Source organism: Apium graveolens, chromosome 3 (genome assembly GCF_009905375.1).
Source record: "Apium graveolens cultivar Ventura chromosome 3, ASM990537v1, whole genome shotgun sequence".
In the NCBI taxonomy this organism is placed as follows: domain Eukaryota; kingdom Viridiplantae; phylum Streptophyta; class Magnoliopsida; order Apiales; family Apiaceae; genus Apium; species Apium graveolens.
In genome coordinates, this window is record NC_133649.1 from 11,645,068 (window position 1) to 11,717,156 (window position 72,089).

Consider the following 72,089-nt stretch of genomic DNA (forward strand, 5'->3'; position numbering starts at 1 on the left):
AGGAGTTTATTGTACGGTAACTATTCACTGAATAGGTTCTTGGTATTCTAAGCAGTGAATTCGTATTATCCGGATAGTCGCGATATGCTGAGAAGTATCCCTCACGATGTAGAATAAATATGATTAATTAATTAATCATATTTAATAAATTAGAGAATTTATATAAATAATGATAAAATAGTTTTATTATTATTTATTTCTACTTCCGGCTTAATATTGAACCTACAGGGTCACACCATAAAAAGAGAATGATTTAATGGTGGAGGAATTAATTAATAATGACTAATAATTATTTATTTATGAAATAAATAAATAATTGGTAAATTTAATTAAATGAGATTTAATTGATTATAAATTAATTAAGAAAAGTTCTTAATATTATTAATTAAAGGATTTAATTTTTGGAAATTAAATCAAGAGAGAGAATTATTTCTAAAGTGTTTAGAAAAAGGATTAATAATTAAAAGGTGTTTTAATTATTAATGAGAATAATAAATGGGATAATAATAATAATAATTATGGGAAAATTTCAGCTGAAAATTTTGCCTATAAATATACTATTATAAACCCTATTTTTATTCTAACCCCAAAATTTTATAAAACCTAATTCTCTCCACCTCCTTCTCCTCCTTAACGTCGTTTTCTTGGTGGATACCGGTGGAGTGCTTCACGTTTGAGGAGCAGCTGCTAAGGATCTCCGATCGTTGCTTTTGGATCGCATATTAAAGGTTAGTAATCGATCCCTATGTTTTTACCACGATTTATATGCTTTTATTTGGATTTTGTATGTGTAAAAGTGTTTTACCATGCCTCCGCTGCGATTAAAATCCAACAATGGTATCAGAGCTTAGGTTGTATGCATATAGATCTGTGGTAAAAATTTCAGAATTTTATGTGCTTGTATGAATTAATTATGATTTTTACAAGTTATATCATGAATTAATTTTGTCTGATGAGAAATCATTTCTCAGAATAATTTTGAATGTTGATCTGGGTTCTACAAGTGTTGTAGATCGTCTGGATATTTTTTTCATAATTTTATGATGTATAGATTTTTTATTATGAATTTTTGAAGTTCTTGCAATTAAATTCGTAATTAAATAAGTATATATATATGAATTGTAAGTATGTATATATCTATTTGTACATCTGCTGTGATGTTACTGTTGTTGTGTGTTGAATGCGGCACGGAAAACCGTGCGAGAAAGAAGAAGACACAGCACAGTACGGCGGCACAACAATCGAGGAAAGCGGCGGCGAATCACTGAAGGGCAAAGGACCGCGCGTCTGCCACGCGCGCGTGGGGCTCACGCGCTGGTGTGCCACGCGCGGCGCGTGTCAGCCACGCGCTGGTCAAAGGACAGACGGATGCTGACATCATGCTGACATCATCAGATGACGTCAGCAACAGGGTTTCGGGCGCGTGAAGCGCGTGTGGCGCGTGGAGCGCGTGGTCAGGTGTCAGATACGCGCCTGACAGCGCGTGTGCGCGTGTCGGCGCGTGGGATTGCTTCTCGGGGCGCGTGAGGGAGCGTGGGAGCTCAGAATTGGGCGTGCCTGGTGCCGTTGGATTCGTCTTTTCGAGACGCTTCTAATGGTATATTGTATGATATTTTATGAAATTGTTTCGAACTGTTTATAGCTAACAGAAGTGTTTTTAAGCTGTTTTTTAACTGTTTTAATTGCTTTTAAATGCTTCATGTGATACATAGAGATGTATAATGCTTAGACTAATATGCTAGATGATGTAACATGTCTACCTTGATGTTTATTCATGTTTATATATGTGATATATGCTTAGTTTATCATGCGATGATAGATTTAGGTGAACTTAAATGAACATAAGGCGCTTGTTAGACAATCTAGTATAGTGAAATTGTTTCATAACCTTAATAATAATATTATGAATACAATCATGAGATTCTTGTATTTATGAAACACGTAATTTAATATGAATTTTCGATATGAGAGAAAGGATGATTCTGTCAACAACAGATTTCTATCTATAAGAAAGGGTTATTAAGTGACGCCTCTTGACAATGCTCCACCCGATCTGGGAATCATCTGATTATCGATTATTGATTTGAAATATTTAATTTAAAAGGAAGAATCTCTTTATAATATGATTATGATTGTAACGTAATATAATCCCTCTAAAATTAAATAATATCAAGTAGTAATTGGCCAATGACACAACGGGCTTGTGTCGGTCATAGCCTTCCAACATGATAGAAAAGTAGTTCTTATTTTTGAATCATTGTCGGTTCGTGCTACAGCCGAGGGCTTTGATTTCGAAATAAGAAATACTTGTCTATTACATAGAGATGTGTACATTGAATAAGAATCTAAAGGTCGGTACGTGCCACAGCCGTGGGCCTTTGGGGACTGATTCAACTGTACGGAATGTTGGGTTAGACTTGACTTAGAATATTGAGTTTGTCGTGCCACAGCCGAGACTCAATTATTCAAGAGGCTAAAGTTTGATTAGGGAATAACATATGATGTAATTGACAAGAGTTGTCTGCCTATTGAACATTACATGGCGGTTCGTGCTACAGCCGGGGTTGTGTAATGGAATGTAGGATCCCTATTCCCACTAGCATTATGAATGCTTAATTTTTGACGTAGGGGGTTGAATAAATTAGATAAACTAGTGGGAGCCACTTATGAATAAAGACCCGATTCATATAGTGTTTTGAAATGAAATCGAATATTTGCTAAGTGTTGTTATGTGTTTATCATTTACAGATTTACTTTGTACGTCATGTCTTCTGCACTATCACTCGGGAGCATACTAGATGCTCACAAGTTGACTGGTCCTAATTATGCTGACTGGCTTCGAAACTTGAGAATTGTTCTCAGGATTGAGAAGCTGGAATACGTGATTGACTCACCTAAGCCTACTGAACCTGCTAGTGATGCACATAATGATGAACATGTTGTGTATCGTAAGTGGATAGATGATGCAAATGTTGCTCAATGCATCATGCTAGCTTCCATGAACATTGAGCTACAGAAGTAACATGAGCATATGGATGTTCACACTATCCTCATGCATCTACAAGAGTTGTATGATGTGGCGGGAAGGACAGCTCGATATGAGATATCGAATGAGCTGTTCGGTTGTAGAATGTCTGAGGGATCATCTGTGAATGACCATGTACTTAAGATGATCAATTTGATTGAACGTCTTGGACAACTTGGTTTTGCCATGGATGGGGAGCTGAGCCAAGACTTGGTCTTGCAATCGCTTCCGAGTTCGTTCTCGCAGTTTGTTGTGAACTTTCACATGAATAAGTTGGATGTCAGCCTGCCTGAACTCCACAACATGTTGAAGACTGCGGAATCGACTTTTCCCCTAAGAAGAGTTCTGTTCTTCTAATTGGTGAAGGTTCCAATCCTAAGAAAAGGAAGAGGAACTCTTCCAAGAAGAAGAAAGTAGGTGAAGAAAAGCCGGTTCCACCAAAAGCTGAAGACCCAAGAGCAAAGTTGTTTGCTTTCACTGTAACAAGGTGGGGCACTGGAAGAGGAACTGCAAGGTTTACCTTGCAGAATTGAAGAAGAAGAAGGGTAGTGAGACTACTGCTTCTGATTCAGGTATGCTCATGATAGAAGTGAATATGTCATTAAATCAAATTTCTACTTGGGTATTAGATACCGCCTGTGGTTCTCATATCTGCAATTTGTTGCAGGGACTAAGGAGAAGTATGACTCTTAAAGAAGAGGAGGTGATTCTACTGATGGAAATGGAGTAAGAGTTGCTGCTAAAGATGTAGAATCATTTCATTTACATATGCCTACGGGCAAGACTATTGTTTTAAATAATTGTTATTTTGTTTCCTCGATTGTGAGGAATATTATTCCCATGTTAGACTTGGCTGGATTTTCATTTATTATTGAGAATAATGAATGTTCTATTCTTAGAGATAATATTCTTTATGGACGTGGTACTTTAAATAATGGTATGTATGTATATGACATAGAGCATAATTTACTTCAGATTGAACAAACTAATAAAAGAAAAGGGATGATGAAAATCTCACTTTATTGTGGCACTGCAGTCTCCATTTAGTGGACATGGAGAGAGGGCTGCAGATTTGCTAGGATTGGTACACACAAATGTATGTGGACCAATGTCTACGCAAGCCATGGGTGGATTTTCATACTTCATTACTTTCATGGATAATAGATCTAGATTCTGATATGTGTTTGATGAAACACAAGTCTGAAGCCTTTGAAAAGTTCAAAGAGTATAAGTATGAAGTGGAGAAACAAACCAAACATAGTATTAAAATTCTTCGATTAGATCGAGGTGGTGAATACTTGAATTGAGAGTTTCTGGATTATCTCAAAGTAAATGGTATAGTCTCCCAGTGGACTCCTCCAGATTGGTATCTGAAAGGAGAAATCAAACTTTGTTAGACATAGTTCGGTCCAGGATGAGCTATGCAAATCTTCCAGTATTCCTATGGGGTTATGCATTGGAAACCTCAGCATATTTACTGAATAAGGTGCCTTCCAAATCTGTTCCTCAAACTTCGTATGAGATATGGAAAGAAAGGAAACCGAGTCTTAAACACGTTAAGATTTGGGGATGTCCAGCTTATGTCAAATAAGTTGACCCAGATAAGCTGGAATATCGATCCGTAAAATGTAGTTTTGTGGGATATCCTAAAGAGACTTTAGGGTATTACTTTTACACCGATCATCGGGTGTTTGTCTCCAGACATGCTACCTTCTTGGAAAAGGAGTTTATCCTTGAAGGAAACAGTGGGAGCAAAATTGAACTTGATGAAGTTCAAGAAGCACAAACTACTACGGATCAAGTGGAAACACCTGTTCTGACTAACAACCTTTTGTGGAACAGCCCATTCATAGAACAGGGAGAGTGTCTCGCCAACCTGAGAGGTAATATGGCCTTGTCATTAAGAATGACAATGAGTTGTCGATCATTGATGATGACGACCCTGTGACCTATAATGAGGCTATGAGTAGTGTTGACTCAGAGAAATGGTATAGTGCCATGAAATCCGAAATGGAATCTATGTATACCAACCAAGTATGGACTCTGGTTGAAGCGCCTGAAGGTGTTAAGCCTATTGGGTGCAAGTGGGTATATAAGAGAAAGATTGGAGCAGATGGCCAGGTGGAGACCTATAAGGCTAGGCTAGTGGTAAAAGGATTTAATCAAAGACAAGGGATTGACTTTGATGAAACCTATTCGCCTGTAGCCCTGTTAAAATCAATTTGGATTTTGCTTGCGATTGCTGCTTACTACGACTATGAAATCTGGCAAATGGACGTGAAAACGGCCTTCCTCAATGGGGAACTTGAGGAGGAAATGTATATGACACAGCCGGAAGGGTTTCTTTCCAAGGTAAATGAACACCTAGTGTGTAAGCTGCTGCGAACTATATATGGTTTAAAGCAAGCTTCTCGTAGATGGAACATCCGTTTTGATGAGACAGTCAAAGAGTTTGGTTTTATGAAAAACGAAGATGAACAATGTGTCTACAAAAGGGTAAGTGGGAGCGCGGTAACATTTCTTGTATTGTATTGAAATAGAGTTGACACACATATCAACATAGCAGACCCACTCACAAAGCTACTTTATGAAAGTCACTTTGATCGTCATAAAGACTAGATGGGTATTATATACTAGAGTGATTGGCTTTAGTACAAGTGGGAGATTGAAAGGAATATGTCCCAAGTCCAATCATGTATTAGGATTTAGGAATAACTTTTATGTAATCTGTTTTGATTTCATTGAAATTAATAAAAGACTCGTTTTATTTTTATTACGGGCTCTATCTATTTAAGTGTTTAAATAAGATATACCATAGTTTAGAGTAAAGCTTTTATGGATTATGATGAGATCATAATAGTGAGACCTAAAAGATGATAACTCTAAACTTAAATAGGTCATAGGATTACTAACTGGTAATTAATAATCTGCAAAGATCGGTACATACTATGCTTACTTCATTATGAAGGATGTCTGTTCTCATAGACATTCGTGTGGTGACACTATAGCTAGTATGTAGGTGCTTATTATAGAATAAGTTCACTGAATATGACTCGCACAGCTGAACAACTGATGGAGTTCACTCACGTGTCAGCAGTTGTTCACATAGTGATAGTTGTACAAGTATCCTTAGACTTGAGGTCATCATAGTCATCTTGTGTACACTGAACTATGCTTTGGTTTAGTTCTTAGTCTCCAGGGACAATTATTAGGGCTCTACTGGGTATAGGAATTTGTACACGAAGATAGTGTATGATCAATAAAGGATCTACCCCTTTCAGTGAAGGAAGCGAATGTTCAAGACTGATCCACTTATGCTAGTTCAGGAATCTCTGGCCAGAGTGAATGAAATTAGAAAGGAGTTTCTAATTTGCATAGAACTAAGCATAGTAAATGGTAAGCAAGTGATTAAATTAGATAGGTTTGACACGAGATCCATGCCTTGTATTTAATCGGGACATTGTAGGGTAGAAGGAGTTTATTGTACGGTAACTATTCACTGAATAGGTTCTTGGTATTCTAAGCAGTGAATTCGTATTATCCGGATAGTCGCGATATGCTGAGAAGTATCCCTCACGATGTAGAATAAATATGATTAATTAATTAATCATATTTAATAAATTAGAGAATTTATATAAATAATGATAAAATAGTTTTATTATTATTTATTTCTACTTCCGGCTTAATATTGAACCTACAGGGTCACACCATAAAAAGAGAATGATTTAATGGTGGAGGAATTAATTAATAATGACTAATAATTATTTATTTATGAAATAAATAAATAATTGGTAAATTTAATTAAATGAGATTTAATTGATTATAAATTAATTAAGAAAAGTTCTTAATATTATTAATTAAAGGATTTAATTTTTGGAAATTAAATCAAGAGAGAGAATTATTTCTAAAGTGTTTAGAAAAAGGATTAATAATTAAAAGGTGTTTTAATTATTAATGAGAATAATAAATGGGATAATAATAATAATAATTATGGGAAAATTTCAGCTGAAAATTTTGCCTATAAATATACTATTATAAACCCTATTTTTATTCTAACCCCAAAATTTTATAAAACCTAATTCTCTCCACCTCCTTCTCCTCCTTAACGTCGTTTTCTTGGTGGATACCGGTGGAGTGCTTCACGTTTGAGGAGCAGCTGCTAAGGATCTCCGATCGTTGCTTTTGAATCGCATATTAAAGGTTAGTAATCGATCCCTATGTTTTTACCACGATTTATATGCTTTTATTTGGATTTTGTATGTGTAAAAGTATTTTACCATGCCTCCGCTGCGATTAAAATCCAACAAACCCGACACACACTATGCTCTTATTAAATATAGTTGCATAATTTTTTTTATTTTTTTTACTTCTAAAATAAAAATATAATATTCAAAATAAAACCAAACCAAACCAAATATACCCAATAAATACCGCATATCGCAGGGTCCGGGGAGGGTAAGATGTACGCAGTTTTTCCCTCATTCAAAATGAAGATGTTGATTCTCAAAATACCCCCGACTTGTGTGTATGTGAAAAAATATTAAAATGTTAGCAATTACATATACACAAAACTTTGATAGTATAAAGTAAATATAGGTTGAAACAAACCTTAGCCCATGGTTTTATTCACGTAGGACTTACCGGATTCAAATGCGCTTTTCTTTTGAACACGAAATTAGAGAATATAGTACCTTTAATAATTGCACTGACGATTGGAAGCCGCTACATACCATGAATATAAAACCCCGCTAATAACTGCCAGAACCGTCTTCTTATATGCAACTCCAGCCCTCAATAAAATGTTGATCCATCTGCAATTGTTGATCCCTCTGCTGAAAAGGCTGGTGGCCACAAATGTTGGGCGTCGACCATGCTTTCTTATTTTTATGAATACTTTTCACAATAACCCGCCACGCTCTTTCAACGGTAGGATCTAAAGATTCAATCTGCATCCTTAAAGCAGATACATGTATGCCTACCCCACACGTCCATTCGTAGGAACCATCCATAAAATTGAAATCCTCCTGTTGTTCCCATATGTTACAGAAAATTGTTTATGTAGTCTCAAACTGCCGTGCGCCTAAATCTATCCATTGTTATCGATAACCCTTTTCTTGAATCCAAACCAAAACCAACTTTAGACAAAATTAATAGGATGTGTTGAGAAAAAAACCAATAGGAACAGACTGCTCTCTAAAACCGCCGCTGTTCACTCTGTCCCGCATGCCACCATTCGGTATCAACCTATATTTACTTCTAAAATAAAAATATAATATTAAAAAAAATCAAATCAAATATATCCAGTAAATCCCGTATATCGTAGGGTCTGGGGAGGGTAAGATGTACGCAGTTTTCCCCTCATTCAAAGAATTAAGAGGCTATTTTCCAAAAAACCCCGACATTTAATTTTTTTTAAAAAATAAAAATAAAAAAATGAATTACAAAACTATAATTCATAATTACCTTAAAATATGTTTTATGCATGTGAAAAAAATGTAAAAAGTGAGGGGACAGATTCACAGAAATTTATCAAATAGTATACACCTTGGACATCGGCAGCTGAAATGGAGTCTCTCGGAATTTTATGTTACAAAAGCGAACACTTAATAAGAAAGTGAATTAATATTTAACAGATGATGCGATTCGAAAAAGCCTAAATTGACGCTTGAGTGTCTCTTTAGCAACCAGAAGGAAAGCAGGGTAACTTTGTATTCCCTCTGTCCCAGCCAATTTTTTATATTTGATTTGGGTACGGATGTTAAGAAATATGTATAAAGTAGTGAAAAAGAGAAAGAAAAGTGGATGAAGTGGTGAGACCTATTAATTTTTAATGTATAAAAGAGAGATAATAGAGTAAAAGTAGTGGGAAAGCAGTGGGATCCATTGACTATTTTCTGTAAGTTTTGAAATGTAAGGAATTTAATTAGACATTCAAAAAAGAAAATGTAAAGAAATGATTTGACATACCGTCATTCATGAATTTATGGATACATCCATCTCAATATTAGTAAGTACAATTTATATTGTCATTAATCGAAGTACCTAAGGTCAGATAGCTAGAATAATTGTAAATTGTAATAGGAGGAGGATCACGGTCATTTTCGAAAAGTTTCCGAAATGACGACAAACCATAATTTCACAATAGTAATTATAAAGTACAGTGTTATACATATTTTAATGTTCAAACATTATAAAAAAGAGTTTGAAATTTGTAAAATTTAAAAACAAAATAACATACGTAATAATATTTTGAGATAAATGCACTTTGCACCCTCAAACAAAATTGAAAAAATAATTTTGTACCAGAACTTTCGGAAATACAACTTGCACCCCTCAATTTCAACTTACTAATTCAGTATGCACCATTTTGCAGATTATAATTAAAATAATAAGGGGTAAAAAGAGAACTTTATTTTAAAATGTAAATAAATTTTAGTTGGAATTTCAAAAATAAGTTAAAATATTTATAAAAATGATTTCTTGTATATTAAATATTAATATTGATCAGAATATTTTCATTAAATGCACTTTAAAATCATAACGACGTCAAAGACTTTAAAATAAAATAATTACATTAAATTAAATATATATAATATATATATAAAAAAAATTGTTTTGAATTTAATTTTGGTAGAATTATATAATTTTTGACATTAATAATATTACTAAAATTCAAAACTCAACTATATAATATTATTCAAAAAATTTAAGGATATTATTTTATAGCTATAATAATAAATTCAATTTTTAATATAATCTGAAAAATAAAAAAATTAGTTTAGTTAATATTTTATTGAAATTCTCATCCCACCCCTTACTTTTTTAATAATAACCGTCGAAGGGTGCTTTCTGAATTGGCAGGTTGAGGGGTGTAAACTGAGTTTCCAATACTATTGATACACATTTATTTTCAAAACAAAATAAGAGGGTGCAAATTGCAATTTTCTCTAATTTTTTTTATACAAGTCAAATTTAAACGAAGCAAAAAAGATCGTCGGGTTGATATCCCGTAACATTTTGACGGTGACCCAGACTCAGGAGTGAGCTGGCTCACGTTCACGGTTCCAAGTAGAAAGAAAGGCCATGCCTAACTTAACAACCTCATTTAATTTATGTCGTTTAAACAACATCTCTTGTTTATCCCATCTCTATTTTCATGTTCCCCTGTCCTTTCTCTCTCCCCAATTTCTCTCTATTTCTCTCTTCTCTCATCACACATAGATACTCTCTCTCTCTCTCTCTCTCTCTCTCTCGTCTCATCACACATAGATACTCTCTCTCCCCCTTTAACTAGACCAACCAGCTTTCAGCTCTCTCCACACACATGTTAGCACAAGCCTGAGCTTGCTTGATTAAAGGCAATGAGGAAGACGCAGGAGCTACTCTCGTCTCTCATTTTCATCTTCTTCACATTGTACTTAGCAGCTGCCAATAATGTCACTTACGACCATCGCTCTCTCATTATTAACGGCCAGAGGAAGCTTCTCATCTCTGCTGCCATTCATTATCCTCGTAGCGTCCCTGCGGTAATTTTTACTACCCCCACCACATTTTACAATTATTTTTTGTTTATACATAGATTTTGTGTAACAAAATGTACCTGCGTTATTTTGTTTACGAAATGAATATTTCATGATAACCGTTAAGTTACTAGCTCTCCTAAAACCGCTAAGTCCTTACGATAACGAGTTAGCAGTATCATATTTTATATTTTAACAATCCCTCCTCACTCGTTAAATCTCGAAATTTAACGTACCTAATTAAAACCTACTTATCATGATTATATATTATATCTTAAATACTAAAATCGTATATGTAATATTTTCGAATAAATGATGCAATGGTCATGCATTACTGCTACACATTGTATGTTTTTTGTTAGTAATTTCTGAGTGGTTGTGCATATGTATTTGTCAATTGTAAATAGATGTGGCCAGGATTGGTGCAAACAGCAAAGGAAGGAGGTGTGGATGTTATCGAGACCTATGTGTTCTGGAACGGTCACGAAACTGCTCCTGGACAAGTTAGTCACATTTACTTGTTCAGTTAATGTGTTTAGCTACAAATTTATTATTGATTTGATATTTGTTTAGGTGAAAATTAATTTATATTCATGCATTTGTTTCGATGTAGTTCTATTTTGGTGGAAGGTATGATTTGGTCAAATTTGTGAAGATTGTGCAACAGGCCAATATGTACTTAATTCTTCGAATTGGACCATTTGTTGCTGCTGAATGGAACTTTGGGTATGTCAATGGACATTACGGTTGTCTTATGAGTATATATATATATTGTGCTAGAAATTCTGCAATTAGATTTGTTTTGAAGCTGTTGAACAGTTGGAATTTTACAAGGTTGCTGTGTATTGCAGAGGTGTACCTGTTTGGTTGCATTATGTTAATGGCACTGTTTTCCGGACTGATAATGTGCCTTTTAAGGTAAGAATTCTAATTTAATTGATAAAAGTTGGGGACCTCATACGGATTTTCTAACCTAGAAGTATATTATCAACTCGGTACGGTACATGTTCATTAAGGCTGAAATTTGTCCTTATTATTGGCTTGGAATTTCAGCATTACATGCAAACATTTATGGAATATATAGTAAATATGATGAAGAAGGAGAAGTTTTTTGCATCGCAAGGAGGCCCCATCATCTTAAGTCAGGCAAGAGAAGCTCTTACATACCCTCAATTAAGTACAATTATATTATTACATTATATAAATCATTTGATTATATTTCTCATGTACCATTGAAGTTATATCTATTGGAAATAACTATTGTTAAATATAAGAATTCTGAGTTCTATTATAAACTTAAATATATAAAACTCAAATTTTCAAGTTACTTAAAAACTAAACTGTTCTTACAGTTAATATTAATGCACAAAACATTTATAACTTCTCTATGCAGGTGGAGAATGAGTATGGCTTTTATGAAGGAGCATATGGAGATGCTGGAAAAGCGTATGCTTCTTGGGCAGCCAATATGGCTGTGTCTCAAAATACAGGGGTCCCTTGGATAATGTGCCAGCAATGGGACACTCCAGAGACTGTGGTGAGTGACTCATGTCGTCATTTCATTTACCCTGCATCTCTGTGTCCCGACATGTAATAATTGTTCATCTGTATTCTGTCTCTGGAATTGCGAGATAAAGGAAGATAACACGGTACTTATATAGTTATGTGCCCTAAGTGATTTGGGAAAAAGTTGCATGTTGCAAAAACCTTTTTAAATTTGGTCATCAGATACTAGGTGTTGCTTTAAATAAGTGTTCCAGAACTACAATGTTTATTGCTCTCCGTGTTCATCTGAATGAAATAATGGAATAGTGTTCTTATTTAATGGTTAGGATTTTTTTTTCAAGAAATCAAAGGAGATACCAGAGAATAAAAATACAGAATCTAAAGATTTTTACTTTAATAAGATTATCATTCTACTCTACAATTTACTCATTTTTTTATAAAAATATTTAAGTAAATGCTTCTATATAGTAGTCGTCGTCAAACAAAAACCATATCCCAAAATAACTTAAGCTACCAATGCAGTTAAGCCACCTACCGGTCTCGGCAGACTTGTGCTAAATTTTGTGGTCCTTCCTCTAATCCTCTTTGTACGGAAAACCAAGTCTTGATATGTGCCAGCTTAGAAACTTAAGCAGAATTATAAGGAGTTGGAAGGTCACTTAATAGATCTTATACATTAACAATTAGTTTGATTCTGAAAAAAGTTTGAAAAATGTGGGCTGCTTATAATTTAGAGAAAATTGAAGTACACACAAGCATCTATCTTTTGTGTTCAAATCAAGCCAGATGATTGACATTCTTTTACTAGATCTAACATATATTTACTTGAGATATTAGGATGGAAATGTTCACAAATCACAATTACGTAATCTCAGTGATTTTCTCTGGTTTCTTTGATTTCGGGCAGTAATATATTATGCATAAATCTTTAGTTCACTCAGTTCACATGCTGACACTTTTATCCCACAGATAAATACTTGCAATTCATTTTACTGTGACGATTTCAAACCGAGCTACCCAAATATGCCAAAAATATGGACAGAGAACTGGCCAGGATGGTAAATGTTAGACCTTTTGAATATATGTCAATATTTCCATATTTATTATAATGTGCTTAAGATGACTTTGATTAAAGCATTCGATCTCTTATTCTCTGTCGTTGTATATATGCTGTGGTTGGGTATAATAGATGAAAGAAAGCTAAAAGAACTAACTAGAAAGAAGAAGACATATAATTACCACCTGATTCACCCAACACTATAATGTGCTAGTGTTATATTGTATGTCTGTGCCTCTGTAGTTTTTAGAATATAAAAGCTGAATAGAGGTATGTGCCCGTCGACAGAGAACCACACAACACAATAAAATTTACTTATATTGCTGAAATTCTGAAAAAGAAAAGTAATATGCCTCAGTCTTGCTTGTCACAAACTGCAATGTACCTTTCTTTTAGGCCTCAGGACTAATTTGGAATAATGTCTATAACCTCTAACACAATAACTTTGTCCCCCCGTTAACATCTATCAAATACAATAGCATAATGTGACAAATAATTGAGACTAGATATTTATCTTTTCAGGTTCAAAACTTTTGGAAGTAGAGATCCACATAGGCCCCCTGAAGATGTTGCTTACTCTGTAGCACGTTTTTTCCAGAAAGGGGGAAGTTTGCATAATTATTACATGGTAAATGTATTTATGTTAATTTTTATACATTGTTGTTACTACTTTCTAATCACCTTTGATTATTTAATTGGTCTTGTATTCAGTATCATGGTGGGACAAACTTTGGGCGCACTTCTGGTGGGCCATTCATCACTACAAGTTATGATTATGATGCTCCTATCGATGAGTATGGTTAGTTTCAAAACAGTGTAAATAGTGAATATAACTATTCATTCATGTCTCATGTTTTCCTTGAATAATTTTCTGCTGTACCACTACCAGGTTATTACTAAAAAAAATAAGCGGTTCTATGTAATACTTTATTGACATCCAGGTTTGCCGAGGCTTCCAAAATGGGGTCACCTGAAGGAACTTCATAAAGCTATCAAGTTGTGTGAGAATGCAGTGCTGAACAATGTACCAACTACGCTTTCACTTGGCCCTTTGCAAGAGGTAGAAATTCTTTTCTTTTAACACATTCACAGAATATTTTATTTCTTATCTGCTGCATTTAGAAAAGAATTTCTTCTGTTTATAATTTGACCCTTACTATCACATAGGTAAGGCGTATCAGATAATTCCAAATCTTCATTTACGCACAGCCTAGAAAATAATTATCATTCATACTTGTGATAATGTGTTTAATCAGCGAGTTGTTAACCACTAGGGTTAGTCAGCAAACTGTGTCGAGTGCCTCTCATAGATACAGAGTAATCACTGAGTGATCATTCCTGTCTGGGAAAGCTAGAAGGGGAAATTAGATATTTACTAAGTATTCAACACGGAGTTGTATATTTTACTTATCTAGTTCATTCTTGTTACTCCTCTATACCTCTTCAAATTCTTTTGTTTTTATACAGTTTTTAAATATAATAAAAATTCTAGCCGTGGTGGTGAGGATACAAAATCTTTGTTTCCATGCTACAAAACTTAAATTCATGAGACCAAATTTCGGCTGTCCACCTTTATTATGCGTAAAGCTTTCTTGTTCACAATTTTAAATTTATGATGTCACTCACCAACTAATTTATGTAATTATTTTGTATCAGAATAAGCTCTGCCAACCCTTGGGATAATTAAAAACTATTTACTAGTCTATGACACTTGATTGAATATGCAACATGAAGTGGACCTTAGAAGAGGTTTTAGTCTGACTCTGTCAAAAAGAAACATTTGTACAATAGGCATGTCTTGATCTCAGAATAGGACTGTTCTTAAGTTTTTAGAGCTCAGGTGGGACATACATAACCACATGTAAAAAAAAATATGCAAAAAAAAAATTCTCTAGAAGTAAAAATAATATGAAGATTATGATAACACGTTTAGGTTTGAACTGGTAATTTGCATATATTACCCTATATATACATGTGTATAGCTGTTCCACACGCGAAACCTTTTTGATGTTTATCCTGCGGATTAACTGATTTGCTGACATAACGATTGCTTTAGAATATCTTGACATGTTTCTCAATTCGAACAATTGCAAAACCTTTCCTTTTGGCATTTAGGGGATGATACTTCATTCTAACATGTATAGGAAGCAGTTCTGGCATTTCAATTTTTGTGTTATCGCTCGTCACTTCATATGGTATCTTCTACTAAAACCCATCTATTGTAGGTTGATATCTATGGAGATGGTCTAGCGAACTGTGCCGCATTTATTGCTAACATGGATGATAAAAATGACAAGATAGTAATCTTTCACAATCAGTCATTCCACCTGCCAGCATGGTCCGTTAGCATTCTGCCGGATTGCAAAAATGTAGTATTCAACACCGCAAAGGTATTACCCAGTGTTTATTATGCATTCGTCACAATGAGTTAAAGCCCATCAAAGTGGTAGGTTATAACTGTAAATTTGACTACATTTCTGTTAAGATATAATATGAGATCCTGATAAGCCTCCTCCCTTACGGTTTTAGGAGAAGTGGTAAATTAATTTTGTATCAGAGCTCATTGTCCCCCTCCTCCTAACACATTATCTACTTTGAACAGGTTGGTTCACAATCTTCTGTAGTTGAAATGGTAACAGCAGAACTAAAGTCATCTGGCACATCACTCGCAAAAGACGTGAAAGTTTCTAAATGGGAAGTGTATGTGGAAAAACCTGGCGTATGGGGTAATGCTGATTTCACTCATAAAGGCTTCGTAGATCACATCAATACAACTAAAGATACTACAGACTACCTTTGGTATACAATCAGGTTGGTACATTGTTACTTTGCAATAACATATACAACAGACATTTTAAACACATAGTTTTCTACCAAAAACACTATTATATAACTATGCGGGTGCATATTGTTTTTCCTGTCTGGATAACAAATTAATGTAGTCATATATTGCATGCGCAACACTAAAATTTATGATTGAGTTCAAATGTACACTTGATTGCATAGAAGAACTAGCTTAACTTTAGGGTAACACAGCTAACTGATCTCTATATGCATTTAATAAGCAGTTTGTGGAAGTGCTTATAGAGAAATTCCAGAGGTAAACTGCCTTGATACCCAAAGCAGTCAACATTTATAATATGTCCTTCAGTATATTTCGCTATTAATGCAACTTCACCAACTTGTGCATAATTCCCTCCTCTGAATCTATGCATGCATATAAAAGCAAAGACCAACTTTAACCTATCTACTCTTCGGAAAACAGTAAAGCCCTAGACAATAGGAAAATAATAGAAGCAACTAGTTATTTGTGTGTTTCAGCAACATATTTTATACACATTGTTCCCCTAGTGATCATGATATTATTAAAGTGTGTCATGTTTCTTAACTAGTTGATGTTTAAGATTAATAGGTTCAATCTATCAAGGGATGTCTGTTCTAGTCTCCTGGATATTAGTTTTTGGCTTAAGCGTCAGGAAGTTTGATTCTCGTGAACACAAAAAAAGTATGAATTTATTAAAGGTGTCATAGCAGTACAATCTAAATTTATTTTCTTTGTGCCCTTCTCAAATGACAGTTTACATGTTGACGAAAATGAAAAATTCTTAAAGAATGGAAGCACAGCAAGACTTCTAATTGAATCAAAGGGTCATGCGCTCCATGCCTTTGTGAATGAAGTACTTCATGGTTGTGATTTTATTCCTTTCCTGGCTTTGCTGTTTAAATTTGTCAATACTAAAAAAAATGTGATTACTATTTATGCAAATGTTTTCATTAGTTGGTCTTGTCCAAAGTTTCTTAATATGGTCTGCATTCTGATTTTCAGGTAGTGCATCAGGTAATGGTACTGTATCACCATTTAAGGCTCAGATTCCTATTTCTCTCATGCCAGGAAAGAATGAAATTGCACTCTTATGTATGACAGTTGGCCTAAGTGTAGGTTACTTCACTATATTGCTATCTTCTTTTTTTGGTCATGTTTGCTGAAACTTTCAGTAATTTTGCCAAGCAATCTTTTGATTCTGTGACACAAGTAGACAATTCCAAACATGAAATTTAGGGAGGGAAAAGAAGTTGTAGTGAGTTGAGGTTGTGGTGAGTTGCATATGAATTCTAAATGGTGTGCTTTCAAGCTTTATAAAAATATCTATAATGTGTGTAAAACAAACAAATTTATATATATAGTGAAAGCTTGGGACTATGAACACACTAACTCCAGGATATATCAGTATATATATATATATAGTTAGTGCAAATTTTAAAAGTTTTATGGGAAATCATCCCGTAATAACTCACTGGAGAAGTTAGGGTGAACATAAAGAAACGTTGTCGATATGTTACGAAGGAGGCCACCTCTCTATTATAGGAAGTGAACTCCTAGTATGAAAGTATAAAATGCAGGCATACACCACTGCAGTCTGCATATGGATAATTATGCTCGCACCTGGTCTTTGATATAACTAAGTTTTTTTAGAAGTTCAAGTTTTTGTACTATGCCACCTACTCATTGAAACTAGTTTGCTGATTTTAGAACGCAGGAGCCTTCTATGAATGGGTGGGAGCTGGTTTAACCAGCGTGAAGATTGAGGGTCTTAACAAAGGAATGCTTGACCTATCAAATGATGTATGGACCTATAAGGTAAATTATCTCTTTGAAGTTATCTATGTTGAAGTACATATAAAGTTTATCGCAAATGCCTCTGTTTGCAGTACATATTTCTAGCAGTACATGCTGCACAGACCAGACATGCATGATAAGGAGCTTCTGTCATGTACATTAGTTAAACGTTAGTATTTAAATTAGATACTTTTGGCCACAGATTGATGAAGGTTATGTATTTGGAAATTGTTGTATTAGCACTATTTAAGTCTGCTATCTTACTCAGAGTAAATATTTATCATAATTATTTAATAAACTTATATATTGCCTCTAGTAATGAACTTATATAGTTACATTATTATTTGGAGATTGATGGTTTCTATTGAACTCCATCTATTCCTAAACCTTATCCTTAAAGGATTTTGTTATTATTTTTAAAAATAATCTTTATATGGTCTTAGAAGATTGAAAAGTTGGATTAATGGATCATTCTATTGAAATGATAGCAGAGTGCATATCTAGATTTCTAAATCATGATTTGTCTTTGTGTTTGATTATAGGTGATTACAATATTTGTGTATAAAACAGACCAATTAAATATTTATAGGATATGCTTAGGAAAAAAGAGAGGAAGGAGTTAAAAGAAATGTAGGTTATCTGACATCGTGACCTAACAAAATGCAATCCTCAATTAATTCCTACCAACAAGGCACCTGTGTGGATAGGCGCCAAGGGTACAACAAATAATCATCTACAAAATGTTGAGCAATACTTTTATCTTTATAGGATTATTATGTATACAAAATAATTCCATAATAAATGTTTATTGTTCATAGCTTAACAAAATAACAAAACCTCCTTGTTCTTAAAAGCTTTAAATTCTTATGCTTTTAGGTGTAGTTTTAAATTCTAACCGTGTGAGACTAATACCAATTGACTAACATCAGCCGAGCTAGTACCAGCCCTTGTGTTCTTTCTAAAAAATATAATGTTGTATTGAACTTGCACTGCCTTTCCAGTTACTAAGATACCTATGTAGAAGTGCACAGATATATTGCTATAAACAGTGTGTATGCAATAATTGCAATTGAAAGAAAAGATTGTAACGTAGAAGCGAACAAAACATATGTGATATGCTTTCCACCCAGAAATTTTCTTTTGTTCATACTCAAATTAATTTTCATTGTTATATATACCTTAAAGGGTAACACCAGCGAGAGAGTTCAGATCAATTTTTGTTTTATCTATAATGTTGAATTTGAATGTCTGACTTGTTGATCTAACTTAGATTGGGGTACAAGGAGAACATCTGGGTTTATACAAGGCAGATGGATTGAATCATGTGAACTGGAAATCAACTCCAGTAGCACCTAAGGACCAGCCCCTGACTTGGTACAAGGTAGTGTTTGGAGATCACATGCAAGTACAAGATCGTAATGATTTTTTTACTGAAAAATTAGTTACTTGAATTTTTTGCAGGCAGTTTTGGATCCTCCACCTGGAAATGAACCTGTAGGACTTGACATGGTTCATATGGGAAAAGGATTAGCTTGGCTAAATGGGGAAGAAATCGGGAGATATTGGCCTAGAAAAAGCTCTAAAAAGGAAGAATGTGTTCATAAGTGTGATTATAGAGGCAAATTTAGCCCCAACAAGTGTAGCACTGGATGTGGGGAACCAACACAAAGATGGTAAGCAGTCTTTTATCTTCCAAATTTGAGTGTGTGTGTATTGTATTTTTGGGCAATAAGCCAACAACTAACTGATAATTCTGTATGACAACATAGATGTTCTTGAGTCCTGCTTCAAGGATGTACGCATTGGCAAATATAGCATCATACACCTAATGATAAGTTAAAAGTTTATCCCCTTCAGGTTGTCCTTTCTTAAAAACTTCACAAGGATTTGCCCTCTCTTGGACTTGGTTGAAGTCAAGTTCTCAAGTACCTTATGATATCATCCAAAGAAAGCATTAATATTCATTTGCGAATATATTTAGTTAAAGATTATCAATGATTACACTCGGTTGGCTTTCTTAAAAATTTATACTATCCATTATATTTTTTGGTTGATTTGTCCGCATCAATCTAAAAAATTATTGCCTAGTAATAAAGAGAAAGGTGACATTAGTAAAGGATTTTACTGAGGATCAATTTATTTTTTCGTGTGAACCAGGTACCATGTTCCACGGTCTTGGTTCAAACCATCAGGAAACGTTCTTGTAATTTTTGAAGAAAAGGGTGGAGATCCTTCCCAAATAAGATTTGCAACACGAATATTCTCAAGCATTTGTTCCCACTTGTCGGAAAATCACCCTACTTTCGGAATTGAATCTACATCAAAAGATGAAGATGCAAATTATAGAACTAAATCTACTGTACAGTTAAAATGTCCCCCAAGTACTCGCATTTCCAGGCTTAAATTTGCCAGCTTTGGAACTCCTACTGGCACCTGTGGATCCTTCACCATGGGTGATTGTCATGATCCCAATACAACTTCTTCGGTCGAACAGGTATGAAATGATCTGAAGTTTTTACAATAAGTTCTGTGTTTTTAATGTCTCATATAAGTTTTTGTCCTTTAGCCTATAGAAGGTTTTACTTTCATATCTATCTTAATTTCAGCAGTTGATTAACACTTTAGTGTATCTAGGGGCCATTTTTTCAGACTATTTTAAGCAGTTTAATGAGGATCTTAATGTTATTCTCATGTGTTAGGTGTTTAGTTGAGGGGTTTACTTGGCTAGAATGAAAAACTTGTGTCAATTAATTAGGCAACTCATTACCCTCATACCCCAAGAAAACCAAATCATTCTCATTCCTCTTACCCCATTCTCATACCCTTCATTCTTTTTCCCATGTCCATTCACATGTACTAAACAAACATCTCCCCAAACAAATCCTTGTTAAAGCTTTTGATCTTCAATTCTGCGCGAGTTCACTAAAACTGTTTATCTGCAGAAATTCAGTAACAAAAAAATTTAAGACTAATATAGCATCAGGAACCTTTTTATTTTTCCAAGAATTGCCACATAACATTGATTTTTCGAGGAAATAAACTAATATATGATAAAATGATTATAAATTGAACTGCAGGTCTGCTTGAACAAATTTAGGTGCAGCATTGAACTTTCAGAGAAGAACTTTAACAAGGATTTGTGTCCCGGTGTAGCAAAATCACTTGCTGTTGAAGCAGTGTGTAGCTGAAATTAATCGTGGCCGCACGCCAAATATTTCATCTTTAATTCAGCGAAAAAAATCACTAGCAAGTTCAATATATACAGAAGGAAATTAAGTTGCATTTCATCTCAAGGGGCAATGTATTCTGAGAATGAGATCATTGTTTTTTGACATACTGGATATTAAAGTAATATTTATGTACTCCCTCGGCTTCCTCTGGCTTTTTAATACTCCATAGGACGTTCCAGAAAGTTTACTTTCTAAAACAGAGGTTCTTTACGTATGTACAAACGCAAACCTTAAATACGGTTCTAATTAAAAGGAGTAGTTTAATTTATATAAGTCTAATTAGATTTATAATAAAAAAATCCAACCTAAAAGTGTCTAATTTTTTTTTTAATAAAGAACCTAGATACGTTTTGAAAAAGTATTTCAAATTCGATTAAAATCATTGCGTATCTCTGTCCTAGTCTTCAATAATTGGGTGATACAACTTATAAAAATTAAACCAAAATACCCCATTTTCAATTTTAATATGATCCTGCTTACTACATCCCAAAATTTTGGCTGAAAAAGGAATCCTGGCTGCTCATAAACATCACGGAATGCGCATCATCTGTTTTTAAAAAAACAAATACGGTAGACGATTCAACATATTTTTTTTGATCTCAGGATGAGCGAGGATCGAACCCAGGGGACGACAAAGGATAAACTCTTAACCATTGAGCTATCCAACCGTGCTCCAATTCAACGTATTTGGTGGATAGGGAGCGCCAGTGGTATTTTGTTGATTAACTCAGTTATAAATTTCTCTTGGTGACAAATTATTTACCATTTTACAAAAATATTTATAATTCTTATTTGCCTCAGCAGCTCAGCTTAAGCTTACCCTGGTTCACCTACACAGGCTACAACACGTATGAAATACACTGCATTTGCCCCATGCACGCTGGAAAGCTTGAGCACCATAAAACTGAAACATGATTGTGTATTACTATCAACTTACTATATATAGAAAGTATTCTTTTTTCAAAAGTATCCATTATGTATTCTGTTTACGTGCCCACATAATCATCACTAACTGCATGTAATTATTGACCATCTCTTCCATCAATCCGACAAACTCATTGTCTGTGCTTGCTCAGCATGATCTTACCATTATCCTTGATTTTCACCCATCTGGTCTTTGTTCATCTATATTTTGTCTTTTCAAGGTATGATCAGTGTCTAGAACTTCTTGTTCTTTGACTTTAGTCCTAAATGTACTACAACTTGGATAAGATATATAATGGACAATCAAATTGGGACGGAGGGAGTAGCATTTTTACCCGGAGATCAGTCCGAGCATTTTTACTGATTTTTAAAGACAGACGCAACTTAATTAATCCAGGACTCTAGGCCTAAGTGTAGAATAATTTGGATATATATGATCCCAAAATCTGGGACTGAAATATTTAATTTTATTATTTTTACTCGGAGATCAGACTGAGCAAAATAATTCACTGATTTTCCGGACCAATTGGATTAACTCCTTCCGGGTTCCACCACCGGCTATATATAAAAAGAAGAGCAGAACTAAAGCAGAAGCATGAATAGAACAAATTGATATGAAGGAGTTGTTTTCGTTTCTTTCATTATTATTTCTTACTTTTTTGTTGGTGGTAGTAGAAGCTAATAATGTAACTTATGATCGTCGTTCTCTCCAAATAAATGGTGAAAGAAAGCTTATTATCTCTGCTGCCATTCATTATCCCCGGAGCGTCCCTGAGGTTTAGTTCTTTTCACAAAGTTGACTAAATAACTTATTTTCTTAATTAGTTCATTTGATTGTTTAAGTGTGTTTGTGTGTGTTATATAGATGTGGCCAGGACTGGTGCGACTAGCAAAGGAAGGAGGTGCAAATACGATAGAGACCTATGTCTTTTGGGATGGTCACGAAATTGCTCCCGACAAAGTGAGTGTTACTATATATTGATGCATGAAACTGATAACAAAATTAGATTCATATTCATAGTTCACTTTGTTTCTGTAGTATAATTTTGATGGGAGGTGGGATTTGGTAAAATTTGTGAAGATTGTGCAAGATGCTGGCCTTTATTTAATTCTTAGAATTGGACCGTATGTTGCTGCAGAATGGAATTTTGGGTATGTTTACGAGTTTTGACATCTATACCGAGGACTTATGAAGCGAAAATGAAATTTTACATTTAAAATTGTTATGGTATCTTTCAGAGGAGTGCCTGCTTGGTTGCACTATGTTCCTGGCACTATTTTCCGAACGGATAATGAACCCTTCAAGGTGCGTGTAAATATGATATGTTATTTTGATGCAAGTTACAAGTGCAACATTAGTGCATCATGTAGTGGTTCGAAATTGTTTAATAATATATTTTATCTGTGTTTGAATTGATAGTATTACATGGAAAAATTCACAGCACATATAGTGAACATGATGAAGCATGAGAAGTTTTTCGCATCACAAGGAGGCCATATTATCTTAAGCCAGGCAAGTACTTTACTTTCTTGACCTATATTTAGTGCTAATCAAACCAAACATACAATCTGTTTCACCTAGAAACAGGACTGGATATATAGATTGTGATGCACTATATATAAAAGGATGACTCTTGATATAGGTGGAAAATGAGTATGGAACATATGAAGAAGAATATGGAGAGGCAGGTAGATTATATGCTTCCTGGGCTGCTAAAATGGCTCTGAGACAAAACACTGGAGTACCATGGATAATGTGCAAGCAGTGGGATGTTCCAACCGATGTGGTCAGTTTCTTTTCTTCTTTTACCACTGCATCTGTATCATCATGTTGCCAATCTACGATATAAGATCTTATATTTTATACACCCTTGCCAATTATTATGTAGCAAAGGGTAGTAAACTCAGATCTAAGATCATTAAAAGCATTTTTTAGTACACCCTGCATATAGTGCTGGAGGCTGATTATGTCAACAACTGACAATTTTGCCTCACACAGATAAATACATGCAATGGATTTTACTGTGACGATTTTCATCCCAGGCACCCTCACATGCCAAAAATGTGGACAGAGAACTGGGTTGGATGGTAAATTTTTATCTTGTTTTGCAAATTTGGATGGTAAATTTTGAATACCCTGTTTGAGTATATGTCTACTTCATCAGCTTATGTCATTATTGAAATCACTTTTCCAAATGAGCAATCAAAAATTTCCCTGTTGGTAATATAGTTTTCAAGTATACAAGGGACTGGGGAGGAGTAAGGATTCAAAGTCAAGGGAGTATGAGTGAGCCTTAGTCACTAGAATATGCCTGAATTCCCAAGCCTTTTTTATTAATCCTGTTGAGTGATGACATGATCTAGTTGTATCAATACAAGAAAGAACGGTTTCTTGTGATTGATACTGAAAATATATAATTAACAGTTGCTGTTAAAATGCTGGATCACATTCTCATGTTCAGAGGTGAATTCACAGAGTAATTGTCTACAGTTGAGCTAGCTGTATGATATGATATGTAGCATAATCTGGCAAGATAGAGTTCTTTCTTTTCTTCCATGATTGGAATGGGGAAGATACATGTTACTTTATTCAGAAGATATATAAACTCTGCGCATTTAATAATTTCTGCAACAATAGGTATTACCTTGTTGATCAATTTTTGAAAATTACTGTGCCTCAGTCTTGTTTATTACAGTATACGTTTCATCTAGGCTCCGTGTAAATTGCTATCAAATAAATGTGTTACAAAGAAAAACATGCTTGCTTATGTTAATTTTTAATTCGGGTCGACTGGAATTATCAGGTTTAAAACTTATGGAAGTATAGTTCCTCATAGGTCCGTAGAGGATATTGCTTATTCTGTGGCACGTTTTATCCAGAAAGGTGGGAGCTTGGTTAATTATTATATGGTGAGTTCGCTACTATCATTTCACGTTTATTATAGCTAAAAATATTACAAAATTCATCCCTTGACCTTGGTTTCATCACCAGTGTCAATGTAAATATACTGTTATCTTCTATTATCAGTAATTCACCATCTGTCTTTGCTCAAGTATCATGGTGGGACAAATTTTGGGCGTACTTCTGGGGGACCATTCATCACTACAAGTTATGATTATGATGCTCCGATTGATGAGTTTGGTCAGTCTCACACCATTGTTACTTGTTAAATAAATTACACATTCGTGTTTCATGCCCCCCTTGTGTGCTCTATTGAGGTTACGGGGTTTTAACATATTCAAAGTTAAGCATTTCTACTAACACTATTGGCATACAGGTTTGCCAAGGCTTCCAAAATGGGGGCACCTTAAGGAACTTCATAAAGCTCTTAAGTTGTGTGAGAATGCACTGCTGAACAACGAACCTGTCACTCTTGGTCTTGGCCTTTTACAAGAGGTATTCATTTCCTTAAACATATATTAACTCTTCATTTTTATTATGTTGCTTTCACACTCATTCATATGGGAAATACCACCACAGCTTACCTTTTACACTTTCAGTTTCAGTTTTCATGTTAATATACAGTTTAGTACCCGTATTTGAAATTTAATCATATTTCTTAATTTTTTATTTTATACTAACACCATCTCTTGTAGGTTGATGTTTATGGATACGGTTCAGAAACTTGTGCTGCCTTTATTTCTAACATGGACACTGGAGATGACAAGATCGTATATTTTCATGGAAAGTCATTCCATGTGCCAGCTTGGTCAGTTAGCATTCTGCCAGATTGCAAAAATGTTGTATTTAACACCGCAGAGGTATTAATAATTAGTTGGTCTTGCTTTGTCTATTATGTCTTGTACATTTGCCACCAACAAATTAAAATAGAGTACAGTGTACATGCACATATTAGCAGTGTTCATTTTTGAACTTCAAGTCATAGTTGATAGGTGCAATACCAAGAGAAGCATTTCACCTTCTCTTCAACTTCAACAAAGCATAACAATTTGATTTATTTGGAAATAAATGGTGATTAGTGACTACAGGTGTTTTCTGCATACATTGTAATTTGGTTTTTAATCATTTAACATACTGCGCTGTAACTTGGGCTTCTTTATAAATAGGTTGGATCACAATCTTCTCTTGTTGAGATGGTAACATTAGATTTGAAGCCATCTGGGTTATCACCCAAAAACGACTTGAAATGGGAAGTATTTACAGAAAAAACCGGTATCTGGGATGATGCTGATGATGTTCAACAAGGCTTTGTAGATCACATTGATACAACGAAAGATGCTACGGACTACCTCTGGTATACTACGAGGTTGGTACGGTTAGCATTACTGATAGTAAAATTTGATTAATATATTTCATGTGTTAGTTTATAAAACCTCTACATTTTTAAAAACAAACATAAAATTTAAATGATTCTGTCATAATTTTTGCAGTCTTAGCATCAAATATAATGCATGAAAAAGAGAGCTAATATGCTGTCACCGTGAGAGGTAGCTTCTCCCATTATATTTGTTTCATCACATTCACATGTTTAATTGTTGACTCGAGCCCGGAATTCAAAGATTCAGCCTTTCGACATATATTTGTTCCAAGTATTAGTATATTTACACGTTTGAGAGTTGGATCAAATGATAGTTGTGAACACATAATGATGTATGCATATAGTAAAGATTGTCTAGCAGCACAAAGTAATTTATGTTCTTACTGTACTTCCTCAATGCCAGGTTGCATGTTGATAGCACTGAAGAGTTCTTAAAGGATGGAAGGAAACCAATGCTTTTAATTGAATCGCAGGGTCATGCTCTCCATACCTTTGTGAACAATGTACATCATGGTTAGTACTTTTCCTGTCCCTCCGGGATTGAATCTTTTTATTTTCTTCCGTAAATTCTGACTGTTCAAAAATAATAAATTGGGCGGAGATATTCTCAATGTGATTTAAATGCATCTTTCAGGTAGTGCAGCTGGTACTGATACTCTATCTCCATTTACCTTTGAGGTTCCTGTTACCCTCAAGGCAGGGGAAAATGAAATTGCGCTTCTGAGTATGACTGTTGGCCTACAGGTAGGTCAATGTAAAATATTTCTCTCTTACCTTCACTCATGTCTAATGAAATTTTCATTTGATCTATTCTTAATATTTCTCAAAAACATAACTCTTCAAGATACCCACACAAAAACACCTAATTTAGTGTAAGCATTATACAAGCTTGTCTAGTTCTAAGAAATTCTAGTATAGAATAAGCTTTTTCTTACATGTTTTAAGTTATAGTTTAGGATGCTTAGATGAGTGGGGTTGGTTAATATACATGAATATGACAGCAATATGCAATTCACTTGGGCATTACACTAATTCTATTTAGTGCAAGAACATTAGAAGTTTCCTTTTTCCTTGTAGACACAAACTTACCAAATTTTAAATTTTGTGTAGACCGCTTCATCGGCCTTTTATGAATTTGCGGGAGCTGGTTTGACAAGTGTAAAGGTAGACGGTTTTAACAACGGAACATGGGACTTATCAACCAGTAAATGGGTCTATAAGGTAATTGACAATTTTTCATTTCCCTTATTGAAGTTTTTCCACACAGATATAAGCTATGTTGAAGCATATTAATACATTCTTGCAACTTGCAAGAACCTCTGCAGCAGATATTTCTATTAAAAGAATTTATAATACCCGTAGACATGCATGACAGGCGCATAGCTCTGCATAGCAACACTGTTAATACTGGCTTTTTATTATTTACTTTAGGTAAATTTTGTCTTCTTTTTTATTGTAGATATAGTGAATTATGGAGCACCTGACCTTACAATGGTGCATCAGTATGGGCTTTAAATCTATATATGTCTACAGCTGTTTGTTATACCACTCTGTAATTTTTCAATTTTCCATTTTACTAGACGTTAGATGTTTCTTGTTAATTTTTTAAAGAAGCTAAAATATTTGTCCCTGTATTGATGAACTAGTTAATTCTATATAATCTTGTTAACCTTCTACATAAATTGGATTATCTGTATTTTTCTAAACAGAATGTGTATATGACTGACAATATTAGCATTGGTACCTTTGCTATATTATCTGATCCGTGTCTCTCCAGTCCTTTATTTGAAAGACTGACTTATTTACCTCCTCAGATTGGAGTACAAGGAGAGCATCTTGGCTTGCACATGATAGATGGTCCATATAATGTGAACTGGAAACCAACTACAGTTACACCAAAAGATCAGCCTCTCACTTGGTACAAGGTAATTATTAGACTTTAGAGATGGTCATATGCAAATATTAATATCGTAATAGATCTATTAAGAAGTTATTACTTAAAACTCCTGCAGGCAGTAGTGGACCCTCCACCTGGAAGTGATCCGGTAGCACTTGACATGGTTCATATGGGAAAAGGCCAAGCTTGGCTGAATGGAGAACTAATTGGGAGATATTGGACAATGAAAACTTCTGCATTTCTAGAATGTGATCCTAAGTGTGATTACAGAGGTGAATATGAACCTGCCAAATGTAGCACAGGATGTGGGGAACCGACACAGAGATGGTAAAACAACATTAACATCTAAAAGTTTGAGTATTATTTTTTCTCGGTGCATTTTACCGTTACATCATGAAGTTATGAATGACGTGCATATCTCTTTTTTACTCTGTTAAAATCAAAACTTCTTAAATAGATTCTTTTTGCTGATCAGAACGTCCAACACTTTGAGATAAATGGTCTGGAAATTCTACATTTTGGATGATATTTTAAAGGAAATTATTATGAATGACGTGCATATCACTTTTTTACTCTGTTAAAATTAAAACTTCTTAAATAGATTCTTTTTGCTGATCAGAACGTCTAACACTTTGAGATAAATGGTCTGGAAATTATACATTTTGGATGATATTTTAAAGGAAATTATTGACCTTACTCGTCTTTTTTTTTCGAATTTAATCTTCATTTTTAAGTCTGAAATAATATGTTTGGCATCAAGAAAGGTTCATTGTTTATCATACAGCGCACCTGCATTAGTTATATTGACAAAATTTAATTCTCTTTCCATTCACATTGGCCTTGTAAGCACTATATGTCTATACTGTAAGTTTTTTTTCCTGAGAAGAGTTGAAGTTATATACTCATGTACCTTTTGATATTCATACAAACAAAGCAGGAACCTCACTTGAAGATGTTTTTTAGTTTTTAGCATTTAGATGTGGTTAATCTAATTGGTGGTTGTTAGTTTACAATTTAATATGTTGGATTCATATTTAATCAACTTTTAACTTGTCAGACTTTGGTTAATTGGTTCAAATTTTTCCTTATGTTACGTGCCTAGTAATGAAGCAACACTTATTATGTTTGTGAAATATCTCTCTTGAATAATTCTTTTTATCTGGACCAGGTACCACATTCCACGATCTTGGTTCAGGCCATCAGGAAACGTTCTGGTAGTATTCGAAGAAACAGGTGGAGATCCTTCTCAGATTAAATTTGCAACACGAAGATTATCTGGTGTCTGCATTTACTTGTCAGAAGAGTATCCTACTATCGAGATGTATTCTGAAACTAAAGGTGAAGATGTAAATCATAAAAGTAGTTTTATTATGCAGTTGGAGTGTCCCCCAAAAACTCGCATTTCCAGAGTTAAATTTGCCAGCTTTGGAACACCTGTAGGGACTTGTGGATCATTCGCCATAGGAGATTGTCATGATCCCAGTACAGCTTCTTTGGTGGAGCAGGTATGCAATGTTTCATTTCTTTACCGTTAAATATTTTTTGTTGATTCTATAAACAAAGTTCAAGTTTGCACCCATAACTTCCATATTTCATAGTTCTCAACTTAAAATTAGAGAGACCTTTCCATTCCTGGATAAAGTGCAAATCACAAGTCTTTTTATTAATATCAAATTTATGATGAAATTAAATGCTACTGCAGGCCTGCTGGAACAAGACTAATTGCAGCATGGAACTTACTGGGGAGAACTTTGACAAGGATTTGTGTCCTGGCATAAGAAAGTCACTCGCTGTTGAAGCAATGTGCAGCTAAATTCAGATTTGGCAGCAGAAAGCCTGAGTTTTCATTTAATATTTAAAGTCATCGATGAGGCTAAAATTCACGGAAATTGAGCCATCATCGAGGTTAAAATTCACTGGAAACATTCAATTTTTATGTGACAGTGAACACTATTCATTAGCTAGTTTAAGATATTGCAGATGGATAGTTAATAATGTAGTTAAGAGCAATGTGCTTCGAGAACAATAAAGATCACAGTTGTTTCTGAAATATTGGATGTCAATGTAATTGCTATTTCTTTGTTGAGGTGCAAAGCACAAGATGATATGCAAAGTCCTCAATCTTATCTCTTCTCCAGTTGTTTATATTGCTTCAATCTTTTTCTTTATTCCCCTGTATCACCTTACCTATTGTTCAGCTTGCCTGTAGGACTCATGAAGCTCATGAGTATCAATCAGCAGAAATGTGTTATATAGTACTTTTTTAAATATGCATATTTTAAATGCTTTGTTAGTGTAAATATCTTCTGAAACCTATGTGGAAGTTTTCAAATGTTGGGAAGTCAACTTGTGTGCAACTGTACAAAATTACATTTTATATAAATTATATTCTTGTCTGTTGGTAAATATTTTATACACATTATTGGCTAGCAGTCTGTGCAAACTGAGCAGAGAGAAGCAGTCAAAATACACTTATTTAAGCAAAGAATAAAAAGCTTAGTGATAACTGGAGTTTTGCACAATACAAAATCCCTTGACAAAGAAAAGTGCCTATGAAGAAGTAACTAACTGAAAGCAATACCTCTTTTAATCCCTGATTCACAAGTAAAGATCAACATTCAACACTATAATTTTTATTCCTTAATGAAAGAAAGAAAGTTGTGATTACCATGTCCCAACACTAGGAATCAATCTATATGAAAATATTATATACAACTACACTTTTCAAGAAAAAGCTGCATACTTTGCTTTGAGAAAATAAATTTGCCAACTTCTATAACACCCTGCAATATAAGACTAAATATTTCTTGCATCACCTTTTGTCTTCAAGCACAGGATGAGGAGCTTGAATGTGAAGAGTTGTAAACAAGTGATGTTGATAATCTTGGTGTTAATGATTGTGGGTGTTTCATCTGATGATCAACAAAAAAGTTGGTGGAAGTGGTTTTCATCTGGTGCTTCTTCATCAGTGGTCAGCTCTGTTGGCTCATCTGTTGTGTTGCCTCTTCATGGCAATGTTTATCCATCTGGGTAATTTTATTTAGTTCTAGTACATAATATTTATGATACTACTTGTTCAGATATGTTATTTGATGAATTTGGAATAGACAAAAAGTTTTAATTGAATTATGGGAATGTATACCAGTTGACAAAACAAAGATATTTGCATGTACAGATATTATCATGTCCAGTTCAACATTGGACAACCTCCAAAACCCTATTATCTTGATCCTGACACGGGCAGCGACCTTACCTGGCTTCAATGCGATGCGCCCTGCATGCAGTGTACTCCGGTAATCATCATCATACTTTCTGTAAATTATAGGATGCAGATATGTGGCAGTAACAATCACTCGTGTTATGGCTAATACTAAAATTTTTAGAAAGAGTGGCAGGGTAAGAACTGAGAACTAAAACCTGCAGTTTATGAATTATAACTATATCACAAATCGGATGTTTTATAAACATATTAATGTTGTTTTCTTAGTAATTACAGAGTAGTTTGCATATCTCAGAATGACTCATTAAGTTGAAAATTTATAGGCACCTCATCCACTATATCAACCCACAAACGATTTGGTGGTATGCAAGGATCCTATATGTGCATCTCTGCACCCTGATAACTACAAATGTGATGACCCTGATCAATGTGACTATGAGGTTGAGTATGCAGATGGTGGCTCATCCATAGGTGTTCTTGTAAATGATCTTTTTCCGGTCAATCTTACTAGTGGAATGAGAGCTCGTCCTCGTCTCACTATTGGGTAAAGCAAAAGAACTTGCTACTATCTAGATTGTTTTGCAAGCTTTTTAAGGAACATGACATTTAGATATCAAAGTTAATAATATTACAAATTGATGTATGCTAATAGTATTTATCTGAAGGTGTGGATATGATCAACTTCCTGGTATAGCATACCATCCTTTAGATGGAGTGCTTGGTCTTGGCAGAGGATCATCCAGCATTGTAGCACAACTTAGTGGTCAAGGTCTGGTACGAAACGTTGTTGGTCACTGTTTTAGTAGGCGAGGAGGAGGCTATCTGTTCTTCGGAGATGATGTCTATGATTCTTCAAAAGTAGTCTGGACACCAATGTCGCGTGACTACTTGTAATACAGCATCTTTTCTCAGCTTTTAGTTCCAATCTTTATTCAGATTTCCTCCATTCTTTGCATACATTTAATGTACTAATTGTATTTCAGGAAGCACTATACACCTGGCTTTGCAGAACTCATTCTTAATGGAAGAAGTAGCGGTCTGAAAAATCTTCTGATAGTGTTCGACAGTGGGAGTTCGTATACCTACTTCAATACACCGACTTATCAAGCTTTACTCTCTTTTGTAAGTTCAAAACTGCTTCTTCTGTCAAGTTCAATTCTCCGAGAAATTGTGTTACTTTCTAAAATACATTTACAATTCCAACAAGGCATTGATGGTTGAATCTGCAACAGATAAAGAAGGATTTGCAAGGCAAGCCTTTGATAGAAGCCACTGAGGACGAGACTCTCCCGTTCTGCTGGAAAGGCAAAAAACCATTTAAAAGCATCCGTGACGTCAAAAAATACTTCAAGCCTCTAGCTTTGAGTTTTGGCAGTGGCTGGAAAACTAAAAGCCAATTCGAAATCCAGCAAGAATCATATCTCATAATTTCGGTAAAAAATTGATCTATATTATTGCTAAATCTCTACGAACAACTCTGTTATAGTTACATTCTGATTATCTGATGCTATCCGCAGTCTAAAGGAAGCGTCTGCTTGGGAATTCTGAATGGAACTGAGATGGGACTACAGAATTACAACATCATTGGAGGTAAAGATAAGAATGCATGAGTTTTGTCATATGTAGCTTGTAAACCTAAAACCTCGTTAGAGTAAGGTCTCAACCGAATCTTATATTATGTTCTAAAACTCCCCCGGGAATGTCCCAACTGGATCTTATATCATATTCTAAAGGTGAACATCACATGACTATCAACATTATAGAATCTGAAAAACAACTGAGCTGTACAGGGTGTTGAGTCTAAAACTGTGTGGCTGCTTCTGCAGATATATCAATGCAAGAAAAGTTGGTGATATACGATAATGAGAAACAAGTGATTGGATGGCAACCCTCCAACTGTGACCGTCCACCAAAGGGTGATGCTTACAGCATATAATGACAAATGCACTCAAGATGCCTCCCTTCTAGACAAAGAGTGAAAACAACAGAGATAACAGAGCTCTTTATCTTTTGAAACCAAATGATCAAACTCTTTGTACATATTTATCAATAATCTCTGTGCCCTCTGCTCAAGAACTTGGCCATTGTACCATCTTAATTTCTATATTTATTTTTTCGCTTCAATATTGTCCTTGGTTTTAGACTTCCCTCTTCTGATATGATCATCAATGTTCGGTGAGAAATCACTGAACATTTTCGATGAATCATGGACTGAACAAAAAAATCGCTTGTTCTCGTACTATTCTCGTACAAACACGTCTAGTTTTTCGATGAGTTAGCTTATTTTAACTAAGTTAGATTTTTTTTAATCAAAATATATGTCATATGACTTATTAATATGATTTAACTAATGGAGCGGTTTTTAGGGGTTTTCTCCGGTGGAGAGCCCAACTCCTTTGTTTTCTTTTGTTCTTATTAATTTTCTTTTAATAAAATTTATTTTGTTGGGTGTTTGTGTATCTCTGTTATTGAAGTGTATGTTTTGTCTCTCCATTTAGATATTTTGTTATAATTTTGTTTTGTTATGGTTGGGTTTATGTGATGTTGAATTTGTTGATAACGAGTTTATTAATGTTTTTGATGACCTGAAAAGCCTAGATCGAATTTGCGGCGGTGGTGATTATTGCAAGAGTTCACTTTTCACAACTAAAAATTGTTCATCCTTCACAGGTTTACACTTTCGGCAGATCTATAGTTGGTATTCGGCATATAGATAGCTGGGGTGTTTTTGACATGTCTAGTATTTGACATTAAGATAGTTGGGGGTGCAGGTTCAATCTCAATTTATGTAATTGGTATTTCAAACACAAGATTAACAATGATTTTGATGTGATATGGTTAATTGTAATATTATTTTCACAAATGTTGATGCACTTTGGATCGATTAAGATATCTTTGATTTTGTTTTTAACTAAATGAATTTTTAAGTTATGTGTATTAAAAGATGAGGTTAAATTTTTTTTAAGATGTTATTTATTTTCTAAACTAGTTAATAACAGCAGTTGTGAGTTTATCCAAGTTATATTACATTTAAGTTAATGAAAACTGTATTTTTGTTTGTCAAATTCTTTTTAATATGCGCTCACAAGTTCACACCAAAAATATGGAACTTTTACGAATAAGATTTAGTTCAACGAACATCATCTCCTCATTGAATATCCAAAATTGAGGATGATTCGAGTCATAAGGGACAAAATGTGTGTTAAAGTCATTTATTATGATTTGAAATTGTACATTCCTAGTTGTCAACTTGTCATAACTTGTACTACATAGATAGCAACAAAATCATGGGAGAATAATAAGCGATATTTCTTAGTTGTTTCCAATTGTTCAAGTTGCTTGTGAAGTGCATGCATGCTTGTAAATGCAGTTAAATCAATCACAATCCGTGACAGGTCACATTAATTGACCAACCAATATACTCTTTTTGTTGATCATGCTAACAGATAATCTATAATAACATGTTTTAATTGACTAGTTTAATGTTGACTAATGACCAGTAGTTATATTTTTTTTAATAAAAAAAATAAAATAATCCCACTTTATTCCAATCTTACTTACAGAAAAACAGCTCCAAAACAATTAATTAAAACATGATACTCACCTAGTAACATGTTAAGAATCTTGTGCTACAAAACTACTAACTAATGTTGTTGATCATTGTACTAATGCTACACAAAGACACTCTTCAACATGCTCTAGTGCTCTAACATCTCCTCAACTCCATTCCTTCCAATTAGGCCCATTTGAATCTTGAATCTAAAAGGGCTTTTGTGTGAACATGAACATGTCTTGTAGAGTTGAGAATTGTTGATCATTGTACTGAGCTTCCGGAGTGAATGGATTGTCCGGAAAATAATCGTTGTAGTTGAATGGAAAATCGAGTGAATTGGAGAGAGCGTTCTCCAATTCACTCCATTTCGGTTCACTCTGTACCTCCCGTTCCTTCTCGTAGGTGAATTCAGGGGACAAAACGTGCTCAGAGCAACTCGAATCCGTGTGGAACCTGGCCCCGGACTCTGATGTGTCGAATGGCGAGTAGGCCTTCATTGCCTGCATTGGCATTATCGATCGAGTTTGTTGTTGGGACATTGATTCTTGTTGCGACATTGATTGTTTCACTGGTTTCTGATCAAATGTTGCGAAATTAGGCTTGGTTTCCACCATATCATCCATTTCATTATAGCTAATAGAACTTTGATTCTCAGGCTGATACTTCTCAAGAGTCCCTTTTTTGTTGTAAATTCGACATAATACCCAATCATCAAGCTGTAATTACATAAAAACAACAGAAATCAGATTATCTTCAAAAAATCGCGTAAAAACAGGGGAGAATGGATTAAGTAATTTCATTTCTTTCTCTTTTCAATTATCTTTTTCCATCGCAAAATTAGGGTGTCCAGTAGACTACAATGATCGTATCGAGTAAATAACGTACCCTGAGATTATTATTTTTCTTGCCAGCAGATCTATCGACATTAGCTAACCGATACTCGTGCATAATCCAGTTAGTTTTGACACCTCTAGGAGCTTTTCCGGCATAAAAGACCAAGGCCTTTTTGATTCCCACGGTGCTCGGCTTTCCGATAGGCTTATCGGCCCCGGTAGCCTTCCAATAACCTGTTCCAGCAGCCCTGTTTGGCCTTGAACCGTTTGGATATTTCCTGTCCCTCGGAGAAAAGAAGTACCATTCTTTCTCACCATACAGAGCCATTTCTGGAATTCATAAAACACAAAATATTTAGTATAATAAAATAACGGTTTTTCTATTACGTGTCCCTGTTATACTAACAACATTGCTCAATCACTCTCCCCTGACATTTAGTATTTCATTTCATCAAATTAATCAATAGACCAAAATGATGCCAAACATATAACAAATTGCATACTAATCAGATCCAACAAAGAGTAATTACTAAAAAGTTATGAATAACATAAACAGTGACGAAATCAGGATCACTAAAAAAAAAATCCGAAAACTCTTTAATTTTTTTTTTTATAATTCACCGTATATGTTACAAAAATCCGGGTTCCGCCACTGAAAATACACGTAAATACGAAACACGAAAGGATAGAAGAAGTACCAGGAAGCTGCCAGGGATCAAACTTGTAAAGATCAATCTCAGCAATAATAGGAACAGAAATGTGCTGAGAAGCGCATCTCTTACACAAATAATGCATCACTAACTCCTCGTCTGTCGGATGAAACCTAAATCCAGGTGGCAAATCAATCTCACTGCCGCTGTTCTTCATCTTCCTTTTCCTCTTGTAAATAAAAAATTGCAATAAAATATTTTTCTTCTTGCTTGTTGGAGAACTTTCTAGCTTGCTTGAAGAGTGACTACTGGAAATAATGGATACAATAGGAATGTAAGGCCTATATATAAGAAAGAATATGGAAGGTTAATAGACTCGTAATCACGTGGTTAATTTAGAGTGGGCCAATCATATGTGGCTTTACTTGGGCTCAAAGGCTCGTGGCAGGGGTTAAAATACTGTGCTACGTATTTTAAATCCGTTTTCACAGTATTTATTGAATAATGAATATGAGATTTGTCACATTTTAATTTGTTAGCATATTATTTATAAAACCTGATTTATATTTTTTTTATCAAAAAATTTATCAAATACAGATATTATATATTAGTATTTGGGAACCATTTTCGAAAACGTTTTGGGACTCTAGTGTTTCTGACTAAATCAGGATAGTTAATGAATTGTGGTCCGGTTGACCGCAGCCTCGTGAAGGGTCAAATGAGTGGCGAGCACGTGTACATTTTGTCGTCCACTGGACTGTTTGTATATGCATTATGATTCGGTCACTGCTTGCGTCACTTGCCTTGGGGGTTTCGATTCTGTAGATCGCGGAGGCCGACCTCTTGCATGTGGGCTCCAGAGTAGGTTTTGACTTTTTGTACAGGTATATCAATATTTTATTACAGGATCTATTTTTTAAATATCAGGAATCTTTTTAAATATTTAAGTTTATATTCTTACAAATTATTATATTTTCTTAGAAATCTCAAGTAGGGGTGTATAGCTGCTAGCTCCGTTCCCACTCGAATCAAATTTAACGGATAATCGCAATATCCTCAAATTAATTTTTTTTATTATTAACTTTTTATTTTGTTTCGAGTTTGAGTTTATTTGATATAATTTTTTATGCATATTTAATAGATGGCTGAAACGCAAATTCACGGCATCAATCGTAAATTCGAGATTAAAAAAATTACGGTTAATCGCAATCACTCATGCGGTTGAGATTAGAGATTTCATAAAATTGTTATGAAAGTTTTGGTACGACTTTCACATTCGAATATCGTCAACTCTAACCATATACACCTCTAATCTCAAGTGCGAAATCCAACTCAGAACGTCCTAAATCGAATTCAAAATTTGGGACGACTATAAATATATGCAAGATAAACGGGCCAAAAATATTTTCCGAATGATATAACATGATATTTATCTAATGTACTTTGGTTCATGTACGCATATTTATGCAAGTTATATCAAATTTTATTATTGAAAAATTATCAATTATAAATATTACACGGTACGTAAATATTTGATAACGATTTTAAAAACCGATTCGGGGATAACTAATATTTTTCCATTGGGAATCTTTCAATTTAATAAATAATGAAGTGATTTGTTTTTATTTAATTGTTTCACAATTATACATGCTAAATAGTAATTATATTTATACTTTTAGACTGAGCCTTAGTTTTAAAATTATTAGTTTAATATAAAAGCCAGCAAAGAACCTACCGGTAAACTGTATATATAACAGAATAAGAGAAGTATATTCTAGTCAATGGGTGACTAGTTGACTATTGACCAGTATGTTTTCATTTTTCACCTAATTATGTATGTACATTCATCTTGCTTCTTTCCTGTTTATTTCTGTTATTACGATGTTTATTTTATTTCATGACGATATTTAAATGAAATTGGGATTTTTAGATAGATTCATTCAATTGATTAATAGCAATCGCAGATCTACTGCTCCGTATTCAAATTCTTGATTTACGCTTATCCCGGATACTCAATGATTTAAAATTTGGCTCTTTAGTATATACTCGTTGACACATAATTATCGTTTATTTCATAAAAATTGAACCGTTTTTAATGATAAAATTGATATGAATATAATAAATACTATCATATAATTGATGACCAATTATGATTGTAAAAATCGGTTATCCGTACTAATCGGTTTGGGTACCGATTAAGAATTAATCGGAACAAAAATCGAATAAGAATTAATTATTTTAATAATATTTAATATATTTACCTTTTTTATTATGAAATATATAATTCAAAAATAATTTATAAATATTAATCGAATTTTAAAAAAATAGATTGACTAAATTATTTTTTTAAAATTAATCGGGGATTAATAGAATTTTTAAAAAAAAATCAAAAAATTTTAGAATACTATGACCAATCAAAATTTAACACATAATTTTCTTATTTTCCGCCCACGGACACTATAACCAAAAATTCGTTTAGCATATGATGCACAGCCGCAGGAGAAAGTTAGACTCTCAAACTCTCAACTTATAATTTTGTAATACTTTTTATTAAAAATAATTTCGCCCACAAGTTAACATTGAAACAAGTGAGGAGGACCAACGTCATTTCATATTATTTTTTTATCCCAAGGAACAAACTTTATTTTATTTATAATTTTATAATATAACTATCCAGGGCCGCAAAGAGTACATGGGCAAGTAGTCAAGTATGCAAGTTTGTACTTCTTATTTTTATTTTATATGCCTTTTTTATTTTTGAATGAATAATGCCAGGATAAATTTTAGGATTTAAAAATGCTAAAATAGTTTAAAATAGCACTTAGCACTCTCCCATAATTTTTTTTACTAATTAAACTTAAATACCTTACAAATAAAATATGTTCTAACAAATTTCGGAAATTAGCCAAAATTAAATCGGGAATTCCAAACTAACACTTTAGTTATGTAAAGGGTTGGTAAAGGTATTTAATTTGATCCCCAAATTTTCAATTATTTTTATTAGTTTACGCGAATAAAAAGGCAATAGCATTAACCACCCATAAATTCTGTTTGGTAATATTTTTTGCTCCCTTTCCGAAAAATAAGACTTATACGTATTTAATAAAGGGAATTAAAAAACAGTTATTTTATTTCCTCTTTTTTTTTGACAAATATACTTGTAATATTATAAATGAGTATCTATTCTCATAAATTATCGGAGAGAGCGGGTATCGAACCCACTTGTATTCTTTTCCTTTTCACAATTTTATTCCGTTTTCCGACACGAACCAAACGCCCTCTTAATATTAGTATAAATCTTTTTAATTCAAAAAATAGCATGTGGAACCACTATTTTTGTAATAACAAAATTTATATCCATATGTAAAGTCAAAATGATCTTGAATAGAAAAATCATAACTCCATGAGCAACTATTAAGTGATGACTACTATCCCTCGTGGTCGAGAGGTATGCATACAATATTTATAGAATAATAAAATACAGATTGAATAATAAGATGATGGGGGATTGGTGGTGACCAAATAATTTGATAGCGTAAAACACAAATAACCATAAATTAAGGGTCAAAGAGGGAGCTAATGACCAATAAAAAACCAGGAGCCTTTGGGTTTGTAGATCCATCACAATTTACAGGGGATGGAAGGAGCATCGAAAGCGGGGTTTATAATAAAAATCTGATTTGTTATGCATTGACAACATGGAAGGGGCAAATCGAGACAGTGAAGTTGGGGTTTTATTATTATTCAAATGAGTTTGATTAGTGAATCCAAGTGGGAAACTTGACGACAACAATGATCAAATATCCCCTATAGGGACTTGTAATGATGTATGCCATGACTTAATTCCGTTTTTACTTGATTCTTAATCCACGGAATCTATCTGTGTCATGTTCATGTTATACATTCTCTTATTATATTTGTGTTTACAGACAATTGGAAATTTTTAATACAATTTAGCGTTTAACCCGTTTTCGCTCACTCAACTAATCCTACAAAGGGTAAATGTAACATTACGCTTAGGATGGTATTAGGTAAGATTGGTCGTAGGGCTGTCAAACGAATTATTCGGATATGGATTTGTTTATATCGATATTCGAATCCGAATCCGAATCCGAAAATTAATATTCGTATCTGAATCCAGAAATATTTAAAGAATAATATCTGAATCCGACGGATACTATCCGGATACGGATACTACTCAGATCCGAATCCGATTTTCAATCAGATTTTTTATTTTATATTAAAAATTAAAAAATTGAAAAATTGAAAAAAAATTAAAAATATAGTAAAAATTAAAAATTCATTTTTAAAAATTAAAATAAGAGATAAATTGATTTAATCATATTTTAATTTTTCAAAAAAACAATTTTGTTTTTCTTTTCAATATAATCGTTATCTTTAAATTTTTGAACTCAATTGATTATTTTCTATATGTCTATAAAATTTGTATAGACATAATATTTAATATATATATATATATATACACACATAAACACACTATAAATATAATATAATATATTTTTAAGTTATTTAAATATTTAAATACAAAATATATTTATTCGAATTCGAATATTATCGGATACGAATATGCTTATATCCGTATATGTATCCATAATCGTCGAGTATGAATACAGATAATATATGTTTTGTTACGGATACAGATAATATCCGCTTTATTTCGGATATGAATGCAGATTTTTCAGATTAATATCGGATTTTTCAAATTTTTTTGACAACCCTAATTAGTTCGAGTCTCGTAAAATTTAAATTCGATCTGTTATATTTCAATTTGGTTCTAGTTTGGATTCAAATATTAAAAATAAAAAGTTTGATCTGATTCTTCGAGTTTTCTCGGATTTTTGGTATGGGTTTAATACAGATATATTAAAATTAATTGAAAATAAATAAATTTATATTATTATAAAATATAGTACTCTGTAGCCCATAAATGTAGTGATAGTGGTTGAAATCTTGGATTTTCTAAACGTAGGTCAAGAGTTCTGTTGACGGAGGAATTTGGTATCAACAAAGTTTGAGGTTCGTCGCCGGAATCAAGATCTACGATGGTGGTTCTTCGCCTGAAAAGTGAGCGGAGTAAGGTGGTTGTGATAAATTGGGGGCTGAGATTACTTAGGGTTGGTGGTGGCTCCTTATGGCTCTCGCTTTCGACCCTTACAATTTGCCTACGTATCCCTATTTATAGGGAATCAAGCCCACGTAGTTCTTGGGGAACAAGAAATCAAATGGGCTTAGACTTCTTATTCTCAGGCCCAGTCCAGAATCCATCTTCCGCTAGCTTTAGGAATGTCCAGCTATGAGGCCCAACCGCGAAAGCCCAAAGCTCATTTATAATCGCAGGACTTCACGAATAATGCATCTCCCTACGCAATGATAACATCCCACTACAGCTATCTCCCTTGAATTACGAACGTAGGTATAGCCACGGTTCACCCCAAATGCTAGACGCGTCTCTGTCCCCCGAATGAGGATAACCCACCAGATAGCAGGACAGGTGATCCCAAACTCTTGGGTGCAAAGTGCAGGATGACTCCAAAGTTCTCTAACGAGGACACCCGTTGAATACAAGAACAGAGTTCCCAAAGCACACACCAAAGTTAACCCCGCATCCCCAACGAGGATACCCGTTGAATACAAGAGGAGGCCTTCAATAATCGGGCATACCCCTGGAGGCATTCAAGCTTTTCACGAACATCCCCCTACTTGACCGTCTCAAGGAGGGAATTCTTCAAAGAGTACCTGCAACAAATACGTCAGTGAAAATAATCTTTCATTGCTCTTTCCACTCTTGCCTTGCTTTAAACTTACTCTTGATCATGCATTCTTCACAAATAGGACGCGTCCTGAACGATTGGGCGCGTCCTGGCCTTAAGAACTCCACATATTGCTATATCTTCCAAGTGTTTCTATTTGCTTTGTCCTGAATGAGAACAAGCTCAACCATTCCAAAGTGTACATCTCCAGGAGGCAGGACGCATCCTCCCCTTGTAAAATACACATATTCTCCTTGCATGGAAACCTTATTACTTGTACAACTCATCCCGTTATTTTTACTTATCAGGGTGCGTCATGCGCCTTGGGCGCGTCCTCCTCCTTTCAATATCTTCTTCCCCATCCCTTACCATGACAACCCAAGGTATAGCCTACCCAATTATGGACGCATCCTACATATACCGGACACGTCTTCGCTTCATACAATGAAGACCAAAACCTAATTATTCATCTTCTTGCCCCAATTCCATTCCAATTGACCCGTACTTGACCCGAGATGATCCAGTACCAAATTTTGGCTATAACAACTACCCCCCGAATTTCATATAAAGTTGGAAACAAAATTGGAATTATAATATCTAAATCCAAGTAAAAATTTGTGTCATCCTCCAATTGTATGAGTGTGCGTCTTCCGCATCTTCCTCAATGAGGGCGCGTTCTCAATAAAGGCCGCGTCTTCGGAATCTTATCCTCCTTATTGACCATGACAGCGCGCTCTCACTCTTTGGCGCGTTCACAATTATCATCCATATTTCTTTCTTTTTGATAATTTTAAAGTTTATTTTTTCGAGAGAAGCTTACCACTTGTGCACCACATCTCTAAGCTTACATGAGTTAACTCAGTGTAAGAAACAAGAGATATTGTACAAAAGTTTGCACCTCACATACCTTGGAAAAGAATAATTTATTAACAAAGGTTTGAGGGTTTTCTCTAACTTTTTCATCCCAATATTTGTCTCATATGGGCGCGCCTTAAACTGAAAGGGTCATCATAGGAGGGCGTGCTCGAAGGAAAGGCGTGATTAGAATAAAAGACTAGCTCTCGCATCTTCAACTAATAAACAACCTTTGATGCAAGGAGGACGTGTCTTGTTGATGAGAGAGATCCTTTCACCGATGACACAATATCATTCCATATTTGATTTCTTGCTTCTTGCCAAATCATAGCTCCAAACCGCTGATCTCGTCTTTTCCACAAAAAGTGTGATTCTTTTATTCAAATCAAAGTCGATCCTTCTAAGGTCTTCTATAATCACCAAATATTAGAGGGTACGCCCTTTACAGAGGCGGCATCTTCCTCAACAAAATTAACATTCTTAGAAGACGCGTCTTCTTTACGAGGAGCGTCTTCCTCGACAAAGGTAACTTTATTGTAGGGCGCGTCGTTCGTATGAGGCGCGTCTTCCTCAACAAAGGTATTCATCCTTGGAAGGAGCTTTCTCTATAAGAAGCGTGTCTACCTCGACAAGGTATTCATCCTTGGAGGGCGCGTCATCTGTAAGAAGCGCATCTACCTTAGTAAGGGTTTTCATCCTTGGAGGGCGCGTCCTCTGTAAGAGGAGAATCTACCTCGACAAGGGGAATCATCCTTAGAGGGAGCTTCCTTACAGATGAGCATCCACCTCGACAAGGGGAATCATCCTTGGAGGGCGCCTCCTCTGTAAGAGGAACATCTACCTCGACACGGGGAATTATCCTTAGAGGAGGTGTCCTCTGTAAGATGAGCATCTACCTTCACAAGGGTATTTATCCTTGGAGGGCGCGTCCTCTGTCAGAGATGCATCCAACTTGACAATGGTATTCATCCTTGGAGGGCGCATCCTCTGTCAGAGACGCATCCACCTCGACAAGGGAAATCATCCTTGGAGGGCGCGTCCCCTGTCAGAGACGCATCCAACTCGACATGGGTATTCATCCCTGGAGGGCGCGTCCTCTGTCAGAGATGCATCCACCTCGACAAGGATAATCATCCTTGGAGGGCGCGTCCACTTTCAGAGACGCATCCAACGCGACAAGGGTATTCATCCTTAGATGGCGCGTCCTCTGTCAGAGGAGCATCTACCTCGATAAGGGGAATCATCCTTGGACGGCGCGTTCTCTATAAGAGGAGCATCTACCTCGACAAGGGTCTTCTACAGAATCTTCATGTAACAAAACTAAATTAAAGATCAATATTCTTAGAAGTCTTTTATCTTCAACAACGCTCAAGGGATGCAAAAACTATCTCTTGTTGAAACATCTCTCAGTGAGACATCTCACGAAGTGGTATCTGATAAAGGGCATCTCACTCTCAGAGACATTTTCTTGAAGTTGAGCGTTTTCTTAAATATGGATGTTTTCCTGACCTTGAGCATCTCTTTGATTTTTAAGAAAAGCCATATATCTTACTCATGTGGAAATACGTAACACCACAAAACTAATGAGAGGTGACCTACCCCCCGAGCGTGCACCCTGTCAAAAATACTTTGTAGCCTCATCTTCCTCATTTATTTCTAATGCAACTCCCAGATTTTATTTTTGCTAAAGACAACCAGATGACCTTGATAATCGTATCGAAAGAAGAAGCCTTAACATATGAGCCATATATGCTCAGGGCGCGTCCTGGAAACTCACTCAGATTATTGCGCGTTCGCTGAAACTAAACTCTCGACATACTGGGAAGATTATTGTACTTCATTTGCTTCATTATAAATCATGTATGTAATTTCGAATAAGATTCCGTGGGTATTTCAATGAAGGCGCTCCTTAACAGAGATAGCCTTGGAGAGTTTACTTATAACTGTTGAGGATATAACATTACATCCTTAGATGGAGGAGCTCATTCATGTCCTGGGGCCTCACCTTGACAATCAAGGGGCGCGTCCTAGGATTCATGGTACCTCAACTCTAATATATTCTTGTCTCCTGAAGTTTCAATATTATGATTCTCCTTGTAGTCAATAAAGTTCACCTCACCATTAATATTATTTTGAGGGTGCCCCTTAAGGAAAGGGCGCGTCTTGAAAGACGAGGAAGTGGTTCCACCCAAGCCATTCTTGAAGCAATGACTATAACTCATATGATCATCAAGACATATTCATTGAAAACTTCCATAGGCTTTCTCTTGTTGGGGCGCGCCCGAGGAGGGCAATTCTCCACTGAATGTTTCACATGGAGAGGGCGTATGACGACTGAGAATTTTGCGACGTAATTAAGTGAATAAAATGTGATTTATTTGCTGTAAATATGAATTATGTGATTAAGTGTTGATTAATTTCCCTTATTGTATATTATTATCTAGGAGCGTATTTAGAAGCGTTCCAATTTAACGAGTCAGCTTAGGAGTTAAGTTGTGTTGTCGGGCCGTCAGGAAGAACGGAACCCGTCCTTAAAAGGGGGTTAAAGTATTTAAAATATGAATTATGTGTTATTATGTGAAATTAAATGCTTGAGTAGAGTAATGCGTTGTAGTGACGTGTCGGTCGATAACGATATTGTGAAGCGTAAATGAAACGCTAAGCGTCGGGCCGTCAGGCTGAACGTGACCCGGTACGCGTAGAAATGAATAATATCAAATAAGGACAATTTTTATGATCAGACATGAGTTGTGATGTGTCCATATATGTGCTTTCTTGTCTGTATGCATGATTACATGATCTGTTAATATTTTTATGGATTTAAGGGAATTATTTGATTTAAATAAGGTTTATTTAACCTTCGCGCATTTTTATAAAATTATCTGAGTAAGATAAAGGCATGAGATTTATTCTATTATCTTTGAAATAGTCCTAGAGACTTTCTAAAAAATGATGGACGGATTTATTTGATGATCGTTGCATTTTAAATTGATTTTTATGTGATAAAATGCTATATTTAGCACAAACTTGTGAAAATCATATAAAATCAACCGTACGCTCAAAAGTTTATTATGAGTAATGGTTGAAAAGCTAATTTCGAGATCTACGTCTTAAAATTATCATTCGCAATAATTTTTGACTTTTCGAGAGGGATATATTCAATATTCGATTTCTATCTTTTTTGAGTAAAAAGAAAGGATAAATCAAACAAAAAGGGAATTAGTAAATTACTAAACTACCCTTGGACCTAATACAAATATAAACTCACCCCCCCCTTCTTTCTTCTTTCTTTCCGTGAGCACCCCTCTCTCCCTCTCCTTCTTTCTTCCTCTCTCTTTCTCGAACACTCTCTCTCGGCTCTCTCCCCATTTCTCTTCTCTCTTCTCTCTCTTGCATGCAACACCAAATACTCACCCAAATTTAAAGGTATCACCATCCATAGCTTCTATTTTCGATATACTACTCAAACACCACGTGAATGTAAGTGTTTATGTAAGTTTCATGGATTCCATCTCTATGGTTGTGTTCAAGGAAATACGATTTCTTGATATATGATCATAAGAGAAGATTTAAGAGATTTTATGGTTTTAAACTCAAGAGGAGACCCGTTATGGGCACTCTTAAGTTTGATCACTACCGACCATGATCCAAGGAGAGCCGGTGGGATTTTAAGAAAATGATGTGTTAGTTGTACTAATGTGATTTTTGAGTTTTATGCCCTTTAAAAATTATATGTAGCCTTTGCATGTCTTGGTTTCGTGAAGAGTTCAAAAAGGGTTTTGTATTTCCTTTGAAATTTAAGTGTGTTGATTGATAAAAGGATTGCTATGATTGTTTTAAAAGTATTTGAACTTGTGTAATTGATTGGATGCTTAAGAAATTAAATTTGAGGGTTGCATGTAAGAACCCAAATTTTTGACATCGGTAAAAAACCTTTATGAATGATAATATAATAACTTGAATTTTTGAGACCTTGTAAAACGTTTAATGAATAGTAACCTTGACGGACCGGGGAAAACTTTTTAGCCCACACTATGTAGTGCATGAGAAAATGAGTTTCGGAGTTGATATTACGATTATACGTACCGAATGAGTGTATGTAAACGCTATTAGTTTTCGAAGAAAACGAACTTTGAAAAATGACCATATTTATGAATCATCGAGGATTACGGGAATCACGATATAATTACGAGATTAAAACCCTATGGATTTATATTCAAGTATGATAATTAAAAATACAAGGAATAAATACGAAAGGAATTACGTCGCGAAACATTTACGAGTTAGTATTACGAAAATGTTTAAGTAACCGAACGAACGCGTAAATGATTAAATAAACGTAACACACTAACTAAACCATGGTTACTTCATCAAATAGTGAGCTAACCATAGGATGAACAAGCTAGTTAGCAAAATAGTGTGCTAAGGAAGTTAACCAAGAAGTTTTGCTTGTAACCTAGCAAGCTATTAAGATTTGTCTCTAAGATTTGCAACCAAGAATCAACCTAGAATGCTATACTAGGAGAATAAAATCAATTGCAAGATATCAACCCATCTTCCTAGAAGTTACCTAGCAAATCAACTAAGCTAAGCAACCAAGAGGAGTATAAATACCCCCTTTGATGCTTCCATTCAGCCCTAATACAAAAGAAGGGGAAATCCAATTCAAAATCTCAAGTTCTAGCCTTGGTAAAATCATTCCATTAATTCTCAAGCCTCCTAGCAATTAAACTAAGGTAAGAAAATTCTTTCATCTCTTTTTATCAAGGTTTGATGGGTGAAATAAATTCAAGAAACTCACTAGTGAATAGTATGAATAGTAACCTCTCTTTGGTTTCTTGATTTCAATGGTGGTTTTAGGTTCCAAAAATCATACCAAGCACTTCCATGCCTCCACCATCCTTAAGAACACATCTCAAGCTTTGAATAAAGGTAAAAATCTTTGGCCCAACCTTATTTAAGATTCATTTTTAAAATCCATTTAGTATGTGGTAGAAAACTTAGTTTAAGAAGTGGTATTATGGAGATATTGAAGTTTAAGTTAAGTAGATTTAAGGTTGATTGTTGTTGCCTCAAGAACATGATGTTCTTGAGAGGAGTTTGTGTGTTGATGATGAAATGATGATTTTTGGTGGTTGTGTTAAGAGCTAGGGCGTAAACGAAACCCCGATCGTAAACGTAACTTCGTTAAAACCAACAAATCGTAACTTTAAGTTTCTGCAGAAAGTCCCGAAATTGTAAACTGTAGTTTATTGAAAAATAACCTTTTTAGGATATACAATGTTATAAGGATCGTTTAGGCGCTTGAATCTCTTGATTCCGATTTACGGATCAAAAGTTATGACCGTTTTAGTAAAAGTGATTTACGCGACAAAAACTGCTACAAATCACGAACTTTGAAAATATAAAGGATCGACTTAAAGTATTAATAAATTATGAAATTTTTACATGGAGTAACATATTGAGTTTTCTAACTTCCATAAAAATTTCAAGTGAAAATAATGATTTCTCAATTTTATAAAAATATCGGAGCCGAGACCGCGCGATTAGAAACCGTAGAATCCATAAGCGGAGCCGACGACGATAAAGAGAATGAACCTAAGATACTTAGAAAAATGAAGAAACCATGATGTGAATAAGGACTAAAGGAATAATAAGGGTAGTATAAGTTAAGAGGGTGCATTATAAGTAGCGCATGAGTGCGAGTCGCCGTAAATTAGAACGGGACCTAACGGAATGAATTGTGTTTATGGCTATAGATTTCCGAGCAGAACCTAGAGCATCATCCGCCTCGAGATACCCATGCAAGTTTCCGAACCCAACTCCATTTTTACAGTTGTGTTGTGAAAGGATTGTTTTACTATCATTGCATAAATACCATGTTTTTCATGATACGTAGTTGTTGAAATTTCGCATAATATAGCGATGTTGTACAATAAAGTATATATCGTGAAATGTTATTTCGCTTTAAGCGTGACGTATTATATAAGACCGGGAATCGGTCGGGATTTAAGATAAAACCCGGGAATCATTCTGGTGATATTATAGGACGGTTATAAGTCCATAGTATTACGTTTTAAAGGGACTCAACGTCCACTTACGAACATTAAAACACCTCGAACTTTTATTAAAACGATTTTCCCAACGATCATATTCCCTCAACTATATTTTATTGTTCGAATAATAAATATTATATACTTATTCCTTTATTATGGGAGTAGTATACTCCAACATTTATTTATTTCAAACCCGATTAATCATTATAGATTATTAATTATGTAGACACAAACTAGTTGAGGAATATTATTTTAAATATTCTTTTAAAGAGTAAACTCATTCGAGGTTTAATTATCTATCGATTATAACTTAATTATCTATTAAAGGGATTATTATTGATTTAAAAATCATAGATCCTGATTTAAAATATACTTTCTGATTCCAGAATATCATTCGAATAATTTCAGAACGTCGATGAATATTATCCTAACTTATTTAATATGTTGAATATAGTTTCAAGGAGAAACTTTTCCCCCTTATTAATTATCTATTGACAAAGGTCAACTCACATCCTTAGTACTTCCTCCAAAATTCTTGGAAGTACGTATATACATATATATACACTTATATAAGTTGTTTCTATCAATAAGCAAAATGCTTGGGGAACTTCGATGTGGTTCGAGTTCTCGAGATTCCTTTTAAAGGACAAGGGAGGGGTAGACTCTGGTACTATGTGTGCTAGATGGACTACCAAAGGTACCGGAGGCGAAGGTACTCAGTGTACTCAGGAACTTGTGAAGTATGTGTATACCCGGAAATGGGACACGTAGCTCGAATGCGGCAAGGTTGATAATCGGGATACGAAGATGTCGTCCTTCTACTAGTAGAAAAGGTTACTATTTCCGTAGTACGACTGATCATCGTATGCGGTGGCTCTAGTGAATGTCTTATTCTTTCAATTGGAATTGTGATGCAACACCGTAACCCAAGCCTAGGTGTTGGGTTTACTATTAAGGTATTCGCAGGATAATAAAATCCACAAAAGGATTATTTTCGTAAAAAGTGTATATCACAAAGGAAAACTATTTTCGAATAAAACGTAACTATCAAATATGATGTTTTACGTGAGTTTATCATACAGTCATTTTCATACTGTACATTATTATTTTGGTCATTATAGCTCACTCTCGCTTTCTTTTAAATGACACAACACAACGGATAACCAGTATGCCGGTGTGGGACTTAGTCGCTTGCAGTCATGGGAAGAATCCCTGTCAGCCTTGTCTCAGGTGTGCCAGAGTGTCAGATAGGTATAAGATATCAGTCGTAATTATTGTAACTTTATGTAGAGGTTATGAATAATTGTTTGAGATCCTATAAAGTACATTTGAGTGTAATAAAAGAAGATTACATTTTTTACATCGTTTCTAAGGCTATAACTTGTGTGTGTGAGTATGAGATTGGGGTTTGTTGGATTATTGAATCAATAACAGGTTACACATGAGTGAAGGATGGCGTGACGAGCCAGATTCCTGACCCCGGATTTGGGGGCGTTACATTGCATGTTGGGGTTTTGGTTCGGCATTTGTACTAATAAAAAGGGGAATTGGATTTTGTGACTTGATCTTAGTGTAAACTAAGCTTAATTAGTGAGAAATGTGATTGCATGTTGGTTTAAAAGAAGAACTAGTGATGCATGTCATTGTTTGGTGATGCGAGCCATGTGATCTCTTCTGAAGAAGTATAATGCTGATGCGAGCCATGTGATCGAATTGGAACCGGTGGAAATTCAACCAGATTTGTCTTATGTGGAACAACCAGTTCGAATCTTAGACCAAAAAGAGAGGACACTTAGAAATAAAATTGTACCTCTAGTTAGAGTGTTGTGGAGAAATCCAATAGTGGAAGAATCAACTTGGGAATTAGAGAGTGAAATGCAAGAAAAGTATCCCCATCTATTTGCTTAGACAAGATTTAGGGGACAGAATCCTTTTAAGGAGGGTAGATTGTGATGACTGAGAATTCTGCGACGTAATTAAGTCAATAAAGTGTGATTTATTTGCTGTAAATATGAATTATGTGATTAAGTGTTGATTAATTGCCCTTATTGTATATTAGTATCTAGGAGCGTAATTAGAAGCGTTCCAATTTAAAGATTCAACTTAAGAGTTAAGCTGTATTATCGGGCCGTCAGGAAGAACGGAATCCGTCCTAATAAGGGGATTAAAGTATTTAAAGTGTGAATTATGTGTTATTATGTGAAATGAAATGCTTGAATAAAGTAATGCGTTGTAGTGACGTGTCGGTCGATAACGATATTGTGAAGCGTAAATGAAACGCTAAGTGTCGGGCCGTCAGGCTGAACGTGACCCGATACACATAGAAAGGAATAATATTAAAGAAGGACAATTTTTATGATCAGACATGAGTTGTGATATGTCCATATATGTGCTTGTTTGTTTGTATGCATGATTACGTGATCTGTTAATATTTTTATGGATTTAAGGGAATTATTTGATTTAAATAAGGTTCATTTAACCTTCGCGCATTTTTATAAAATTATCTGAGTAAGATAAAGGCACGAGATTTGTTCGGTTATCTTCGAAATAGTCCTAGAGACTTTCTAAAAATGATGGACGGATTTATTTGATGATCGTTGCATTTTAAATTGATTTTTATGTGATAAAATGCTATATTTAGAACAAACTTGTGAAAATTATATAAAATCAACCGTACGCTCAAAAGTTTATTATGAGTAATGGTTGGAAAGCTAATTTCGAGATCTACGTCTTAAAATTGTCATTCGCAATAATTTTTGACTTTCCGAGAGGGATATATTCAATATTGGATTTCTATCTTATTTGAGTAAAAAGAAAGGATAAATCAAACAAAAAGGGAATTAGTAAATTACTAAACTATCCTTGGCCCTAATACAAATATAAACTCACCCCCCGGTTCTTTCTTCTTTCTTTCCGTGAGCACCCCTCTCTCCCTCTCTTTCTTTCTTCCTCTCTCTCTCTCGAACACTCTCTCTCGACTCTCTCCCTGTCTCTCTTCTCTCTCTTGCATGCAACACCAAATACTCACCCAAATTTAAAGGTCTCACCATCCATAGCTTCTATTTTCGATATACTACTCAAACACCACTTACATGTAAGTGTTTATGTAAGTTTCATGGATTCCATCTCTATGGTTGTGTTCAAGGAAATATAATTTCTTGATATATGATCATAAGAGAAGATTTAAGAGATTTTGTGGTTTAAAACTCAAGAGAAGACCCGTTATGGGCACTCTTAAGTTCGATCACCACCGGCTATGATCCAAGGAGAGCCGGTGGGATTTTAAGAAAATGATGTGTTAGTTGTACTAATGTGATTTTTGAGCTTTATGCCCTTTAAAAATTATATGTAGCCTTTGCATGTCTTGGTTTCTTGAAGAGTTCAAAAAGGGTTTTGTACTTTCTTTGAAATTTAAGTGTGTTGATTGATAAAAGGATTGCTATGATTGTTTTAAAAAGTATTTGGACTTGCGTAATTGATTGGATGCTTAAGAAATCAAATTTGAGGGTTGCATGTTGGGGTTTTGGTTCGGCATTTGTACTAAGAAAAAGGGGAATTGGATTTTGTGACTTGATCTTAGTGTAAACTAAGCTTAATTAGTGAGAAATGTGATTGCATGTTGGTTTAAAAGAAGAACTATTGATGCATGTCATTGTTTGGTCCTTGAATTGTGATTTATGATTTTAGCCGAATAGAAAATGGGTCTAAAATAGATTGATTTGATGCTAAGTGAATGCATGCATGTTTAAGTGGAAAATTTGATTAGAGCTTGACTCACTAAGTGAGGTTTTGATGTGTAATTCGAAAATTGTGATAAAAATGAGGGTTTGATTTAATTAAGAGATGAACTTGATTTGCATGTGAGCATATATGTATGATTTGGTTCGAATTTTATCAATAAAGAAAAGGGTGATAGCTTAAATGTTGGATTATGCTAGAACTAAAGTTGCAGGGTGTAATTTTTGAGAAATTTGATTGTATATATATATATATATATATGTATTTATGGTTCAAATTTTTGTAAATTGAAAGAAAGGAAAATAATTCTTTAAAGGTTTTTGAATGAGTATGTGTTTATACGAACTAAGTAAGTATTTGATTGATTTTGTGATTGGTAATTGCAAGAAGGCCGAATAGGCCATATAAACTTAGAATGAAACTTGGTTTTTGATAATCGAAAGAATAATTGGGTGTGTACATGTAAATGTATATGGATTTGATTGTTTGATTGTAGTATGTGGTTCGAATTAAGGAATAAAAGAAAAGGGAACTAAGACGATTGATTTTAAAGGCTATAAGTGATAGTTATAATCGTCAAAAATTTAGTTGTGTATGAATCGTGTACTCATATGAGTTACAATCATTTGATTTAAAGAATAGTCGAGTTTAAAGCGAGTATAAGTTGATTGTTGAGTATATAAAGATATAAAGACTATGAGAAAAGAATGTGTTATGTGCTTTGTGCATGTGTGTATATAATCTATACTCGTATAGTTCGAGTCAAGAGTATAACCGAGCTATCAGATTGAGTGAACGTTCCGGGAATGAGAGTTGAGAACTGATTAAGGGTTTGGTTTTTATTGTAGATTCGGAGCGTGAGGGCATTCAGGCTAGGAAGGGGAAAGGTATACTAGGTGGCAGTAGTTCAACCTTCAGGAAAGCGAATTCAGGCAAGTAACTCTAATTACTTGTGGAAATGGTTATAGAGAGGATATTGTTCATGCCATGTAGAGTATTGAACTGTTAAAATAATGAACCCATGTTATTGATTTGAAATACCCTGTCTTTGATCTTGTAAAACTGTTATTGATAAGCTTATTGATCCAACCCCCTTTGGTAACTCTTTTTCCTGTTCTACTTATTTGATATACCATGAACTGTTATAAACCCTATAAGTACCTTTGCGAACCCCTTGTAATGATGCTACAATCCTAGATCACCATATTCCCTATTGATCCTTGAAACAGTTTTGATTTCTTCTAACTTAAGTACCTTGATATCATTGATTCAAGATCCCTAGAATTGCACCTTCCTAACCTTGATTCATTTCCCTAACTTTAATTTCTTGAAATTGAATCTTTAAATGAATTTCGACTTAAAAGAGTCCGAATGATTTCATATTCTTGGTAATGATAAAATGAATTTAGAAAACCTACTTTTTCCAACTCAAGGTTTTCATTTGTTGTATTGTATTTCAGAACTTTGTGGTAGTAGTAGTTGTTAGAAGTTAGGGGTAGATAGGGGGATATTTTCCGGTTTTTCCTCTATTTAACACTACTATATTATTGTACCTTATTTCTGAACTTTGGTAACCAGATTTTTATTTATGAACCTTGTGTTGATAAATCCATTATCTCGTTTTCTATTATGCACCCTAAAGATCTGCATAAACTGTTCTAAATACCATGTTTTCGTATAACCATGTTTAAAATTCGTAATACCCTATCATGTGCCATGAGAAAACAACACTGATATGAGAATTATGTATTAATAGGATTGCATGTGCAAAATTGGGTAAAGCTTAAAACCCGCAAAAGAGATTTTATAGTAAAATGTTGTTATATATGCCATGCTATCGTATTGCTAAATAATTGCTCAATCAGGTTTGTAAGAAATGGCCAACTCACCAGATCATCAGGCATACCCCTAGAGGCCTTCAAGCTTTTCACGGACATCCCCCTCCTTGACCGTCTCAAGGAGGGAATTCTTCAAAGAGTACCTGCAACAAATACGTTAGTGAAAATAATCCTCCATTGCTCCTTCCACGCTTGCCTTGCTTTAAACTTACTCTTGATCATGCATTCTTCACAAATAGGACGCATCCTGAACGATTGGGCGCGTCCTGACCTTACGAACTCCACGTATTGCTATATCTTCCAAGTGTCTCTATTTGCTTTGTCCTGAATGAGAACAAGCTCAACCATCCCAAAGTGTGCATCTCCAGGAGGCAGGACGCGTCCTCCCCTTGTAAAATACATATATTCTCCTTGCATGGAAACCTTATTACCTGTACAGCTCATCCCGTTATTTTTACTTATCAGGGCGCGTCCTGCGCCTTGGGCGCGTCCTCCTCCTTTCAATATCTTCTTCCCCATCCCTTAACATGACAACCCAATGTATAGCCTACACAATCATTGACACATCCTACATATACCGGACGCATCTTCGCTTCATACAATGAACACCAAAACCTAATTATTCATCTTCTTGCCCCAATTCCATTCCAATTGACCCGTACTTGACCCGAGATGATCCAGTACTAAATTTTGGCTATAACAAGTTCGACTCATTCATAATTTATTGTTAACTAAAAAAATAAAAAAATAGTACTTACATATTTTTATAGCTTACTATTAACAAGAAATATACTAAATGGCGGTCACTTGAAATTAGATATAAGATAAACCTCTAAATTCTTGGCTCCAACAAGTTGTGATAGTACAAAAATTAACGAGATTAAGTTCAACTGTTTAACTAATTAATTGTATGTAAATTTTAATAATTTTTAAACCGGATTATTTTCAATAGTTAATTAGGTCAATTCAATCCTGGATTTGAACCATTAATGACGAGACTCTAATTTTTGTTGTTTCTATTTTTTTTTATGTCGTTTGAATTTTAAATACACATTTTTAAGTTCTTTGATCATGTACTTAAAATAATTTTAAAATTTTTATTTTGAGCTAAAATTTTAATTATAGATTTTTATTGATAAAAATGAAATTTTAAAAATTATTATTCTAACTATATAATCAAAGGACTTAAAAATATGAAAAAAAGTCAAATCATATATAAAAATTACAATACCTAGCTTTAACATTGCTTAGTGCATTTGCATCACCTTTCATTACTCAATCTCTAACTACGACGACGGAGCACATCACGATGATGAGTATTCACTGTTAGAATATCAGTTACATTTCATCTGAAATCTTAAAATATTCGATGAACTGGTTACTTTTATTCTAACATCATTCATATTCTCAAATTTATTAGAAATCAATACGCATTCACGTGAACAAGACTTCTAGTTAAACACTAATTACGTTTGTGCCCCGAGTTACAATATTAATATGTGAGCACCTTTTTGAACTATGGTATGATGCAGTAATTAGTTAAGGTCCGAGTAAAATGAATTCATTTTATTTTGAAAACAGACCAGGTAAGTTTGCCCATGAGCCTAGCCGAAATAAATTTTTGTATTATATGATCAATAATTTTATGGGTCATATTCCCCGGCTATCGTGTGTTGTTTAAATTTTATTTAACATACTAATTTATGGGCATCGGATCTATATTTTAAGGACCTGGAAAGGAAGAAAAGTCTTCCGTGAAAAATATCCATAAAAGACTAAAAAAAATTCTTAAATCTGAGCCATTGAAATAATAATGTAAGAATTATGGAGGAATATATTAAATAAAAATTATATAACACACGATTGTCATGATTAAATCATTAATTTTATTACATATGCATATGCATTCTTTTACTTGGAGTTGGTGGACTCAACACTATTGTTGTAGGTGCAGTCTTTGTCTTTGTAATTCTAATTGGGGGTAGTTATTTGATCATTTTTTGTTATTGGATCATTATTTTGTGCTCTGTAAAAGATTACAACAAGACTATGAAGAGACTTGTACAAAGTTCAACTTTGTAGCATAGGCGGCAGGTCACCAACACAGTGGTTTAAAATGATAGGACAAATGGTAGACGCACAGAGGTCTCGTTCGATGATACTTCTGCGTTTAGCGTTTGCGTGAGTTTAACCGTAAAAAACAGTAAACTTTGATTTTATTTGATTGGTCGATGATTATAAATTTATAAATATGATTAATCAGAATATTAATTAAATATTTTTTAAAATATTTAATAATATTAAATTATTTGAACTATTATATTAGTGTTAAAAAAATATGTAAGAAGTAATCAAAAATTTAGAAATGAATTAGTAGAGTACCTTGTAATGATCAATTAGGAGATTAATTGATAAAATTGAAAGTTTTTAGTTATATGCAAATATGTATGTTACCGATCAAAGCAAATCGATACCTTAATTGCTCATATATATAACTAGATATTTTGTGTACAAATTTAATAAAATCAAATCACTATTTATATTGAAATATAAATATTTGTATATTTAAATCATTATTCGATTTTGGCAATAACATATCAATACTAATTTTACGGCACCATAATTTTTATGAGTAATACTGACCTAAATACCAACTCATCAGGGCTCTAAACGAGTCAATACATTCACGAAAAGTTCAGCGTTTGTTTGGAAAAATATTCGGCTGGAACTCGAGTTTGGTTAGATCTACAAATGAATCAAACATGAACATAATTCTAAAAATTTGGTTTGTAAATGAGGTGAACTTAAATACAATATATTTCGGCTCAAAAGCTCGCGAGAAGTTTAATTAAATTATTCATAAATAGATACTTTAATAATATTTATAAACATACTTGTTGATATAACTCTTCAAAAAGTATTTGAAAAAGTTAAATCTCAAACTGTTCACTAAACTGAATGTCTTATATCAAAAAATTGACTCTAATTACCGGGGTCTCATTTGTACCACTTTAGTTGAGAGTAATGATAACATCGTTAGTCGAGCTAGTTGACTGTTATTCATGGTTCATTAATTTGACGGAAATAATTTTATCATTAACACCATTTACAGCTGACTTGTAACACCTGTGATGCCATGTGGAGTTCAAATAAACTGAACTAATATACTAACCCATTACATACATATATTGACAAATTGAGTTTAAGTTTTAAACACAGAGAAGAAGATGATAAAACTTCTTTTCTTGATCTTTGGCCAGATAAGTAAACGAAGGAACTTTACATTATTCCGGAATATGATGCTCCTGCGGTGACCCAGGATGCAACACCCATAACAAGTGACAATCTGGGGCTGGCACTAAGATTTTGTAATTTAAATTTAATTTTGAAGAATATATTTTTACTTATTTTTTAATCATTTCTTTATGTCTTTTCAAAAAAAATCATATAAACATTTAAAAAAATGGTTTGCTTTTAAAATAGAATTTTTAATTATCTATCAATTTTAAAAGAAAGATTTATATTTAAAAAACAAATCTTCTCATTTAATATAAAATTTGAACATTTTACTAATATAAATAATATTTATTTTATAATGATTCTATTTAACAAAATTTTTGTCTAATTTTAGAAAATTAGAAAGAAATATTTGATTTTAAAATCGAGAAACTTGTCTGAAAGATTGAAAATTGATTTGTACCGTAGAGAACCATCCACGTGTTACAAGTTTTTTCCAACTTTCCGTTAAGGTCAACCCATCTCCCGTCAAGTCAATTACATTAACTAACGGGGCTGTCATTATTCTCGAGTGCAGTAATATATATAAGTCCCCGATAACTAGGAAGAGGTTTTTGATATATGGTCTTCATTTCAATGATCACTTTGAGATTTAGCCCGTATTTTAAAATCAACTCTTCAAAAAGTATTTGAAATATTAGCTTTACATGCTTGTAAATGACACATGCTTATTACACAATATCTTGTGAATAATTGTGTACATTTTTATCTACAAATATTTTATAACTTATTCAGTCAATTTATTTATTTATCAAATTTATATTTTTTTTATATTTATAGGATTAATTTGGGTTCATGTATTCAATTAGTGTGTTTATATCATTAATTTAAATAGAAATAACGTAGTTTAATTAAAACTAGAATAGCAAATTTTCAAATTTATTTGTTTGGTTATAAGGTTTTTTAAATTTTATTTGATATTTTTTATTTAAAAAAAATAAGTGAAACTCATTCAAAAATTCAAGAATCGTGAGAACGAGTTTATAAACTTAGGTGTTTGCGATCAGAAATTCGTGAAGAATATAAATATTTTTAAACATATTTGCGAATAACTTTTGTATTAATAAATTAATTCGATAAAAATTTGAGTTCAAATTCAATTTTGACATATTTTTAACGAGCCGATACCTATAATTTAAAAATTTTGGCTCGGCTCGGCTCGGCTCACTTACATGATAATTTTTAACTTCATAGAGAGTTTAATAATCACAGACCAAACAACACTAATTACTTTTTTTTCTCTAAATGACAACACTAATATACATGAGCATGCATATATTTTGGGGCCCTGTCGATCCTAATTAGAAACATCACATCACTCAACGGACTGCTTAATATATCGAAGCCTTTCCATGTGTAACCTTGTTTTCTGTTCACTTTCCCAAACTAACCTACTTTGTTCAATTCTTCCCAAAATGACCTACTTTTTTCAACTCTTCCCAAACTAACCTACTTTTTATATTTTCTAACTTTTAGTTATAATTATAAATTATACATTATTATTAAATTATATATATGCTGAATTAATTTTTTAATATAACATTTTCAATAATAAATAAAATTAAAATACAATAATTCATTAATACTTGGTTAAATATAATGCATATTTTAATTTTTTTCTATTTTGTTTTACATATTTCTTGTTTGAGCAATTAAAAAAAACTTGTTTGGACAACCACACTACATTATTGATATCAGATATGATCAAATATGAAATCTGGACAACCAATAGAAATGAAGATATTGAGATAATGTTTTATCTTTAAAATTTAAAAAAATATCTAAAAGTTGTGGTTGATATCAATGTAATCTTGACAACCAATCAAAACATAAAACAAAATTACTCTTATCATATCTCTAAAATGCCTATATATACAAACCAATCTACAACAAATAAATCATAGAAAAACAAAGCAAATTAATTTGCAGATGGATAATGAGAGTTTTCTAGATATGATGGAAAGAGCAAATGCAGTATTCAATTTAAGTGAAACTGATCATTTAATCTCTCCACACGAGTCTGAAAGTGATGAAACTGATGGTGAAGATGGAGAGAATCCCAATTCAGATTCAGCAAGTTCTGATGGTGAAGAAGGAGACAATCCAAGCGCAGCAGTCGGAATACATGTACCTACCGCCCCATGGTTTACAACAGAGGCTTTTACTAATAATTCAGGTGATTTTTCTAGTGCCTCTAGTGTTAATCCTCTTGGTAGTACTATTTTTGAAGGTCAGTGTTTTGAAGATAAGCAATCTGCCATCGATTCAATTAAGTCTGATCACATAAGGGAGTCTAGAAATTACCGTGTCGTAAAAAGTACTCCAACGCTGTATGAAGGAAAATGTGTAGTGGATGAATGTCCATGGAGAATTCGTGTTACTCTAAGAAAGAAATATGGCTTCTTTGAAATCTCCATGGATGAATGTCCATGGAGAATTCGAGAGAGCTCTTTCAAAAGATTGAAGAAAAGGCATCGGCACATAAGATTATTCCATACAATCAAGAAAGAGGGGTATTTGAGGTGACTAATGCAAGATACAAAACAGATAAGGGATTTTGGAAAGGTGGCAACAAGCATCATATAGATCTCTCTAAAGGATACTGTTCTTGTGGAAAATGGCACAGGTATCACTCTCCTTGTTCTCATATAGTTGATGCTTGTACGAAATGTAACCTAGACTGGAAGCAATACATTGAACCATATCATACTCTACCAAAATTATATGAGATGTGGCAATATGAATTTTCCCCAATACCGCATCAATCATATTGGACATTTCCAATAGCAAATAATTGGGAGGGGGTATGGAAAGCTCGTACCTAATGAGGATTGGAGGAAGAAAAAGAAGAAAAAGCACAGCAAAGGTCAAAGTCAAAGAATTCGCACAGAAATGGATAACTCGCAGACTGGTAAAATTTGTGGAAAATATGGACAGCAAGGTCACACGAGACGCAGTGCACGTTGTCCTCAAAAAGATCTTTAATGTAATATTTTTAATTTAATTTTAAGTTGTTAGTTTATTAAGTTGTAATATTTTCGGTTTAAATAAAAATGTTCTGTTTATGTGTTTTAGTTTATTAAGTTGTTTAATTCAGCATATATATAATTTAATAATAATGTATAATTTATAATTATAATTAAAAGTTAGAAAATATAAAAAGTAGGTTAGTTTGGGAAGAGTTGAAAAAAGTAGGTCATTTTGGGAAGAATTGAACAAAGTAGGTTGGTTTGGGAAAGTGAACAGAAAATAAGGTTACACCGGGAAAGGCTTCTAATATATCACCCTGAACGAGTAAAGTTGTCTAGGTTCATGGAACAATCAATCTCTATCTCTAAACTTCGTTTCTGCGAAGCTGCAACATATATTAGTATATTACTATTGTATACATTACCCTTTTCACTTTATTATTCTTTCACACTTGGACCAATTTGTGAAAGCTCCACTTTGTCTCTTTATGTGGAATCAGCGTTATAAGAGCGAAACTCCGAGGACCACACTCCTCTCCGACTCTAATATTTTGGTCTAAATTTTGGCTCAAATAATAAATTATTTTTAAATATTTTAAGCCTTTCTAGTAATAAATATTTTATTTTTATATGATATAAGATATAATCTTAAATAATTTAATTTATCGGACTAAATTGATAATTTAGTTCGCATATCATTTTATTTATGTTTCGTTTAAAATTAAATTTTATATGTTGTAATCCTTATTTTAATATTTGAATGTATTAAATAATTAATATAATATCCCAATGTTAGTTAATTACATTTATAAATTCCTGAAACCAAAATTTTAAGTTATATACTAAAAACTATTATTTTACCGGTCATTCGTGTCGCATACCGTGTCGTATATTTTCGTGTTTCGTGTATTTGAAGGTAAAACACAAAACTGACGTGTTTATGTTTTGTGTACTTTTGTCTCGTGTTGTTTCGTATCATGTTTTTCGTGTAAAATTGAATATTAATATTAAATAATATAAATAAAAAAAGTTTTTGGATAATATTTTTTATGAAATATATTAAAAATATATAGTTAGATCACATTTATATACATATTATAAATTAAGTAATTTTTTTAAAAATAAATATGTATATATCTATTATTAATATACATATATTCATTATAAATATTAAATTTTAATTATAATATTTATTTATGTCATATATTTCGTGTCGTGTTGTGTACTCGAAGGAAAAATACAAAACCGATACTAGATCCCGGTCATGTACTTTCGTGTTCGTATATTTTGTGTCGTGTACTAAAAAGGCAAACATAGACACTACATTTTCGTGTCATTTTATGTCGTGTAAGTCAAGTTGTGTCGTGTCGGTCTATATTTTACTCTCAGGCCAAATTTGGACCGATGAACAGTGCATGTCCAAATTTGGACCGAAACTATTCATCGGTCGAAATTATTTAGGCCACTATTGAGTGAATTTGGATCGAAATCGGTCCAAATTTGGACATTTAAGCCACTTTTGGAGATGCTCTAAGAATCGAAAATGGGTTCTGATCGATTGATTTACCGATTTAATGTAATCGAAAATCGGGGATTAAATTTGAACAATTAATGGAAAAAAGATTGGATATATTTTAATATTAAAATATTATTTACTATGTTATTATTATTATTTATTTATTTTTAACATATATACATTTATTATATCATAAATTATATAATTGTTCATATATAAATTAATATAGTATTTTAATATAATTAAATAATGTTATATACTCTGATAAAGAAAATCTTATAGGAATTAATTGGATTCGAAAAATCGAATTATTTGGACTAATTAGGGATTAATGGATTAAATCAGATGTGTTTAGAACATTTTGTGAAATTAACTATAAAGTTGTTTCCCTGTTTGCTTTTAGAATTTACAGTCTCGAAAGCTTTTCACACAACCCAATCATTAATTCTATCTCTACGAATTTTTTTTCTTTATAATTGACTTCGATTGATCGAATTCCGGTTTAAATTTTAATAATAAAACTCCCCTACCAAAATATGAGAATTATATAATAAAAATTTAATGAGAAACTTCCTTACAGAACTTGAAAGAATGATAAATATATTTTGATGGCCTTCAAATTTATCTAGCAATGGACTACGATGGCTAGCATAGGATAAATAATTTCGTTGACATTTCTAAGGACTAAAATTCGAACTTTGTTATCAACTGTGTATGAAATTTGGGGCAGTTGTTATAGCCAAAATTTGGTTATAAATGGTTCCGGGTCAAAAACGGGTCAATTAAAACTAAATTGGGACAAAGAGATGAAGGATTAAGTTGTAGACTGCAATGTACTAATGGAGGACGCGTCCAACATTGACTGAACTATGTGATTTGGGTCGTTTGAGGTCAAGGTTGCTATGACAAGGGATGGAGAGGAAATATCAATGTGTCAAAGACGCCTTGCATGGGTAAGAATTGACAAGATAGATATTCCACATGTTAAGGTTGCAATAAAAGGGAAATGTGTGTATTCCACGGGTTTGGATAGTCGGGCTTGTTCTCACCTAGGACAAGGTAAACAAGGATGTCTTTAGGACAAGACAAGCACAGAAAGAGGAATAGAGATGGTTTTTACTCACATATTGTTGCAGGTACCTTTTGAAGAATTCCCTCCTTGAGACGTTCGAGGAGGGGGATGTCCGTGAAAAGTTTGAAGGCCTCCAGGGGTATGCCTGATGATTGAAGGCCTCCTCCTATATTCAACGGGTGTCCTCGTTGGAGATGTAGGGTTAACTTTGGTGTGTTCTCTGGTAACTCTGTTCTTGTATTCAACAGGTGTCCTCGTTGGAGAACTTTGGAGTCATTCTGCACTTTGCACCCAAAAACTTGGGATCACATGTCGTGCTATCAGGTGGGTTATCCACATTCGGGGGACAGGGACGCGTCCGGAATTTGGGGTGAACCGTGGCTATACCTGTGTTCGTAAATCAGGGAGATAACAGTAGCGGATGTTATCCTTGCGCAGGGAGATGCACTATCGGTGAAGTCCTACGATTACGGACGAGCCTTGGGCCTTCGCGGTTGGGCGTAGTTGAGCATTCTTAAAACTAGCGGAAGATGAATTCTGGAAGGATTTCTACCGGGCCTAGGAATTAATGTGATGTCAAATTGCTTGTATATGATGCTAATATGTCAATTATACCAATATATGGTGGCAAGTGACTCTTATAGAGTGCAAAGTGACTTTATTATGGTGAAGAGTGACTTACATGGTTCATTGGAGCCAAAATGTGGCCCAAAATTGACTCGTGTAAAAGTGGTACCAAGAGGTGGTTAAAGGTTGTCAAATTACATGTATATGATGTTAACATGTCAATTGTACCAATATATGGTGGCAAGTGACTCTTATAGGGTGCAAAGTGACTGTAATATGGTGAAGAGTGACTTACATGGTTGATTAGAGCCAAAATGTGGCCCAAAATTGACTCGTACAAAAGTGGTACCAAGAGATGGTTAAAGGATGTCAAATTGCATGTATATGATGTTAACAAGTCAATTGTACCAATATATGGTGGAAAATGACTCTTATAGGGTGCAAAGTTAGTCTAATCTGGTGAAGAGTGACTTACATGGTTGATTAGAGCCAAAATGTGGCCCAAAATTGACTCATATAAAAGTGGTACCAAGATGTGGTTAAAGGATGCCAAATTGCTTGTATATGATGTTAACATGTCAATTGTACCAATATATGGTGGTAAGTGACTCTAATAGGGTGCAAAGTGACTCTAATATGGTGAAGAGTGACTTACATGGTTGATTAGAGCCAAAATATGGCCCAAAATTAACTCGTATAAAAGTGGTACCAAGAGGTGTTAAAGGATGTCAAATTGCATGTATATGATGTTAACATGTCAATTGTACCAATATATGGTGACAAGTGATTCTTATAAGGTGCAAAGTGACTCTAATATGGTGAAAAGTGACTTACATGATTGATTATATCCAAAATTGATTCGTATAAAAGTGGTACCAAGAGGTGGTTAAAGGATGTCAAATTGCATATATATGATGTTAACATGTCAATTGTACCAATATATGGTGGCAAGTGATTTTTATAAGATGTAAAGTGACTCTAATATGGTGAAGAGTGACTTACATGGTTAATTAGATCCAAAATTGACTCGTATAAAAGTGGTACCAATAGGTGGTCAAAGGATGTCAAATTGTATATATACGGTGTTAACATATAAATTGTACCAATATATGGTGGAAAGTGATTCTTATAAGGTGCAAAGTGACTCTAATATGGTGAAGAGTGACTTACATGGTTGATTAGAGCCAAAATATGGCCCAAAATTGACTTGTATAAAAGTGGATTTGTTATCTTATACTTGGCGTAGTTGGTTGTATGTCATGCGCAATTCTTACCATGTCTGAGTATTTTAAAGCTTTTCATGCATCTGTTAGCACTTGCACTGACACTAAGACATGCATAAGTAATGAGCACACACATGCCAAGACTGTAGTACCTCATATCTCTAAGTCTGAAAACTCTGTTGAGACTAACACTGAGAAGGAGTCAGTCAAGGTGAAAGCTAAGCCTATTAAAGTTTTATTTGTTGATTCTGTTTCTACCCCTAAACCTTCACGATCGAAGAAAACTTGGGTACCAAAATCTTCTTAATCAATCTGTGTTTGCAGGGTAAGGTTTGAAAGGAAAAGATCAAATGGATTCTGGACAGGGGTTGTTCTAGGAACATGACACAAATATAATACCAGAGAATTCAAGATTTCGTGAACCTGACTTGCACGAACAGTGACTTATGCACAAGAAATTTTATTTTTCGGAAATGAATCATTTTCAACATATCACTTTGAAACATTAAAATCTTGCAAATTCAAATTCATAGTTCAAATTGCAGAACTTGTTGGGAATATGTTGTGAACTTGATAATTTCATTAACAAGATACTTTAGTAGATTCAATTTAGTGAAAAATGTAGCACTCGATGGATAATCTGATATAGTCCCGACGGATGATGATTTGACATCCATCGAGTGAGTAGCTTATGTAACAATAAGTCATGTAACACATTTATGCAAACACCTTTGTATAGACTCTGTAGTAGCATATAAGTCATGTGGACTTTAACTAGATATGCAGAATAGGTTGATTAATTATAAATATAAGATGTCTTGTAATTCTGCATAAGTGAAATGAAGTCAAGTGACAAATAGCTACCCGAAGGATGATCAACAAAGCTCCCGACGGATGATCAACAAGGCAACCCGACGGATAATAATCATGTACCCGACGGATGATCAATTCAAACATCTGTTGACAGTGACAACGCAGTCACATGCGTCGAGTGTTTGCAAAAGGAATGTGGCAGCCTATTCAGCTGGCTTTTTGAGAACAAAGAAGCATTACCATTTTCATGCTATTATGAAGATATTCAAAGATGCTGGAATAGAGTGGTGAAGCAGCATTATATTAGACTTGATAGGTTTTGTTTTATTATCATGTCTTATTACTATGTAATCTTGGTAATATATAAAGCAAGAGTAGCAAGTAGGACAACAAGAAGACTAAGCAAATACATTCTCAGAGAAATAATTGTAAGTTGTATCCTGTAGCATTTCTCTGTAAGTTTAGTTGTTCATATTTGTAAGCAGCTGTGAGCTATTCAAGCTTCACAGGGTTCTATATATATATATATATATATAGATATATATATATATCTTATGGATGCATTCAAATCCACCAGAAAATTTTGAAAGACTTGTGTTTTTAATTACTTGTGTTTTAATTTATCTAACTCTTCATTCTGCACTTTGCAAATCAAACACTTATATATTATTAAGTTAGAACCATTTTTCTTTAATCTTAAAAAGTAGCCAGAATTACATTCAACCCCCCCCCCCCCTTCTGTAATTCTTGTTGTATTGTTAAGGACTAACAATTGGTATTAGAGCAAGCTCTTGAAGCACAAAGAGTTTAAAGATCACAACAAAACAGCAAGATGAACAAGAAGGATGTTGGAGTGAAGATTCCTTTTCTGGACAAAGATAATTACCATCACTGGAAGGTAAAGATGCATCTTCATTTACTTTCTCAAGATGGGACCTATGTGGATTGTATAGAGAGAGGCCCTCACGTACCAATGAGAGCTGCAACTGGAAATGAGCCATCAGTTCCCAAGCCAAGGCATGAATGGTCAGATACTGATATTGAACTAGTCAGGAAAGACAGGATGGCCATGGATATTTTATTCAATGGAGTTGATGGTGACATGTTTGACAACATCATCAATTACAAGACAGTCAAGGAGGTTTGGGATACCATTCAAATAATCTGTGATGGCATTGAACAAGTTAGAGAAAACAAGATGCAGTTACTAATTCAGCAATATGAGCATTTCCAATATGAAGAAGGTGAAACTCTCACTGATATCTTTAGTAGATTTCAAAAGCTACTAAATGCTCTAAAACTGCATGGAAGAATCTACCAAACCAAAGACTCTAACCTCAAGTTCCTGAGATCCCTTCCAAAAGAATGGAAACCAATGACAGTCTCCTTGAGAAATTCACAAGAATATAAGGAGTTTACACTAAAGAGACTGTATGGCATTCTAAAGACTTATGAGCTTGAAATATAGAAAGATGAAAGAATGGAGAAAGGGAGAAAAAAGGAGGGTCCATTGCACTGGTTGTTGAGTTAGAGAAAGAGAAGGAGATGAAGATAGAAGCTGTTGAGTCTACTTCAAGGGTCTGTGAAAACAAGGGCAAGGGGCTGGTAGCAGAAAATGAAGATTCTTTGAGCCAAGATGATATGGATGATATTGATGAACATCTTGCATTTCGTTCCATAATATTTGCCAAGCTCAAGTTCAAGAAGAACTTTGAAGCAGCTAAGCCAAATAGAAACATGGTGGATAAATCAAAATACAAATGTTTCAAATGTGGCTTGGCAGTGCACTTTGCCAGTGAGTGTAGAAAGTCGGATTCCAGCAAGAAAAAGTTTGAGCATGTGGATTATAAACAGAATTATTTTGAGTAGCTCAAACAAAAGGAAAGGGCTTTTATTACACAAGAAGGTGACTGGGCAGCAGATGGTCTAGATGAGGATGAAGATGTCATCTATGTCAATCTAGCCCTAATGGCCAAGTCTGATGAAACAGAGACAAGTTCTTCAAGTAATCAGGTAATCACCAATAACCTGGCATATTTATCTAAAGCTGAGTGTAATGATGCTATAAATGACATGTCTACGAAATTATATCATTTGCGTGTTACACTTAAGTCCCTCACTAAAGAAAATGCTAAAATCAAAGAAAATAATTTGTTTTTAAGTGAGAGAAATAATATGCTAGAGTCTCAGTTTATTGATTTTGAAAATTGAGAATAGAATGTAAAATTGCTAAGGAGGAATTAACTGAGTCCTTGAAGAAAGAAGAAATTTTGAAGAAGCAGCTTGATTGTGAACAGGAGGTGATTACTAGATGATTTCCATGCTCAAATCACCAAAGTTTAAGGTATTGAGTCTTTCTGTGATGCAACCTGGAAAAAGAGTACAGAGAAGCTGGAATCTAATTTGGTTGAAGGATTGTTAACAGATGTAGACTCGAAGGATGATGAGAGTCATCCGTCGGATAATCAAAAAGGTTATCTGTCGAGTGACATAAATCATCATCCATCGGCTGTGAGCAAACCTATGAGTAAAGCCAAACTTGCCAAGTTAAATGAAAAATATGGATCAGTTTCCAAAAACTTTGTTTCAGGAGAATCTAGTCAAGTGAAGAAGGAGAAGAAAGTGAATGTTGGTCATCTGTCCATAAAGCAATTGAATGACAGAGTAGAAAAGATTGAGGTTAAAACAGAGGCTAAAAAGAAAAATAATAAAAATGGAAAAGTAGGGATTAACAAACATAACAACTACACACCTGATAAGTATGCTCCAAGAAAAATCCGTGTTAAGTGTGGTAGTGTTAATCATCTGTCTGTTAATTGCAAAATTTCCATGCCTACCTTCATGACTGTACCACCTCATTTTCCCAACATGAGTACTATGCCTTCTATGCCTATGAATGCTATGTCTACACAGAATATGAATGCACAATTTGCTAATATGCCATTTGCAACTAATCCTTATTATGCTGCATTTAATATGCCTCAAATGCCTTTTAGCATGCCCTACTAGAATAACATGTTTGCGAATAGCATGCCATTTCCTGTTAATCAAAATGTGCATGATAATTCTGTTTTAATGAATGGTTTCAAAGGTCCAACTCAGATGACTAAGGATGAATCTGACATCTCCAAGTCAAATGAGATCAAACCTAAGAAACAAAAGAAGAAAGCTAACAAGGCAGGACCCAAGAAAAATTGGGTACCAAAATCAACTTGATTTGATTTTAATGTGTGCAGGGAAAAAGAAAGAATTTGTGGTACTTGGATAGTGGTTATTCAAGACACATGACTGGAGATTCTACCATGCTCACAGAGTTCAAGGAAAGAGCTAGCCCAAATATTACTTTTGGAGATGATAACAAGGGTTATATTGTGGGATATGGCTTGATTTTAAAAGATAATGTCATCATTGAGGAGGTTGCCTTAGTGGATGGTCTCAAGCACAATTTGTTGAGTATCAGCCAGATTTTTGATAAAGGCAATTCAGTAACCTTCACTACAGAAACCTGTGTTGTGACAAATAAGAGGAGCAACAAAGTGGTTCTCACTGGAGTGAGAAAAGGAAATGTGTACTTAGCTGACTTCAACTCATCAAATGCAGAATCTGTTACTTGTCTTCTCAGTAAAGCAAGTCAAAATAAAAGTTGGCTATGGCACAAGAAGCTATCCCATCTAAACTTCAAGACCATGATTGAGCTTGTAAAGAAAGAACTGGTTAGAGGTATTCCTCAAGTGGAGTTTTCTAAGGATGGACTGTGTGATGCTTGTCAAAAGGGAAAATAAATCAAAGCATTATTCAGAAAGAAACTTGATTCAATAATTGAAGAACCTTTTCAACTGCTACACATGGATTTGTTTGGACCAGTCAATATGTTGTCCATCTCAAGGAAAAGATTTTGCCTAGTAATTGTAAATAATTTCTCAAAGTTCTCTTGGACATATTTCCTAAAGTCTAAAGATGAGGCTAGTGAAATCATCATCAATCACATAAGGCAAGTCAACAATCATCCTGATTTTAAAGTTAGAAGAATCAGAAGTGACAATGGAACTGAGTTCAAGAATTCTGTTATGAGAGTATTTTGTGAAGAGAATGGGATTATGCATGAGTTTTCAGCAGCAAGAACTCCACAACAAAATGGAGTAGTAGAAAGAAAGAACATATCACTTATTGAAGCTACAAGGACAATGCTTGAAGAATCAAAGTTACCAACATATTTCTTGGCTGAAGCTGTAAATACTGCATGCTACACTCATAATATTTCTTTGGTCAATCAGGAAAAATGCATGACTCCCTACCAATTGTTCAAGAACAACAATCCAACTCTAAATTTTCTTCATGTCTTTGGCTGCAAATATTATATCTTGAGAAATCAAACTGATCAAAATGGGAAGTTTGATGCTAAAGCAGATGAATGAATCTTTGTTGGATATGTTGTTAGTAAAGCATACAGAGTCTACAATCTGAGAACCAACATTGTTATGGAATCAATACATATTGTGTTTGATGATAAAAGGATTGAAGGACTATAAGATGGAGATTACCATGAGAGCCTCAAGTTTGACAATGTGGAGATGTTTAGTGATGACAGTGATGATGAAAGTGATCAAGAAATTACAACTAAGGAAAGTGCAGAAAAATCTACTACCAATGAAGCTAATAACTCAACATCCATCGAGTTACAAAATGCATCATCCGTTGATAGACAATCTGCATCATCCATCGAGAGACAATCAGCTTCATCCGTCAAAACTCAAAATTCACTATCCGTCGGGTCATCAAAAGAAGCTGAAAGTCATAATAGATCACTTACAGAAAGTCCCTCTTTTTCAAATCATAGATTTACAAACTCAGGGGGAGTTTCCAATAATCAAAACTCAATCACACATCAAGATAACAATGAGGCCTCTTTATCTAGAGCTAATCTACCCCACCAAAGAAAATGGACAAAGGATCACCCCTTTGAGATCATCATTGGTGATGTATCTTCTAGAGTTCAAACAAGGAGAGCAACTCCAGAAGAATGTCTATATAGCAGTTTCCTATCCAAGGAAGAACCAAAGAAGGTAGAAGAAGCTTTGTTGGATCCTGATTGGTTTTTAGCTATGCAGGAGGAGCTAAACCAATTTGAAAGGAACAATATTTGGAAGCTGGTACCCAAGCCTAAAGGAAAGAATCCAATAGACACCAAATGGGTATTCAGAAACAAGATGGACGAAAATATCATAGTAGTCAGGATCAAAGCTAGATTGGTTGCTAAAGGCTACTGACAACAAGAAGGTATAGACTTTGATGAAAACTTTTCTCCTGTTGCAAGATTTGAAGCCATCAGAATTTTCTTAGCCTATGCAGCCCATGCCAATTTCAAGGTCTATCAAATGGATGTCAAGAGTGCCTTTATAAATGGAGATTTGGAGGAGGAAGTCTATGTCATTCAGCCTCCTGCTTTTGAAGATCCAAATCTACCTGATCATGTATACTATCTTTTGAAAGCACTCTATGGATTGAAGCAAGCACCTAGAGCCTGGTATGACACTTTGTCAAAGTTTTTTTTAGAGAATCACTTCACTAGAGGTACTGTAGACAAAATTTTATTCTTTAGAAATGTTAATGGCTCTAGCATACTTGTTCAAATTTATGTAGATGACATTATTTTTGGCTCTACAGATGAAAAAAATTGCAAAAAGTTTACCAAATTGATGCAAAGTAAGTATGAAATGAGCATGATGGGAGAACTAACTTACTTTCTTGGTTTGTAAGTTAAGCAAGTTAATGATGGAATATTCATTAGTCAAACTAAATACATTTATGATCTCTTAAAGAAGTTTGAACTAATGGATTGCACATCTGCAAAAACTCCCATGGCCACTGCAACTAAACTTGAATTAAACACTACTGAAAAGTGTGTGGATATTTCAAGTTACAGAGGCATGGTTGGTTCACTTCTATATGTAACAGCTAGTAGGCCAGATATAATGTTTGCTACATTTCTTTGTGCTAGATTCAGGCTGATCCTAGAGAATCTCACTTAATTGCTATTAAGAGAATTTTCAGATATCTTAAA

The 72,089-nt window shown here is 34.2% G+C and overlaps 4 protein-coding genes across 4 annotated transcripts; 3 read left to right on the top strand and 1 right to left on the bottom strand.

The window, feature by feature from the left end:
* The first annotated feature begins 10,176 nt into the window (after nt 1-10,176).
* Nucleotides 10,177-21,088, top strand: LOC141711674 (beta-galactosidase 10-like). The gene is made up of 19 exons (XM_074514283.1): nt 10,177-10,551; nt 10,953-11,048; nt 11,159-11,271; nt 11,397-11,463; nt 11,599-11,691; nt 11,939-12,082; nt 13,021-13,109; nt 13,631-13,736; nt 13,820-13,907; nt 14,050-14,168; nt 15,334-15,498; nt 15,711-15,919; nt 16,686-16,795; nt 16,935-17,044; nt 17,640-17,747; nt 18,997-19,107; nt 19,188-19,399; nt 19,884-20,220; nt 20,804-21,088. Exons 1-19 carry the CDS (start codon nt 10,387-10,389, stop codon nt 20,912-20,914), a joined length of 2,553 nt encoding a protein of 850 aa, XP_074370384.1. The 5' UTR covers nt 10,177-10,386; the 3' UTR covers nt 20,915-21,088.
* Nucleotides 21,089-21,544: 456 nt separating this feature from the next.
* On the top strand, nt 21,545-30,143 carry LOC141711675 (beta-galactosidase 10-like). The gene is made up of 19 exons (XM_074514284.1): nt 21,545-22,656; nt 22,746-22,841; nt 22,920-23,032; nt 23,120-23,186; nt 23,301-23,393; nt 23,524-23,667; nt 23,880-23,968; nt 24,685-24,790; nt 24,935-25,022; nt 25,159-25,277; nt 25,478-25,642; nt 25,949-26,148; nt 26,564-26,673; nt 26,795-26,904; nt 27,271-27,381; nt 27,975-28,085; nt 28,173-28,384; nt 29,226-29,562; nt 29,760-30,143. The coding sequence occupies exons 1-19, from the start codon at nt 22,495-22,497 to the stop codon at nt 29,868-29,870; spliced, it is 2,544 nt and encodes an 847-aa protein (XP_074370385.1). The 5' UTR covers nt 21,545-22,494; the 3' UTR covers nt 29,871-30,143.
* Nucleotides 30,144-30,756: 613 nt separating this feature from the next.
* LOC141711676 (aspartic proteinase Asp1) lies at nt 30,757-33,401 on the top strand. Its single transcript, XM_074514285.1, has 8 exons — nt 30,757-31,087; nt 31,233-31,350; nt 31,601-31,821; nt 31,943-32,167; nt 32,261-32,399; nt 32,510-32,710; nt 32,795-32,867; nt 33,104-33,401. The coding sequence occupies exons 1-8, from the start codon at nt 30,894-30,896 to the stop codon at nt 33,211-33,213; spliced, it is 1,281 nt and encodes a 426-aa protein (XP_074370386.1). The 5' UTR covers nt 30,757-30,893; the 3' UTR covers nt 33,214-33,401.
* A 1,403-nt stretch (nt 33,402-34,804) lies between these two features.
* LOC141711677 (NAC domain-containing protein 2) lies at nt 34,805-36,641 on the bottom strand. Its single transcript, XM_074514286.1, has 3 exons — nt 36,362-36,641; nt 35,716-35,993; nt 34,805-35,546 (listed from the first exon to the last, which is right to left on the bottom strand). Exons 1-3 carry the CDS (start codon nt 36,528-36,530, stop codon nt 35,037-35,039), a joined length of 957 nt encoding a protein of 318 aa, XP_074370387.1. The 5' UTR covers nt 36,531-36,641; the 3' UTR covers nt 34,805-35,036.
* Between the last annotated feature and the right edge of the window lie 35,448 nt (nt 36,642-72,089).

Bases quoted from the DNA above. Each gene is read 5' to 3' on its own strand.
- LOC141711675 (XM_074514284.1), top strand. From the start codon at position 22,495: ATGAAGGAGTTGTTTTCGTTTCTTTCATTATTATTTCTTACTTTTTTG. The intron at 26,674-26,794 runs GTTAGTACTTTT...TGCATCTTTCAG, and splicing joins TGTGAACAATGTACATCATG to GTAGTGCAGCTGGTACTGAT. The intron at 28,086-28,172 runs GTAATTATTAGA...AAACTCCTGCAG, and splicing joins AGCCTCTCACTTGGTACAAG to GCAGTAGTGGACCCTCCACC.
- LOC141711677 (XM_074514286.1), bottom strand. From the start codon at position 36,530: ATGAAGAACAGCGGCAGTGAGATTGATTTGCCACCTGGATTTAGGTTT. The intron at 35,994-36,361 runs GTACTTCTTCTA...TATGAATTCCAG, and splicing joins TGATCCCTGGCAGCTTCCTG to AAATGGCTCTGTATGGTGAG. The intron at 35,547-35,715 runs GTACGTTATTTA...ATGTAATTACAG, and splicing joins AGAAAAATAATAATCTCAGG to CTTGATGATTGGGTATTATG.
- LOC141711674 (XM_074514283.1), top strand. From the start codon at position 10,387: ATGAGGAAGACGCAGGAGCTACTCTCGTCTCTCATTTTCATCTTCTTC. The intron at 12,083-13,020 runs GTGAGTGACTCA...TTTATCCCACAG, and splicing joins GGGACACTCCAGAGACTGTG to ATAAATACTTGCAATTCATT. The intron at 13,737-13,819 runs GTAAATGTATTT...TCTTGTATTCAG, and splicing joins GTTTGCATAATTATTACATG to TATCATGGTGGGACAAACTT.
- LOC141711676 (XM_074514285.1), top strand. From the start codon at position 30,894: ATGAGGAGCTTGAATGTGAAGAGTTGTAAACAAGTGATGTTGATAATC. The intron at 31,088-31,232 runs GTAATTTTATTT...TTGCATGTACAG, and splicing joins GGCAATGTTTATCCATCTGG to ATATTATCATGTCCAGTTCA. The intron at 31,351-31,600 runs GTAATCATCATC...GAAAATTTATAG, and splicing joins CCTGCATGCAGTGTACTCCG to GCACCTCATCCACTATATCA.